The sequence below is a fragment of the Cyanistes caeruleus genome, chromosome Z (assembly GCF_971803275.1).
Source record: "Cyanistes caeruleus chromosome Z, bCyaCae1.hap1.1, whole genome shotgun sequence".
Lineage (NCBI taxonomy): Eukaryota > Metazoa > Chordata > Aves > Passeriformes > Paridae > Cyanistes > Cyanistes caeruleus.
Window position 1 is genome coordinate 50,304,489 of NC_141732.1, and position 66,289 is coordinate 50,370,777.

At 37.2% G+C, this 66,289-nt stretch overlaps 1 protein-coding gene and 1 long non-coding RNA gene across 3 annotated transcripts in view; both read right to left on the reverse strand.

The window, feature by feature from the left end:
• Nucleotides 1–8,846: 8,846 nt before the first annotated feature.
• On the reverse strand, nucleotides 8,847–35,750 carry LOC111940765 (uncharacterized). 2 transcript variants are annotated; one of them, XR_015281211.1, is made up of 10 exons: nucleotides 34,493–35,750; nucleotides 32,951–33,025; nucleotides 24,642–24,759; nucleotides 23,170–23,278; nucleotides 21,519–23,004; nucleotides 18,296–18,429; nucleotides 17,576–17,607; nucleotides 9,847–9,908; nucleotides 9,267–9,365; nucleotides 8,847–8,926 (listed from the first exon to the last, which is right to left on the reverse strand). It is a non-coding gene; the product is annotated as an uncharacterized LOC111940765 (long non-coding RNA). The 2 variants fall into 2 exon arrangements; XR_015281210.1 differs by lacking the exons at nucleotides 8,847–8,926; nucleotides 21,519–23,004; nucleotides 23,170–23,278; nucleotides 24,642–24,759 and having other exon boundaries at nucleotides 34,493–35,408.
• Nucleotides 35,751–51,651: 15,901 nt separating this feature from the next.
• The window catches only part of LURAP1L (leucine rich adaptor protein 1 like), a 19,787-nt gene continuing 5,149 nt past the window's right edge, over nucleotides 51,652–66,289 (reverse strand). The window contains exon 2 of the mRNA XM_086868862.1: nucleotides 51,652–52,388. Within this exon, the coding sequence (XP_086724988.1) occupies nucleotides 52,014–52,388 (375 nt within the window). The 3' untranslated portion in view covers nucleotides 51,652–52,013. The remainder of the gene's footprint in view (nucleotides 52,389–66,289) is intronic.

A 66,289-nucleotide genomic window follows, 5' to 3' on the forward strand; every position in this document is an offset into this window, starting at 1 on the left:
CTTCTTCTGTGACTAGAGCAGGACTATTACCAGCAATAATGCAGCAATAGGCTGTGGTAAAATATGCTCCAGTAACCTCTTCTCTTCCCAGCTTTCGTTTCACATCCAAGTCATTACAAAGGACAGCAAACACAGGAATCCTCTCTGCTTCATTTGCTGTAAGAGGAGTAATCTTATTTCTTTGTCAGAGTTTAGACCACCTATTTAATCTTCAAGGATGCTGTAAGATTTCTGAAGGTAGCTGTCTCCCTGTTGGTGTAGTAAGCTATCAGAAAAGGATGGTTTTCCGTAAAGATGAAAATATTTTTTTAAACTTTTGGCTATGATGTCTGTGTGACTGATGGACACACCAGCACCCATTACTGGCAGCACCAGCAGGAGCTAAGAAGGGTCTTGAATTCAGTGCAGGATCTAAAACAAGGGTGCTTCTGCCATCAGCCCATGTGGGAGGATTTTTCATTTTCTGGTCCTCCAGACATAAGGACATGACTGACATGAGTAAAGAAGGTGTTTTATTAGCAATAGAGATATTCTTTTGTCCCTTCATCAGCACCGTGTTACTATAAAATTGCTTTGGAGGAATATTTCCCTTTGAGGTAAGAAATGACCAGCCATCAGAATTACTACAAAAGGGAATGTAAAGTTACTATTGTCTGAGAAACTGCACCGAAAGTTATGCTTTGTCAAGAGCAGAGTTTTACATGGCAGAACTAGGTTTACCCAAAAAGAGCTTTACCCTGTCAGTAGTCACAAAACCATTAGTATTATTAAACAACTAAAATTTAGAGTTGGTTTGTGTATTTTTAAATTGCAAAGGAATTTTCAATGGCCATCAAAATGTGTATTTGGATCCTGCTAATAGCACATCAGTACATATTCTTCAAAGATGGTAAGTCAGTGTGCTCCTGTAGAAGGAAGGAGAAAGGGGGAAAAATTTGGATGCAGGGGAACATGTAGCTACATGGTGCTGAGGATTGGGAAAGGTCAGTGATAATTTTGTGCGTCATGTGGTGGGAAGAGTTTAGGAGCTCTCCTGGGACCGGAAAACAGATGTGGGGCAGGTTGACCCTGACTAGATGCCATGTGACCATCAAAGTCACTCTATCAGATAAGCAGGGGAGAGAAGGTATTACAAAACGTTTATGGAGGAGACATCATTCCCACTTACTGTCACAGGCAAAACAGACTCGATGGGGGAAAATTAGTTGAATTTATTACCAAACAAATCAGAGCAGGATAATGAGAAATAAAAACTAAATCTTAAAACTCCTATTCCCCCATGTCTTCTCTCTTGCCAGGATTTACTCCTGAATTTCTAACTCCTTCTCCTGAGAGGAGTGGACAGGGAATTGAGGCTGTGCTCAATGTTTGTTTGATCTCAGTGAGAGGCCACTCCTGCTGACTGGAGTTGTCTGAACAAGATAGGATTGGCAGAAATTTTCTGGCAGAAATTTTTCTGATGGGATTGTCAGAAAAAGAAACCAAGTTCAGGCAGGATCTTCAAGCTGTAGAAGACCTGCACCACCCTCTAGACTTGCTGCTCCTGCCAGTGGTGGAAAGATGGAGATTCCTGTCACAGGAAGAGCCCCTCTGTATTCCAGCCTTCTGCCAGCTTCCGTGGCAAATAGCCAGGCTGGGTTGGAGAGGGTAAGATCAACTTAGGGCAGCTGGGGTTTAACAAATGGTGGCTTTCTCTCTCTGTCTCAGTACCTGTTTCTGTTCCATGACAGTCGATAACAGGGCTAGTGCCAGCTCACTTCTCTCACCAACTTGCTGCCGAGATTAATCACCCAGCTTTTTAAAAGGTTGCAGCCATGACTGAGCAGCCTTTGTGCTTTTTCTTGGTCTAGATGACTACTGTGCATCATCCAGGATGTAGGGGGATATTTGACTTCAGTCCTGTGGCCAACCAAGAGAGGTCAGTATGCAGTGTGCTCAGGGTAACCTGCTCTGCTGACAGCAAATCCCAAAGACTCTACTAGGATTTGTGCTTGACCTGAAATTCTGAGTCTGCTTTAGGTGTATGTGGCTTTCCATAGCAAGGTGTAGAAATTCTGCAAGGAACCAAGACTGCTCACAAGGCTCAGGTATGAGCACTCATCTCTAGTATATGGGATGATATAATTCAATTAATTCAAATTCAAATTCAAATGCAGCCACAACACACTGCTCACATCTCTCCAGCAGCTTCTGGTACCGGTTCACTTGGAACAGTCTCACTGGAAGAGCAGTGCTATTGACTTCACAAGAATTTTAATGAAAATGAAGTCTAGTGTTTAAACTCAGCTCACTTTTCAATCTGGTAGCAAATTAGGTTTAATTCATGTCTTCTGATACACAATTTAAAAGTCTGAGTTGCCCTCAAGTGATTACTTTCAGCTAGCCCTGAGCACCAACCTGAGTTTGCAGTTGTTCTAAAGTGTGCCAGAGCAGTGGACTGAGATATGCTTTCCAGACAATCCCTTTGAAAGGACCTACGATTTTGGTCACACTTTTTAAAATCCTGTGCCTGTGTTTGGCAACGTAGATCTTTGGACAGCAAAGCTGGAACTGCATTAGTGTTTAGATTCCTCCCTACAATGCTGGTGAAGATCAAAAGAGCTAGAGCATGTTTTCAGAAGTAGGTGGTGCTTTTCTTCTACTACTCTTATTCTGTAACAGCTATGTCCTGTTATTCCTGATTCCAAATTAATTTTTGAGCACATCTCCTCCACATATAGTAAAACTAACAGAGTTTCACTCCACTATTATCTAAACAGCAAATAGTTAAAGGACCTTTTATGACCTAACCTTGGTTAACTAATTTTTGACTGTATGACTTCCCTTCATTAATAAATAGCTACCTGGTATTATTTTGGAGCTCAAATCCCAGAGAGCATATTTACTTAATAATAGATGATCTGTGCAGCAACATATGGGCAGGTCATTAACAGGGGTTCACATTATCTAATTCGAAATAGTTCACTGTTTGACTTTCCGCACAGTGAATTGAGGCTTGGCTCACAACTCCACTTCTCTGCTCCCCCAGGGAGATTCAGTTCAACACCAGGCTAAAGCTTTAACTGACCCGAGATGAACCATTTTCAGCAAATTCTGCCTCTCAGCCCACAGATGACTGTCCCTTCCCAAGTAACCTTGAACCTTGGGTGGCTGCCTGAGAGGCACATAGGTGTGTGTTTCCCTTCTGCAGATTCTACAGAGCATCCTGCTTGATGTCTATTTGACAATGGACTAGCCTGCTGACTACAGAAGCAGAGAGGGAGGAAGGAAAGGTAGAACATGGCTTTTGAGTGCCCTGAGGAGCATGAAAGGCTACCTAAACTGTGGTGTTGATATACACTATATCTACCTTTTCAAGCTTGAGAAAGAAAAGGCTGAGAAAAGAAAGTTTAAGGGAACCTTTATCACCATGTTCCCATATTTAAAGGATTGCCACAAAGAAGATGGAGATTCCCTTTTTACAAGGAGTCACATAGAAAAGATGAGGGTGCAAATTACTTTTGGGGTTATTCTGATTAGACACAACAGAATTTTTTTACACAGTCAGAACAATCAACCACTGGAATAATGTCCCTAGGGAAACTGTGGATTCCTCAACATTGAACAGTGATTCATCCAGACCATATGCCGGAACATCTTGTCTGGACCACGCTTTTGCTAAGAAAGGTTGGACCGATTCATCCTTGAGGTCTTTGATACTTACTGTAGGATGTTCTCAATCCTAGTTATAAGTCAATACTCAGTGACAAATTTTATCAACAAACAAAAGGAGTTAAGAAAAAGACTATTGCTTTCTGTAAATGTTATTGCTTTTCTGTTCTGCCTACTTAAAATGCCCGTAAATTTTTTTCTACCTACAAAAAGATTTACAAAAGAACAGCATGTGCAGTTTCTTCACATAATATTTTCTGAACATCATGTGATTCAGAAACTCCTTCTCACAGTGTTTGCTTAAGGAAGGTGGCAATGGACAATTCCTTTCCTCTACAGAGCACCATATTTCTGTGAGGGGATTCCTAGGCTATGATTGACATACAGTCATTGTTCTTCAGTATAAAGTCTAAATATAGCATGCAGGTACATGCATAAAACACGTATAGAAGAGTTGAGAATACAGCATACAGATGGCAAGCTGGTTAAGTTCTGCAATGTCCCGGACCAGGATCAGAGGTCTATATTCTCTACTGTCCTAATTCAGGCTAATAGACTCCAATGAACTGCTGCTATATGGCTGGTTTCTATTTTACTGTTTGAGTCATGCTGAAGCCATGCTGTAAAAACACTGCCTTCAGAATAATTCATCTAGGTTATAGTTGCAATTCTAACCCAAGCTGGTGTTTCTGAGATGTAACTTTTAGACAGTGATTTTTTTATTCTATCTTTGTGACATGTTCTGGGGTGGATAAGCAAGAGCCTTCCTCACAGAAAAAACTTGTTTCCAACACATTATATGATAGCATCACAGCATGCTGGTCTATGAAAATACATTTTAAAAACACATTAAGGATTCATGCTTGAACTGGTTCAGTAGATATGTGAATCCTGAAAAGCTGTTTTCCTACAGTCTGTGAACAAGTTGGTACAGCTTTACACAAAACACATTGCAACTTGTTCGTTACTGTAACTCAGTTCCTCAGAGCAGGAGCTTCTGGCAGCTTGAACAGCACTGGCAGTGGAGAACAGCTTACAGACTAATCATGGCTCACCTAAACAGTTCCAGGTTATCTGTGCATGCATGGACTCTCACAGATTTGGGCAGAATCACTTTTCCAACTGATTCAGCCAATTGTGAAACTTTCAGTTCCCTGCTTGAAGAACCTGTGAGATGTTGCCTGCATCATCTAGGAAGTAAAAAATTCCAGACTTACTATTAGGATTGGGCATAGCTCAGAGAAGCCCACAGTTCACAGCAAAACTCCAAAGGGCAGATGCGTGAGAGTTTTGCTTCAAAGAGTCAACTTTGGAAGCCCAGGAGCTTTGGGTTAGACAAGGGAAGTGCTGCACATATATGCTGGAGCAATTTAATTTGAATATGTGTGTGGTTCAAAACTGAAACAAAAATAACTCATTGGGAAACTATTTAGCTTGAACTGACTTCAAATAACTTGTATATGTTTTTAATGCACTTTTTCCATGTGTAGAATGCTAAAATGTCAAGAGACTTATTAAACAACAAAGCCAGATGTTTCTCCTGGGCTTGTGGTAGGCAGGATAATTAGACTCAGAGATCAAACAAAGAGACAGATTTTTAAATTTAGACTTTTTATATATTGCCTTATAATAATGAGTGTTCTCACTAATGGTCCTATATCTTATTCATTCTCCTCACAGCAGAATGCATTTTTTTTTTATGTTCATCAAACTACTATTAAAATCTAGGTAGAGTTAAGGTGGTAGGCATATTCCTTCAGTTATCACATGATAAAAGACAACTGCCATATACTGGAGGTAACCTGACAAGCAAGGCATTAAATATGCAAGTAGCTGTACTTGTTTCAGTGGGATTAGTTATGTGCCTAAGGAGAGAAGCTGATGTGAATATATTACTGGCCTATGGCTACAGTTAGCACAAACCTGAGTTTACAGCAAATGAAGAACCAGTATTTTCAGGCTGACAGTTTTCATTTTGCATGTTCAAGATGAAGTGGAACATTTTTAACATAACTGGGATGGGATAAGGGACATAAACAAAGAGAGAGCTAAGCTTACTAGTGATTTATATATTTTCTATTTGTATATCCATTTTCTCCATTCACTCCTAAGAGTGAACATCCTATGGGTCACTTATTCTGATGAGCCTGGAAACAGTTGCACTAAACTACAAACAGTAACTAGTGCAACAAATCAAAATGTATGGTTTGTTCAGATTTCTTCCAAATCTCTTAATCATACTACTTTATGCAATAGAGATTCTAATTCTTCATCTCCCTAAGCACATGAGATAAATGAGATTGTACTAGTCAGCATATGGGTTATATATTCTTCATAATGAAGAAAACAGTATTTTTCAAGGTTTTTTTACTGCGGATGTCTAGTCTTTGAAAAAAAGGAATAAAAATGGAATATTGTATGAACCACTCCAGGGTGAGGACCAAAATGGAGGAAAAAGGACAAGGAATATTTTGGCATTCCAATTTTTTCTGCTCTATTATTCAAGATTTCCTCTAGTGAATCAGACTAATGCTGAATTTGGACTTCTGCCACTAATCTTACATTCAACTTTATCATGACAATGTTGTGATATTGGAAATTTTCTGAAGAGAGGTATTCTGTTGCCTTAACTTTAACAGTCACAATCTTATTTCAGCTTACTTTTCTTCTATAGATATTAGAAAATGAGTTTTTAAATGAGTTTTTACGGAAAATGTTTCTGAGAAAATCACAAGAATACAAATGAAACTAACAGAGACTTCAGGCATCATGTTTTTAAGTTATGAAAGAAAAAGGTCCTCAGTTGTAAAAATGGACCGTATGGCCATAGATTTATTTCTGTTGCTTAGACCTAATAACTAGGACTTCTTTAAAATTTTTCTTCTTGGTGTGTTTGAGTGAAACACCAAAATTTTAAACTAATAACTTGCATGTCATAGTGACTCACTTAGCAGATAAAGGAAAGGCTGGGCATGCTGTCTATCTGGACTTTAGTAAAGCATGTCCCACAGCATCTTCCTGGAGAAAATGGCTTCTCCTGCTAAGAAGGGGTGCACGCCTTGCTGAGTGAAAAACTGTCTGTCTGTCTGGGTCCAAAGGGTGGTGGGGAATTGAAGGGTGACATGTAGCTGTCAGCCAGTCACTAGTGGCATTCCCTGGGGACTCACTACTGAGGACAGTTCAGTTTAATATCTTTATTGATGATCTGGATGAGGGGACTGAATGCACCCTCAGTAATTTCGCAGACACCAAGCTGGGTAGGAACGTTGATCTGCTGGAGGGCAGGAAGATTCTGCAGATGGATCTGGACAGGCTGGATTGATGGGGACAGGGAACAGTGCCAGGTCCTGCCCTTGGGTCACAACAGCCCCAGGCAGTGCCACAGGCTGGGGCAGAGTAATGGAAAAGTTGTTCACTGGAATAGGACCTGAGGATGCTGGTGACAGTGACTGAATATGAACAGCTGTGCTCAGGTGGACAAGAAGGCCAATGGCATCCTGGCCTGTACCAGCAATGGTGTGGCCAGCAGGAGCAGAGCAGGGGCTGTCCCCCTGTACCTGGCACTGGTGAGGCCACACCTTAAATCCTATGTTCAGTTTTAAACCTGTCACTACAAGAATGATGTTGCACTCTACAATTACCTGGAAGAAAGTTGTAAAAAGGTGGGGATCAGTCTCTTCTGCCACACTTCAAGTGAAAGGACAATAAAACACAGCCTCAAGTGGTGGCAGGTTATCTAACGTATAAACACATAGAAAGGTTTTTACTGAAAGAGTGGCTAGGCATTGGAATAAGTTGCTCAAGGAGTGGTGAGTCACCGTCTGTCAAAATGTTCAAGAGGGATAGATCTTGGGCATATGGCTTAAGAGTGATTATGCTGGTGCTAGGCTGACAGCTGGCTAGAAGATTTGAAGATCACTTTGAACCTTGATGATTCTGTGATTCTGCCTCTGGATTCTGCAAATTAATTGTGGAAAACAGGTTAAAGAACCATCTGTAAGGGAGGGTTCACAACCTATCTCAAGTAATGAGTGTTATGCATGGAGTAACTGCACTTCTATTCTCCAAAGTAACAAGAGTATTCTTTAATTCCTGTTTCCTACAGAAAAATCAGCTGAACTCTGGACATCCTAAGGTAAACTGTGATGAGAAAACACCACCCTGAATTTCAACTAGCTTAAGGCTGGAAAACATGCTGTCTTTAAACTCTCCAGGGTACTTCAGGTGGTAAAGTAGCAACTGACAATTAAATACTCACTAGTTTTTACAGAATTACTTCAGCTAATTCAGTATTTTCTTTACCATAATGCAGCACTAAGATTCTGATGACATACTTGATAGTTTTTATTTCTTACATCGCTGTGAAAACATTCCTTTTTCAAAAGTTCCTGCTGCCTTTGGACACTACCCTAAAGTAGAAACAAAAAGAAAACAAAAAGTCACAAGTGACGTGTTAGATATTTCAGCACAATGTTTATTGTACTCTGTCAGAACAGGCAGCAGATTAAACCAAGATACAGCTCAGTATGATGCTGTGTTTGGTGGGGGAAGAACAGCACAGCTGTAAAGGAAAACAGCAGAGTCACAAAGCAGGTTGGCAGCTTTTAAGGAGGCATTCTTTGTTCAAGAAAATTATTTGTACTATTAATGTCACTAAAGGTATTTGGTGATATGGATTTAAAGATACAGTGGAGAAAATCTTGGTTTAAAGCTCCAAAAAGAGAGCACTACACTAAGGTTTTTTTTAAGAATTCTAGGGGCAACTAAGACCACTAGCCATAGCTAAGACTGTGTTTGAGAAAATAATATGTTTATAATTTACACACAATTCCTTTATATATTCCCTTTTGGAAGCAATATGGCGGAGGGAGGGGAAAAAAGTACTGTAAGCCCTGAATTAATTGTCTTTTCTTGACATATTTTCTAGGCAGATGAAGTGCTTTCCCTAGCAATTTTTTTTCCCATGAGCTGAAATCAAATTTCTAGATTAGAAAGGCTATTGCTTCAGTATACTTGATTTTATGGTAACACAAAAAAAGTACAGTTTATAGTATTACACGGAAGTCAGAATGATGAATTGAACTATTTGCAGAAGAAAATATTTTGACATTGAAACCAAACTTCAAGATATTAGGCCTTATTCCAGATTGGATGAAAAGCCAAGGTATTGTCAGATATAACCATTTAAAAATTCATCTTTTCCATGTGCTTTATTTACATCCTTGACAGCATTTTCATAAAGATTTTTCCAGACAGGTCACACCTAGTGAAAGAGCTGTGGAGACAGACAGAATTCCAAAGAGGTTAAATACAGCAGTTTGTCCAGGTAAGTTTCACCTTCAGTTTCATTTTTTATGATTTTTTTATTAACTGTGCCCACATGGAGCTTACTTTAAATTTACTTTAGTATAACTCATTGCAGAACTTGAGTCCATGTGTCCAGTGTGAATAAACAAATTGATTGTCTTTTAATGGTGACGGCTTTGTGCCATGTTTTTTGTGAGCAACAGGTGAATATTATACTGCTATATATCAGTTGCTTCCTCCTTTTTCAGCTGTTTTTGCAAGCATAGGAGTTACTTCATAATAATTCATAATTATTTCATAATTCTCACCATATTCATAATACTTAATAATTATTTTGATATGTGCCTCTTCCACAGAAGTTCCGATGACTGTAAATTCTATTGCAGAGGAGACTTTTAAATCTGATCCTGCAGATAAGGACAGAGAAAACGTTAAATTTTGAGAAAATTCTGAACTTTTTTGAGACCTGTCTGAGGCCTAAAAGAAAAAGTGCAGAGTTCCATTCCAGTCTAGGGGTTTAATTAATGTCATGATGACATCAGGAATGTATCATAATAATAATTTTAATGAGTCTGTTTATGCCTATGGGGACATAGGCAAAAACACTCACACCCACCAACACTTTGGACACTACTGATCCTTAGGTTTGAGAGCATGTATCTCAGTGTGGTTTATTTCCCCAGAAAACAAGAATATGACTTTTTTTTTACAAGCAAAATAAAAATGTGTTTAAAAAAAAGCCAGAAATCTAGTTGTTGTTAGTGGCCTGAGAGAGTGGCAGTCCCCAACTACTTATTACTGTGTGATCCTTCTCTTAGCTTCAGTAAGCTGAACTGATTTTGAGAAGAACTTTATTTTCCTTTGAGCTCAGCCAATTACTTTTCTTACTTTTTTTTTAAGAACTTCCACTCCAGAAGTCTTCTGTCTCTAGCTGCTAAGTTGAACTCTACCTGCAAATAAAGAGAGTAACACAAATATATGGGGCCACAACGTAAATCATGTCACCTAGCTCATTTTTCCTCATAAGCTCTCGGAAGCAGAAGAAAACTTTTAAGTAATGTAGATTTTAAGATATTCATCCAAACTGCTAGGGAAGCATGGAACATTTTAATCTTCCTTTTTGCCAAAATGAGCCTGTGATATCAAGGGTGATGTGCCTTGGAAGTATAGCCTACGTTTTACCCTTGGGCTGCTTTACCAACTCACAGATTATATCTTGAGAATCAGGTACCACTCATATTAGCAGTCTAGCCATTGATGAGCCTTAAAGGGACACAATCAGCCAAGTGTGTAGCCAAATGGCCTGGAATATATGGACTGTGGCGTATTCTATTCTGAGTGAAAATGAAGAAGTGCAATGAAGGAGTGCTTTATGCAGTTTCAGATTAGAGCATCAATATGCACTGCAAAGCCCCCTGTGCTCTAAAAAGCTAACCATGTTTGAGTTATGCAGATGTGTGTTGCTGGATTTCAAGATCTCTTGACATACAACCCTGAAAAAAAAAGAGAGCTCTAATTGCATCTAGTATGTATCATAGTGCAGAAGTCACTTTGAAGGCTTAAAAAAATCTTTACATTTTGAAGGTCAGGAGAACTATCAAAAATGATCCTCCAGTGACTACTATAATTTTTATACTGTACATTTTAAGCAAAATGAAGCATTTGGTTCTCAGTTCTTGTTAGTCTTTCCATGTGATAACTTCTCTTCAGTGTATGTTCTTCATTCTCAGCAATATAAAGCTGGCACATTAATGTTCTGAAGGAAGGGAAGACATTCAGCAGGCAGTTCCAGAGGGAAGGGATTGATTACACCCTGATAATGTATGGTATGAATAATTCAGAAGTCTGAAGTAATGAGAATCTGAGTACTGACGTTAAGAAAGTATGGGGGATACCCTCAAGAAAAACTTGTTTCATGCTTTCCGCACTCACTGGCAAAGTAAGCTGAATACTCTCTTACCCATGTAAAATGACCATCCCACTTCATCAACCTAGAGTTTGCTTTAGGTAGAAAGAAGGACATAGGGCAGTTATATTTTAAGGCCAAAGAACCCTGCAGATGTAATTCTGGAGACTGTTGGTGAACTCTTTCAACAACATGACCTGGGAAGTGACCTAGCTCCCAAGTGGCATATCTCAAAAAAGTACAGGGAAGAAAAGAATACAGAGCTTCACCAGTACTTCTGTGTAGTTTGATAATTATGTTGCTGAAACTTCTTTTCCACGTAGCCAATGGATTATTGCAAGAGTTGTGAGACAGGTCACTGGTGAAGAGACCCATCATTCAATTTCTCACCTCCCTTGAAAGTTTACATATTTTGAATATTTAGATCTTGATTCTTAAAATGTTTTCTGATTTATGACAGTGGCAATTAAAGAGTGGAATGTTTCTCTGTCTGACTGGGGTTTCAGGATGGATTTTATTACCTCCCCACTGAGCCTTTCAGTTTGGAAATTTCATAAGTGTTCTAAGTACAAAATACACAAGAATAAAAAGAACACAGCCAGATTTTCCTTAAAAATAATTACTCAGATAGTATATTAGATAAAAATTTATGTGTCATTGAAATTATTCCAGACACCAGTAAATAAAAATTCAGTTTGTTGTAGAAATGTGGTTAATGGGAGGGAATACTATTGAATAAAAATTTATATTCCTTTCCAAAAATTATAGGTTTAACTTTTAGAAGTAAATCCTGGTAAAATGTAAAAAAACCCCACATACAAGTGACAGCAGATGATGGGTCAGTTGTAACAGAGAATGATTTACATGTGGGTTGGTAGGACAGATGAGAGGACTTTCCAGTTAGATAACAAATTGAGCTGATTATCAGAAAATTCGTTTTCTTCTGAAATGATGATCGTTACAGTTGGTTTATCCTATGGACTTCCTTTTCCAATGTCTATACTACATTGGTTGTCATAATCAAAGCAAAAATCAGCTAAGTGGCACATTTATTCTATAAGAAAGTTTGCAAGACACAATGATCTCCAGTTTGCTGATCTCATAGTCAGGATTTACTTTCTAAACCGTTCCAATAGCAAAAGACTTCAACAATAAATACTAAGATGCAGTTACCTCACCACAAGTGTGTGTTCCTAAGTAAATCTGAATGCTGGGAGAAATTGATAGGTGTTATTAGCATACTAAAGAAAAATGAGCATTTTTCTCTATGTCTGAGTCTGATGCAGTTGGAGTGGCATCTCTGCTTAAGAAAGTTCATCTGAAAACAACAGCATCATATCTTCCACCATGATTATGGCTTCCCATTGTTTCAAGTGTATGTTTTTATAAGACAGTGATGAAAACATGCTCCTGTGCTGTAAATTCAGCTATTCAAGCACTTAAATGTAAACAAACATGTCCAAGTCTTGACCCATGAGTAACTGTTTTTCTAGTTATTTCCCATAATTTTTTTTTCATGTGTTTTGGTACTAGAATACACTGAATTAAAAAAGTGAAATTTTCCATAGTTCAAGGAGTTCTGATACTGAAGTTCGTCTGGATTACATATGTCTATAGTCAATAGATTGAGAGCATAAGCCTAGTTAAGAAAATCATTGTTCTTTTTACTGAGTCATTCAAAAAGTCTCCTCTCTGCATATATTATGACTAGCATCTACTTAATCTACTTACAACTTTTGGCTATTGCTTTGCTTCTTGTATTCAAAAATCACGTGCAAGATTTTAATTGGTGGAATATTTTCCTTGTCTTCAGCTGAAAACTCCTCAGGGTAATTGTTTATTTTTTCTTTTTTTTTTTTTTTTTTTTTTGTAAAATACATATTTTAAAAATTAAAAAAAATATGAAAATTGAATATTTTAAAATTCCATTAAATCATGCTGAAGGTTTTTATATTTTTATGTTAACACAGATCTTCTGTATACTGAGTGAAAAACAGATCTCCCAGTCTGTAAATAAAATTTTTAAACCATCTGTTGCTATTCTGCCTCATATTGTTAGTAGGATATTAAGTCTTCACCTTTCAATCTTTACCAAGTAATTTTATTCCTTGGCACCAGACAAGCAGTCTTGTATAGAAATGAGATCACATCTGGACAAAACTTATTTCACACTCATCCCAAGCCCAGCAGAAAAGAATTTCAGCCCCTATGTTTGAGTGCTTTTAACTGCAGAAAAGCTGGAAGTTGAATGTTATTTTAGCTAACATACTTTAAGGATAGGCTGAACAGGAGAAGGAACTGTCAGGCCGTCTGAGGGACCAGTTTCTGTGCATCAGGATCTTTGTTCTCAAAGCTGATATACAAAAGTACTGTAGACCCATAGATTTTGTGCAGAAGCATTTCCAGGATGACAAGATACTCTCAGTGATACCAAACATTCAGATTTTGTTGCTTTTTTGGAGATAATTACTGAGATTTGCACCTCCTGTGGCTGATTCACCTCAGAGTGGAATGAATCAGATACTGAATATGATATTTGCTGATGACTAAACTGGGGGTCTATCCAGGTGGTTGATATCCTTTTATACAGCTGAAGCTGGGTGAGATCAACTCCACTCCTAATGAAATGTTCAGGCCCAGTAAAACTGACCCACAGGTAACAGGAATTCCATTGAAGAGGGCTCAGTACTAATCCCTGTGTTACAACTTGTAAGATATAATTTACCTTAAGCCCTATATTAAGATATGGTTATGTTGCCACATAGCCAGTGCTAAGGAAAAAACCAATATGTTAGTAATTCTGAGGAAAGCAGACTGGAAAACAAGAAGTAAATACTAAAATGGAAAACACCTAGCAGTCCCCGTAAGTACCTCAGTGCCTTCTCCATTCATTGTCACTGGATCTGGAAGAGAGACATCACCAAAGGCATAATAGGACAGCCTGCATTCAGCTTTATGAAAAAGAAACTCTCAGTTTTTACTTGACAGAAAACTGGGTTCAACAATTATGAAAGACTGATCGTGATCTTAAATGAGTCTGAGGTTTTATATGTTGCATATTTATCTTAAAAAATGATGAGATTTAGCACTAAACAAATGCAGGTCTTGGCATTTGGGTCAACACAGGGGTTGTTCCACTGTAGGTATGCAGATTTGAAATCTCCATTACTTTCAGTAACAAATTCAGTTTAATGATGAATTCATTGTGAGTATCCAAAGTAAAAACTATTCTTCATTCAGTCTTCTAGGCAAGCGTAGTGTTAAAAAAATGCTGAGATAACTTTGGACACTCGTGTCTTAGTTGGGACTGCTTGTCATAAAGCAGAGACTGTGGCCTTTACTGCCCAACACAAAATTCAAGAGCTTCTTCTTACTGCTGCTAGAAGAAAGTTTTGTTCATGAAGGGCGAAGGCAGGTTGTAGTGCTGACTTCAGGGAATCTGTTTGATCCCAGATTTTTCCTTTGCAAAGGTTGCCTCTCGTCACTGTCACAGCTGTTGACATCAGTCAGCCTTTGACTTACTCAGAAAGGTCAGCCTTAGCCGGACCTGACGAAGTGTCCCCTGTGCAGCTGGGGTGCTGCCCTACAGGCTCAGGTGTGGCATCACTCATGCTAGCAGTGACTGGTGCTGGCATGCCCCCACCCTCTGAAGAGAGCTGGGCATGGTTCCCACTCGCCTAAATGCTGCAAGCCAGGTGTTACAGGATAGTGGCAGGCAGAATGGGACCTTCAAACAAATTCTATTAGCAAAGACTTTCCACTGAGCCACATGGTTTAGAAAGAGACCCCTTGCTCTACGAACTCCTTAAAGAGGAGTCTAAATGAGGCTGGATCCAGTCCTAGCCCCAGACTTAGTCAGCAGTTTATGTCTAAAGATTATACAGGCCTAATTGGACTTTTATATGATCTTATCCACAGAAGTAAGGATGGAAAACCAAATGTATTTATACAAATATATTAAATGATTTATTTAAATCCTTTCACCTTCGGAAGGTGTGCTTGAAGTCCTTGCTGTGCAAAAATGGGACTGACCTTTTGTAGTGATCAAAGTGATGGTCATTTTTGTTTTTTTATACATTTTTAGACTCTGAGTTGTCATGTTTACTCAGCAAAATATTTTTTGCTGCTGGAAAAGATGTTATCAACTCTGATTTTTGCTGTTTGAAAATTTTGACTCTCACTTCCATATGAAGGCCTGCACATCCTTGCTGCTCCCAGGCTCAGTCAGGGAGCATCTTTCTTGCATATTCTCACAACTGGGTATGATGGTATGGTCAAGCAGGTCTCAGCATTCTTCAGCACTAAAATCAGCAAGAATGCTTGATCTTGTCATTGATAAGACCATCCTTGCTCAATCTATCACTGATACCTTGTAAGGCAGACAGAGTTTGAGCTGCTGTATCCCTGCTCAGACAGAGCAACCTGCTACAAGTAAAGCAGTGCTGCTTGCTTTCACTGACCAGACTTAATGAAGTTTGTCATCAAAACACATCAGCCCTTACTACTAGCTAGTCAGAGAACCCTCTGCCTAGCTAGTAAATATGTAAATATGAGAGAGATGTTCCAAAAAGGGAAACTAGCAGGTAGAGTAGTTGCCTGCAACTTGTGAGCTGTTAAGTGCAAATTTCCCAGGGAGTTTTAGGATATGTCCAAGAGAGGATGTCTCCGGGATGTTTCCATGCAACTGACAGCAGTGCCACACTGCCTTAACATTTGATATCTGTTAAGGTTATTACAGGAGTTTTGTTGGGGGTTAGGTGTCCTTTTTTTTAGTTCTGGCTCGCCCGTGGAATTTTTACCCATTAGCTGCGTGGACAACCTAACTGTGGTTACTTGGTGGGTGCTTGACAAAAGACGAAGAGTGGCCGGGCCCAGGGGGAGAAGGGGGCAGGAAAAAGGAGGGTGGGGACAGTCTGGCGGGCTTTTCTTCAGCTTCGGAGAAAGACACTTTGGGCACGGAGCTGTTGCGGTGGAGAGAAGGGGATTTCGCCATCACCCAGACAGAGCTGCTGCTTCTTCTCCTTCTCCCCTCTTTGTTGGTTGGCCTCACACCCCCTGCCCTGCCAGGACGTGTGGCAGTGCCAGCCACCGCCGGGGAGCTGCTGATCTACCTCAGCCACCGGCCCAGGATCTCAGCTCATCACTGCTGTTCCAGCTGAGTGTTCCTCGGAGCCCTGCAGGAGCACCAGGACTGCCCGCCTGAGGGGGTTTGTGAAAACAAAACCTCTCCCCCATCCCATCTCAGCCGAGAAAGCTGTCCCGGGGTCCCTGGTTCTGTGTTCTTGTTATTGCTGTAGTTATTGTTTGTTTGTTTGCCTGGTTATACCAGTAAAGAACTGTTATTCCTATCCCCAGATCTCTTCCTGAAAGCCCCTTGATTTCAGAATTATAATAATTTGGAGGGAGTGGGTCTACATTCTTTCATTCCAAGGGAGGCTCCTGCCCTCCCTAGCAGACACCTGTCTTCTAGAACCAAGACAAGTTTCTACACTGAAAGGCACATTTCCCAGCAGAAGTGCATCAGTGCATCATTATATCAGAGTCATTCAGAATTTTGCTCAGTTTCACATCGAACATTTCATACTTTAGCTAAAAAAGATGATGGGCTTGATAGCACACAAGGACCAACCCAATATATCAGTAACTGACAGCTGCAAGAGAAAGTAAGATAACAGCATGTGTTCAGGCTGTAATAGGAATTAAGATTTCTCCTTTACAGGAGAAAATCTCCTTAACTCGTTATATGTCATCAAAAAGAAAACCCCATAAATAAAATCAAATAATGAAGTGTATAATTTGCTATGTGTGTATATATATAAATATAATATATAAAAAATATATAAAAAAACTTCTTTGAGTCAATAAGAATTTCTAGATGCATAATCATGAATGAAAAATATACATGCATTTGAAAAAAATCTTGACATATGATATACACCTTGCTCATCTAAGGAAATCTGACTTCATTGCTTTTTAGGACACTTGCACTGAGCTTCTTAGCTACAGGGCTGGACATAAAAAACTTTTGGAAGTTATATTTTTTCCAAAACTGACTCAGCCCATTAAAAGGGGGGCAAAAGACTTGTCTTTTTTTATGGGATATTTAAATGTAACACTTCAGTCTTTGCTATAAAACATTATCAAGACATTGGTTAAATTATTACAGATAAGGATAAACTTCTAGGTCACACAGTCTGTACTTTTCTCCTGCAATATCTAAAAGATTTTCTTCCCTGTATTTATGGATATTTTTCCTTACCAGAATTAAAGTATTGTGTTCAGCAAGTTTTCCCTTCATACTTAAACCTGGTTTCTCTAAGTATAAGTTTATTGTAATATCACAAATTAAGATAAAATAAAGTTGCATTTCAACGGTTCCAAAAATTACATTTCTGGTTTCATAGACAAAGGATTTTGAGTTTTTGGCCCCAGGTTGAAGTGCCATAATTTTTGAGTAAAGAATTGCTGTTGATCTGTGTTATCATATTGCACAATTATAGGACAGTTTTTCTGAAAATATTATGTAAAAAGCACTATACATCTAATAGCTAGTGGAGATTGACACGTATTGTTTCATGTGGAAAGAATCCTATGGATATACTATGGAAATCCTATGGATAGGAAAAACCCCACTTTAATAGAATTTAAAAACTTATAGTCTATTTAGAAAAATCAAATAATTCATGAGGGATCCATTTGGGAAATACTCACCCTTGGCCATAACTTACAATGCAGCAGATTCCCTGGAGAGTAACAGAAAAAGAATGGAAGTTCAGAACAACATCAGCCTACGGTGTCTCATAGTCTGACTGTGGAGTCCTATCTCCCAGCTAGATCAAAAACACTGACCTGTGCTGAAGTCAAAAAAAGCTAGGCTTCTGGATGAGTATGGATAGAGAAGCAAAGACTACTTCCACTTCCATGACCAATGTAATTGTAATATGGGCTGCCATCTCAACCATAATGTTGAAATTCATACAGGTAATGCCATTCATAAGGAAATTCAAAAGACAAACACCAGGAAGGAAAAAAAAATTATATAATAATAAATACAACTGTTTGGGCCTAAAGATATGGACCACTGAACCTTGAATGTCTGGAAAGATACCTTAAAAACCTCCTATTGCTCTAATGGTCAGAGTTTAATTTCAAATGAACCAAAAACTCAAACCTTTAACAACTTGACAGCATCAGTATCTGCGTTAAAATCCTTTAAATGTATTTCAGCATTGGCTTTGGAGAAAATTCTGCATAAGTTGCTCCCTCAACAATGGCAGTTTTCCTGAGAAATGTAATTGGCAGCCAATGCATAAGGGGGCATAGGGATACAGTCCCATTGTATATATATATATAAGGATATATATATGTATGTGTGTAAGAAATATGTATTATATTATTTATTCTGATCTATCTAACTGTCTATTTATCTACCTCTGAAGAAGTTATATCTCGTTGTCTTCATTTTACAAGTAGTTCATTTCATGCTGAGCTCCAGATTTCCAAAGGAACAGAAATACTATTAATCAGGATATCCTACAACAGATCACCTTCAGGTGTTAAATGAACTGTTGGGAGGAAAAAAAGAAAAGAATATAAACTACCATTGCTTAAATGTTTATTGATCATGCAGAAACTTTCCACTTTGCCTAGAAAATATCTAATAAATACAGCTCCAAGACAGCTGAAAAACAGTGATTAATGTTAACATTAGCTCTCCTATTTCACCAAATTGAAATCTATATAAATGGGTCCAAAGCAGAAAGCAAGGTTGTGTGACTATTGCTAAGGGTTCTAGCATAAATATTGCAGAATACAGAAATATGAGGAATAGAATAACTGTTCATAGAAACAAAGAATCATTGAAGTTGGAAAACACCTCCAAGATCATTGAGTCCAACTATTACTCCTACATGCATTTCTACAAACTTTGTGTACTTTGGTAATGAATTGAAAACTCTAAGCGAGCTAACATCTGTGACCCTGAGAATTCCCTATAAAATCAGAATTCCTCATAAAGGGTTATGTGATGAAACTGCAAAACTGCAGAGCAAAATAGACATCTGCCACACTTTCTTACTGTACTTACCAGATCAGTGCAAGTAGTATACACTTGTGACACACATATATTAACTAGGTTAAATCTTAGGACTGGATTTCATTTTTTTCTCTTTCTCCAACACGGTTATCAGGGCTATTATGGACAGTTAGATGTGGTCATAAATGTCTTAGTGAACAGCAATGTTAATTTTGTTTCCAGATATTTTATAGTCAAAGAGACGTTAGTAGACTAAATGGCAATGGAATGACAAGGAGCCCTGGGAAAATTAATTTGAAAGCAAAGGTGGTCAATCTTGTTTCAAGAGAAGAATAAAAATAACATAAAAGCAGCTACAGATTGAAATCTACAGCTAAGACTTCTCTTTAATTGCCAGAAAATGTAGATAACTTTTTTTCCCTTGTGGGACCTTTGTTCCTTCCATCTGCACATCTTCCTGGCAAAATCTTTTCCCTAGAGACAATGGTATTCTATGCAGCCCTCAATAAAAAATGAAGGAAAATATGAAAAGTCTGAATTTATAGTATTTTCTTCCCCAAAAGGACATAAAAACAGATATTCAAAAGAATATTTTCTCTGGCTAAAATGCATCTTACATGTTTTTGGGACTCTTCTCTTAGATTTTGCTTGGTTTCAGCTGTCAAAAATACCTATCATGGGCAGCTTTTCATATGACCTGCTATTGCTGCACCCTGGCTCTCTATATAAGTATATGTGACACTTATAAATGAAAATCAGACAACAGCATTCCTCAAAATTATGTTCACTGGGATCTTGCATTTGTGTGGCCAGAACAAAACACTCATTTATTTTGTAATGTTAATTTTTTTCAGTCTTGTTGTAGACAGACAGAGCAGAGAGAAAATACAAAGTGGTATTTGTGTTACCCAAAGGGTAAAGCTGCTTAAATAATGATATAGCCAGATTCAAACTCTTTCTGGTTTGTTTCAAGCTATGGTCATAAGAAATGGTATTAGAAGGGGATTTTTCTTCAGTGTTTGAAAATGAAATGCCCACATACTAAAAATTATAAGATTTTACTATGTAAAATATATATACTTGGTTTTTTCCTTCTTGGATGTCAGATAATTTTTGAAGGTCTTCAATTAAATCATGGCCTAGGTAAAAATAAACAAACAAAAAACTGTAATTGTGATTACCAACGAACCAATAATTCATCACTAATGAACTGGCAACTCTGATGAATAGCTGATCAGAGAAAATGTGTTTCTGCTATAAGGAACAAAAAACTATTACATCAGCTATATTTGTTAAATGTAAATGACTGAGAAAGAAAAACAAAACTATTTTCAATAGGCTCCCTGGAAAACAACCCTCAAAACCAAAGAATTTTGGTACATATAATAATGACAGCTGCAAATATTAGTATGAAAAGTTAGAAAGAGCAATTATTGATGTCACCTTATATCCCCAGTATTTTCTAATTTGAGTAGAGGACAGCTTCTGTAATAAATATGTCTACTAAGATGCCTATCTAGTTTCACCTTTTGTTGTATTTTTCAAGGGACTGGTAATTGTATAGAATCACAGAATCACAGAATCTGCTGGGTTGGAAGGGACCCATCGGGTTCATCAAGTCCAACTCCTGACCCTTCACAGGACATCCCAAGAATCACACCATGGGCCTGAGAGCACTGTCCAAATGTCTTCTGAACTCTCGCAGGCTGATGCTGTGACTGCTGCCCTGGGGAGCTGTTCCAGTGCCCAGCCACCACACGGATGAAAAACCTTTCCCTGATATTCAGCCTAAACCTCCCCTGATGCAGTTTCATAAAATTCCCTCAAGATCTGTCCTTTGTCACAAGCAAAGAGATTGGTCCCCATTCCTCCACTTCCCCTAATGAAGATGTTGAAGATTACAGTGAGTCTCCCCTCAGTCTCCTTTTCTCTAGGCTGAACAGAGCAAGTGACCTCAGCCACTCCACATACAGCTTCCCCTCAAGGCACCTCACCATCCTCATTGCCCTCCTTTGGATATTCTCTAACAGTTTCTTGTTCTTCTCATATTACTGGTAGTACCCAAACCCATTCTACTCATATTTGGTAGTACCCAAACCAGCCCCCAGCACTGGAGGTGAGGCTGCCCCAGCCCAGAGCAGAGCAGGACAATCCCCTCCCTTGCCCCGCTGGTGATGCTGTGCCTGATGCCCCCCAGGACAGGGTTGTCCCTCCTGGCTGCCAGGGCACTGCTGGCTCATGTTCAGCTTTCCACTGACCAGGACCCTCAGGTCCCTTTCCACATCGCTAATCTCTAGCCTCTCGTTCCCCAGTGTGTTTGTACATCCAGGACTGACCCAGATGCAGCATCTTTCCCTTGTTAAATTTATCACCTTGTTGGTGATTACCTTTGTCAAGGTCTCTCTGTAGGGCCTCTCAACAGCTATTCCTAATTTAGTGCTGGAAACATTATTTAGTATCCCTTCAAGTCCTGCATTCAGGTTGTTAATGAAGATGTTGAAGAGTAGAGGGGCAAAGATGGAGCCCTGTGGAACCCCGCTAGTGACAGTGGGGTCCCCAGTCTGATGTCACCACATCCACTGTAACCCCTTGTGCCTGACCCACGAGCCACTTGCTCACCCATCACATGATGTGTGTATCCAGCTGTGGGCTGCACATTTTGTCCAGAAGGATCCTGTGAGATGAGAGATGGTATCAAAAGCTTTTCTGTAGCCTAAAAAGATTACACTAACTGCTTTTCCTAGATCAATCAGGTGGCTTCCTCTGTTGTAGAAAGAAATCAGATTTGACAAGCAGGATGTTCCCCTCATCAAACTGTGCTGGCTCAAACTACGACCAATGACATCATTGTTCTCCAGGTATTTTTCAATACTACCCAGAATAATCTTGTCCATGATTTTACCTGGCACTGATATAAGAATTACAGGCCTGTAGTTTCTGGAGTCCTTCTTACCCTTCTTAAAAATCAGGACAAAGTTTGGCAGTTTCCAGTCAGCTAGGATTGCTCCAGTTTCCCAAGACAGCTGAAAAATCATCAGTTGAAGTTTTGCAAAGATATCAGCCAGCTCCTTGAAGATTCTTGGATGAATCCCATCAAGCCCCATAGAGTTGTAGAGACCAACAAATACAAAGCACAGATTGACCTTACCTTATTATTATGGTCTCTTCAGTGTGCCAAGAAGTAAAATAATTTATGCATCTGAAGCTCATGGTGAAGTTAATAAAGCTCCCAGAAGTTACTGAAGTTTCTTTAAACAGAGCAAATATTTTTTTCCAGAATTGTTACTGCCTGCCATTTTCCCCAATGTCATGTCACCTTGGGGACTGTGGTTAATTGAGAAAAAGCCCAGGTGCTCCATAGCTCCATAGCTCCATAGCTCCATACCTTACCCTGCAGTGAGGTATGCTGGCTTCATACAATGTGCTCTAGTCATCTACAAAAGAAAATCTCTGAAGATGAAAAGAAATATATCCTCCTGTACACCACTACCTGTACACCATGTAATGGTTTCAGTGGCTGAAAAAATGCCAGCATAATGAAACATAGTTCTGGAAGCTTTGCAGTATGTTGGCTTAAGTTTGTCTTTCACCTATGTACTGTAGATATGCAAATGCATGCACAGTATAATTTCAGTTCTCCTATTTATGAATCTGAAGTACAATATTGAGTCTGTCCAATTCTGGTGCCCCTACAGTACTGGCATTGTTTAAACACAGCCCTTTGCAGCTGCTTGCTCACTCTCTCACCAGTGGGACTGGGGAGAGAATCAGAAGGGCAAAAGTTACAAAACTCATGGATTAAGACAGAGTTTAATAGGGGAAGCAAAAACTGTGCACAGAAGTAAAGCAAAGCAAGGAATTAATTCACTTTTTCCTGTGGGAAGGCAGGTGTTCAGTCACCTTCAGGAGCCTAGGCCCCCATCATGCATAGTGGTTAATTGGTATACAAACACTATGACTCCAAATCTTCCCCCTCCCCTTTGTGTTTCTTTCCCCATTTTATACAGTGAGCATGATGTCATATGGTATGCAATATCCCTTTGGTCAGCTGGGGTCACCTGTCCCTGCTGTCTCTCCTCCCAGTCTCCCAAGCATCCTCAGCTTCCTGGAGTACAAAAAGCAGAAAAGACCTCGGCTCAGTGTAAACCCTGCTCAACAATAACAAAAACATCTGTGTATTATCTACCTTGTATCCAGCATAAATCAAAAACTCCATATCAGCCACTATGAAGAAAAACAACCCAACCCCAGCCAAAACCAACACAAGTACCTAGCACAAGACATCATCAAAGAACATCTCTTGTTTTGATTGAATATTCCACTTAGGCCTGCTGTACATCCTTTCTGCTTTGTTTATATCTTCAGTGATGCATGCTGAACTGGAAAGCATCAACAGCAAAAATACAGAACATGTAAGAGGTCAAGCGTATTGTTGGAGATCATCAGTGTTTGCAGACTTATTATCATGGAAAACTATGTAATGAGACAAAATGCTAATCTGTGATGAACGTGCTGACAGATAAATCTCTAAATTTTCCCATGAAAAAAGAACAAGTAGTAAAAACTTTAGACAAATACAAAAAAACAAAAAAAGTGTGCAGAAATCACTGCAGTTGAAGAAATCGATACAATATCTTGTTGTATCCCAAACTATATTAAACCAGTATCTCTCAAGCACTTGCTAACCTGTGTCTGATTTCATAGATGGTGGTTTTACCATGTAAATATTTCTACATCATAAACTATCTTCATTCTCAATAATAAAATAAATTCAGTGCTAAAAATCCTTGTATTAGACCATAATAGCCTAGAATACTGGTATTGAGTTAGTGGGCTTAGATTGCAAAGTTCTGTGGATGAAAAAATATTTCAGATGAATAGAAAATTTTTCACAGATTTTTTTTTTTTTTTAACCCATAAATCTTTATACACATTAATGTTTCTACAAGGAAAATCCATAAGATAAAATGGAGAGAAACATCTATGTAAAGCTATATAAATTTCATTCCATTTGTCAGCAAAGAATCAAAATTTCTTCAACTTTGTTCATCATGGAGAAATTTTAGAGTTTATTCAGGTTTTGCTGCTACCCAGACATTTGTTTCTATGTCTGCACTTCCACCACTGGCTCACATAAAGGCAAAGCATTTCATCCACATCAGTGCTCTTGCAGCACAATAATTGCTGCGTCCTAGATTCTGGTTCTGCTACTTTCAATGGATTTTTTTTTTTTTTTTTTTTTTAAGATTCTTAGAAGTAAAGCTCTTTTGTAACAGATGTAAAACTTCATTTTTTGCCTTTAGTTTTCCGGCTGTGTCAGTTGAATATTTTAATCAGCCCAAACTAGAAAAAGGACTTGGACACATTGTAGTTTTTATCCTTTTAAAGTCACTTTTATCCTGATCTCTGTGACTAGTTTTGTGCCATATAGCAGTGAACATTATGAAGATTAATTTTATAAGTAACTATAATTTTAACTATAGTCATTAATATTTCACTTACTGGTGCATAGGAAAAGAGTTTTAGAAAACATTTCTGGACATTAATATTAAAAAAAGAGTATTTATTAATGGATATTCTTTTGGAAATTAGAAAGATTCACATTAGAATTTTGTACTTTCAAACTGCTGAATAAAGTATGAGGTCACCATGCGGAGACCTTTTTCAATAAATCTATTCATTAGAGGATTAGATGCTTCCCACATGTCTTTACCTGGGTTCACCCTAAAGTCTTTCACTCACCAGCTGTCAGGAGGAGGATGATTATTGTGCCCTTTGCTGCAGCACAGAGAGCCAAGCCACCCAGGGCAGCTGCCTGACTTCTACCACTGGTGCCTCTCCTGCTTCATACTCTTCAAGTCTGAAAAAACCATTCTATGGTTTTCCACAAGTTCATGGTTACTCAAAAGTTTTCTGAAGTCATGGCATTTCAGCTCCTCTACCTTGCTTTAAAATCAAAGGCTACTTTACTATTTTGTGAGCCCCAGTCAACTCTTTCAGTTCTGTTTTCAGCTTATTGCAATTACAAAATACCCTGCTGTGTGCAAGCACAGACTACACTGATTTTTTGAGACAGACAATCTCAAGTGACAAAAACAGAAGTTTCCTCAACTTACTCCTTTATTTCCTTCTGAGTCTTTCCCCTTTCTCAGACACTGGAGACATTCCCTTCACTGACTGATACTAGCTTCCGACACATCTTGAAAAGTTTGCCTCTCTATTCCAGATCTTCAATAATTAGGGAAACTGGAAACCTCTGGCAAATACTACCATATAAAAAATACTCATAAAATTCAGGCTTCTCTATAGTCACAGTGATGGGGAAACCAACTATGTCACATACACTTCATTTGCAGGCTGCAAAAACTCCTTTCTATGTGGAAAAGTTTAGATTTTCCTCTCCTGCAAACTGAGGAGCCTGTAACTTAATCTGCTCAGGAGACATAAATGTGCCAAAGAGCTGGAAAAGAAGGGGGGAAAAGTGGAAATGGAAAAGTTAGGATTGATTTATTTCACACACATCCCTACTGTTTGACTGCTCTTTTGAGAAATTTGGCATCAAAACTGTTCTGCTTTCCTCTTATCTGCAAATCTCTTTGACAAACCAGTCAGACAGACACTGTGAAACTCAGGATGGATAAGCTTCTTCATCAGTGGCATTTCTGGTATTTTAGTGTTTACATAGAGAGTGGAGTTTTAGTCCATGTGATTCAATGGAAAAGAGTAATGAGGCTGTATGCCTTTCAGACTTTCAGTTTCCCACAGTGAACTCTGTTAGTTATCCAAAAACAAAGTATAAAGAAAGAAACAGCACATTTATCCTGGTGACAGAAGGGGTTTTTTTTCCTGTTGCATTGTTAAGCTATGAGGCTGGTGCACCACAGAACATCTAAACACAGCAATGCTTTGAAGGAATCCTTAAAGAGACATTTGGTGAAGATTTACCTTCTTAGCACTTGCTTAGTCCTTTTGAATATCATTTCCATTGCCACATGTTTTGTGGAATACTGTGTGTCTGTGGGACTACCGACAAAGGAGAAACAGGGAGAGATAAATTTGCAAGTGCACATGAGAGCTCCTAAAAGTCACTGTTTTTGGAACACTTCATGTGGTAGATGGGCTTCATGGGGCTGCAAAGGGAATCTTCTCAGGCATGGTGCAAAGGTGTATCTGGAAGAACAGCTTTTTTATGTTTTTTAAAGCAGTTTCAAAATGAAAGGTAATTTTAGCTGCTCTACTTTTTCAGTCCAAATATTACTGAGTAAATAAAGTTTATGCCTGATGGATGCTTAAGTACTTAAAGATGTATCTCAGTGGATAGCAACTTTTTAAAAAATGTGCAGTCTAACTTCACAAAGGTGTTCAAGATGAACTGGTTCTTGATGCATTCTTTGATTCCACTGAAATATCTAAGAATTGCATATCAAGATGGTTCCCAAACTCTGACTATGGGCCAATAAAAATCTTCAAAAACTTAAATCCATTTTAAACATGTAAACAAATGCATTTGTCTAAAATTTCTTTTCCTTTCTTTCATATTAGTAAAGGTATCAACCATGTGTTGATGTACTAATAAGCCAGGAGAAATCCATTTGCATTCCCTGTTTAATAACATGAGCATCTTCTAAGAGAACCAAATATATATATACAAATGTCCCATAAGTCTTTGACATTGGCTCTTGACATCAGCATGACCAAATCTGAATGAATCCAGAGAAAAAGGTTGAAAAATTTTACTATTAATAGTAAATATTGTATGAAGGATGAAGTCTTAGTTTGAATTGTAAAAGGGAAACTAAAAACTTGTCATTTTTATGTTCAGATCCATATGTATGATAATGAATTCTGAAAAAATTAACTATTTTAATAGGACCCTATATGATTTTTTTCCTGATTATATATTTGATTCTGAAAGAAATATTACAGATATTCTTGTCTAGAAGTTTCCTGAGCTGGTATGGAATGGTAGCATTTTCAAGACCAAGAACACAGAAGTTCAAGATTACTGAGGAAACAAATGGAATTCCAGAAAATTTTAAAGATAGTTGTTTTTTCTGGGGTTAAAAGATAAAGGGTAGCTTGCATTCTGCAAGCAGTGTATGTATTAAAAGAGATAAAACACGCTATGCATATAAGGTAAGGATTCTTGTGAGGACCAGAAAGCAATAAAACTGTGTCTGAAACACAGTTATTTCTTTCTAGCATTAGTAGTAAGGGCAGTCATTATTTTCCAATTGATTTTTTTCTTCTACCAGTTCCCTCACTGTTGTATTCTTTATCCCCAACCCCTACATCAGAGTAAATTTTATAATATCTAAACCAGCATGTGCGGACTATGTTATCAAGTTCAAGGTGTTTTTTAATAAGCACTCTGTTGATCAATGATTTCAAAACCTTACTCTGTCTGATACTCCTTAATAATTTGTGCCTGTTCAGATGACAGAAAACTTGTAAAGTGCTGTACCAAGCTTTGTTACCTCAGAGCTGCAGTAACTTATATTACTTGATATCCTGCAGAAAATGTATGTAACTGCTAACAGGGTCTCCTATGCTAAAGGCAGAGACCCATTTTAGTTTGAGAAAAATGGAAGCAACATTTGACAAATACCAAAGGTCACTGGTTACAGAAGTGAAAATCAGAAAGGGATGCAACTTTCTGCTTACAAATCTGAATTCATAAAATCTGTATTGTTATAAGAGCAAACAGACATTTTTCAGGAAAAAACCAGCTCAGTAGTGTTTCCTGGAGACTGAAATTACATTTACAAGGAGGATCCTTGAGTTAAAATAGGATTGTTTGTCACAGATGAAACATATTTTGTGTTTTCTTTGAAACGTATTTTGTGTTTTCTTTTTAAAACACCTATCATTTGACCCAACTGCTTTGCTGAAGAACAGGGCAAGGTGTTCCTATTCATTCTGTAGGGGAGAATTGTGAGACCCCTCACATTCATACTGCCATTGACTCATTTAATTTCTGAGTTTAGTGATCCAGAACCCATGATTTAAGAAACTGCAGACAGCAGAAACTGATAAAAAATAGGTTGAATAAAAGCTTGGTGAATAGAAAACCAACCCTGGCTTGCCTTGAGATGGCTGAATAACTCTTACTTTGAAAGTCTTTCATCATGTTATTACATAATTGCTTCATGTACAGTGGTAGAGATACACATAGGGAGAAGAGACCTGTGGCTGTTGTCACCATCTAGGGAATCTTGTTAATCTTGCATTTTTTGTGTGTTTCTAGATTTTGACTCAAGGATATACTGTGACTAGAATTTCTAGCCTTGTAAAATTCTTTGAATAAGTAGCAATATATTATGCCTTAGTTGTTATGCTTGTACAATAGACTTAGCCTTGCGTAGCCTTAGAAACCCATATTTTATTTCTCTTTTCACAGGGCTGAACAAAGAAACATGATTTTACAGATGACAGAGGTGACATATGGGGCTTTGAATATTCAGCCTTCCAGAGGATGATCAAAACATTTTGAGTTTTGGAATGAATTATAAAAAATAAACCATAAAAAAGAAGCATTCCATGTGCTCTTAAAGTAAAGATCATTGATAAGAGCAAATGCATTCCTGTTTGAAACAGGAAAAAACTTACTCAGGTTTACTATTGCTCTTAGTTCACACAAATTTTCTGTTACAGTTTATTGGTCTAGTCAATCTTATTTTAATTAAATACTTGCTGCCCCAGGCTTAGGCTAATCCCTGAGAATTACAGACACAAACAGATATATAAACAAGGAGAGAGAAAGTAGTTACTCATAGCTACCCATGGAGAACAGATCTGGGCTCTTTCAGGTTATCACACATGTTTCAAAAGTGAGGATTAACACACAGGTGGGTACTCAAGATTTTGTTTCAAAGTAATCCCAAAGCATGCATGTCCACAGTTTCTCTCTGTTACGGATCTAATAGCTACAGTGAACCAATGCAAGGGAGTGAGGGTGTGTGAGAGGCCGTAGGAGAATGAAGGGAGGAAAGGAAGAAAGCGTAAAGAAGAGCAGCACAGTCATGTTCTGACTGCTGTATTCTTCCCATTAAATATTCCCTAGCATTCTTCCTCAGAGTATAAATCATTCTGTTTCTGTTCAGGGCTGCTGTGTTCTGCATTAAGGCAGGTCACAAACAAGGACCACTCCCATGGTACATTCAATGAATTTTTGAATGACAATGATTTCAGATTTGCTCTGCTTCTTGCAGATTCAGCAAATAAAACATCTTTATTTACTAGAGAGATGCAAAGTGAAATGTGCTCAGTTACCACTGGACTTAAAAAATCCTCATGCTTCCTAGGTGTGTACTGTGGGGAACATAAAGGAAATTGAACCACAGAAAAGACTGTAATTTTGACTTCATCAGGGATTCTCATGGTTACAGAGAGGGGTTAATCTGCACAAATCATTTCAACCCAGAAATGAAGGGAGGAGGACTTAACTCATACTATTTAATGATAACAAGATCACTACTTAGGATAAGATTTTGCTCTTAGTTTTGAACTACCATAAAGTGAAACCATCATGCATATTTGTAAAGATCATCTACAAACTACTCCTGCTGTTGCCAGCAGAATGTAGATGGAGGAAAAAACTGTTTATGACAGTGTGGCTGCTTTCATTCTTCTCTTCTCTTCTAAAATCTATTGTTTGAAAGAGTATTGTACACAGATAACTGATAAATGGTACAAGAGATGGAGTTGCATTTGCTCATTTATTAAATGGCTATCAAGGGAAAGCATTCAAAGCAGTAAACAACTTTTGATTCTCCAGAGTTAAGATGAACATCGTCTATAAGATGTCCTCTAAAAATTTCTTTATCTAATCCTAACTACATGGAATAAGCTTGGAACAAACTGGCAACAAAATTTTTATTGTCCCTTGCCAATGCATTGTCAGGAAACAAAAACAGTTGTCTCTATGAAAGCCAAAGGAAATGATAAAATGAATAATTATTTATATATTGTTTATCATCTTGCCTTGCACAAGATTTTTCTTTTAATGGACAGAAAGACAAAATTATAATTACACAAAACCAATTGAAAGACACAGAGGAAAAAATAAATTTTGAAATGGGAGACAGAACTGCATTAAGTACCTTCATGTGTACACTCCAATCTAAACTAAACCTGCTTAAAATCATGACTTTCATAAGATTGGAATCCCCTGGCTGGAATCAAGGAATGCAATGCATCTGGTTTGTTTAGCTCCTTTACCAGCCATGAGGATGCCAAGTTTTGATAATTATACTTTGTTAAGTGGAGGAAAGGCCTCTCTAATGCTCCCTGATAAACAGCTGTGATAGCAGCCTCAAGAGACCAGTTACCTGTCAGTCCTTCCTTTCTGCTATATTCTTGTTTGTACATAAAGATTTGGTCTACTGACTTGAATAATTGTGCCTTCAATTGCATGTATCAGAGCAATTTACAAACAAACATTCATTAATAAGAACAAATGAGTAGGGGATAGACTATTTTAGTTTATTTTTTTTAACATCTTTATTACTGATTTGGAATACTAAGCCAACACCAAGTCACTGACAAACAGAAATACAGTATGAATTCCTTATACATTATTTATTCCTTCACTTCCCACCATATAATAAAAATTATCCCTGGACTTATGACCAACACATTTTACCAGGCATTCAATAATTCTTACATGTTTTGAAAATTTTACTGTCTTTAAATCCAAACTGCTAAAAAAGAAAAGTCTTATAATACAAAAATAAAAGGAAGGATTTAGGAACACAAACTTAGTAAACTCTTTATAAAGGAAAAGAGAAAATTATTTTTTTAATATATGCTTTGACTATGGAATATTGTCTTTTAGAACATTTTTATCTCTTTTAATTGAGTAATTTAGAAAGACTTGAAAAGATTTTTTTTTAAAAAAAAAAGTTCTATGTAAAACTGGTTTATTGAGATTAGTTGTGCAAAAGTTTTGCACTTATGCAAAATCTCCATGGCAGCAGTAGTTAAAGAAAGCTATTAGAAAGTAGCATTTTTGTCTTCCTGATACTCAAGGGAAATACTTTGTGATCTCTAGGCTCTCTACTGATAAACAGGAAACTTCTAACAGGTAATGTTAGCAGCAGCTATTCTTGAAACAACAATGAAGGGTTGTTTAACATCAGAAATGTTTTAATTGTGAAGCAAAGACTGATCCTGGAAGCCTGGAAGCCTCCAGGAAGCCCAGAGGAAGCCACTCGGGAGCCTCAAGCTGTTTAAAAGGTTAAAGCATAATAATAAAATACCCATTGCTGAGGAAATGAATAACAGTTTGGGAATGGGAAAAACCCTGGGATACAATGCTGCTGCTCCTACAGAAATAACGTTTTCCAAAGTTTAGAACAGCTTTTCCATACTTCACCTACACTATCTCAGCTTTGTGGAACAGAGGAATAAAAGCTTGAACGACTGGAGAGCTAATTCTTAAATTCTCTCGAGGTCAGGAGAGTAAAGGTTAAGTAAAAATCTTAGAACCTATAGGAATTTCATACAGTTTGTACAATCTCTTCTTCTGGAATGAAAATAGGCCAAGAAGTGAAGCACCCAGTGTCTGTGTTGTACTCTCAGTCTCAGCTTGTAGACCTCAGAAACTGTGTTGTGTGTGCCAAAAATGTGCAGGACTCTTGGCCTGCAGTTTTTTTGCCTCCTGAATTAGCCCACACCAAAAATAAAGAAATCTCAGCCACAAGCACTACAATAGGCTGAGCTCTGAAGCATGACCTGAAACTTTCCCAGTCCACAAAGGAGAAATTAAGTTCTGAGCAACAGTGCGACACTGGCAGTTTTGCACTACACTCATCATTTCTGTCCGAATTACAGTGTATCTTCTGAAAAGACACCTTGTATGGATTTAGGAGTTACAGGTGGCACAGAAATCATTCCACTGTTAATACAGTGCTTTGTTTTTAGTTGGCATTCACCTCCATCACCTTCCTTCTCTTGATCTTTTTACGCTTTCTTTTCTACTAAAATCCATAAACCTTTCCTGTGTAGATACTTCAAAAATGAGATCAAGTCACAGGCTAACTGCCTGTTAGGTTATTTGATGGATTGATACCTTAAATCTTCCATATGAGAAGGAACTTAAATCTTACCCTTCATAGTCTATTATTCAGATTTCAGACCATTTCACTAGACCTTTTCCAATTTTATATATTGCTTTTAAATATGTATTTCAGACATAGTAATAGCCTCATGATGTTATAAAGTGTAAGATTTTCCTCCTTCTCCTAATATTCTTCATGTGCCCTGTTCTCAGGCTGTATTTGGGAGATTTTTCTCTAGCTTCTTCTTAAATCAAAGGTCACCTTTTTAAATAAAGGTTAAAATTTTAGGAAAGCATGCCATCCTTGGATTAAATTTTTCCATGTATCTTTTCAACAGCGTTTGTCCATTCAATAGAGGCTACACTAATTGTATGGTATGTTTTTAAAATCAGAATACGGGACCTGAGCCAAAAATGTTCTTGGCCTGATTCTCTGAACAGTGAAGATATCATCCTACTCTGCAGCACTGTTTAAAGTATTAAAAAATATGGTCCCTCAGTCGATGGAGAACCAGAGTTTTACTCTGCAGCACTTTGAAACAGGATATAAATATTTTTTCAAACATTGCTGTTCAAACAAATGTGGAAAACAAAATGCTGCATGTCAGTAAGCATACCTGGCGCAATCTTTCCCTTAAACATCTCTTTTCTCTGAAGGCCAAGAGAAACACAGGGCTTTAGAGAACAAAACTCTGAAACTTTACACACTGCACTTAGTTGAAACAGTGTGGAAAACAGATTGCGCTTCCCTCTCTGTTGAAAATGAAAGAAGAAAACTGATTGCATTTTGCCACATGGGTAGGAAGGGTAGAGGTAAAAGAATGTGACAGTGGTTGTGTCTGCCTGCTGGAGAGAAGCTTCTTGCTGTATATATTACATAGTGCAAGAGGTAGCGCCCCACTGTACACCCATAACTATACTGAACCAAACACAGGTGGTTTTTTGAGGCCATGAGGAAAAAAAAAAAAAAAAAAAGTGAGGTGAATTTTACCTTATAGTGGTTCACAGCTGTGGACTCCTCTATCACCAAATTTAAGCTCTGGAGATGGAACCACTTCTCCAAAGTCTGAAAAAAATTTTAAGACAGATCTGGTTTCACAAGCATTCAAGCTTCTGTACCGTCCTTTGAGAGCTGTGAGACTGTAAATTACCCAGATTAAAACCCTTGGGATAAGACCATTGCTCTGGCATATTTGAAAAAGCACCTAACACATTTTGGCAAACAATCATTATATTTGGGTTTTCTGGTGAACACCTAAAAATCTATGACAGTACAGCATGCATACCTTTTCTCAAGAACAGTGAATAATTCAACAAAATCACAGAAAAATAGGTCTGAATCTTTCCCTGCAGAATTCCTGAACCAGTCTCTACATCCCTTGAGATTTTATGTATGGTGATTTGATTTCCCCTACTCTGTCTCATTACAGAATCAAACCCACCAAACTATGATGTATACTTTTTGGTATACATAATATAATGGTTTTGTTCTGTGAATTCTTGCTGCAAAAACAGCAGGGCTTCATTTACCTGTTTTCTAAAGTAGGGTTCAAAGTCACCTTGTTCCCAGCTATGATCTAGATTGCAGCCCAAAGCAGCAGGGCCTGGCAAATGAGCCAGAAAAGACTCCAGGCACCTGTCATGATGTTGCTTCTTCTATACAAGGTTTTGCAGGACTGGTGAATTTTGCAACACTCTGCTTCCAGACTATCTTAGGAATGGAAATTTCCATATAGCTCTCAAAAAAAGAGGACATGTAATGATTGGATAATAAGTATACAGCAATTTGCTGCTGCACAAGGAAGAACCCAGCCTTTTCCACTAAACATGAAGGTGTGGAATGCCTTCAGTACCTGTAGGTACTGTGTATGTACCAAACATATATTGACATCTAACTGCCTAGGAATAATGTCTTTAGAGAAAAGAAGTCTCCACTTTCCTGAAGTCCTTTTCGATGAATGATAGGTCTTTGTCAATATCCATGACACCTTGGATCAAACTCTATGATAGGAGGCTATGAAAGGTTGCAGAGTAACTATTTTCAGATATATCATTTTAACCTTCCAAGGTTTTCTGTTTTGGGTTTTTTGTGACTTTTTTTAGCTGTGGGTTTTTGTTTTGTTTTGTTTTGTTTTTCTTAGAAGGAGGAAAAAAATCCCAAACTAAACCCCCTCATCCAATAAATCTAAACTTCGAAACTTAAAAGCATCATCCCATTTTTTCTTTTGTTATAGAAACCATTTGGTATGTTCTAAGCATTGAAAACCTTAGCGAGTATATTTCTGTCCTATTTGTATTACAGTGTCAAGTACAATATTATTTCCTTTTCAGCTCATAAAGGCCATGTCATCAGTGGTCCTTCATAACAAGAAAGTGAAATCCAGACCTATGCTTCATAAAACTTACGCCTTCGTTCTTTCCACACAAAGCTGTCTTAAACATTTTCTCATTCCTTAAGAAACAAGTCTTTTCAGTTACTATTCATGTATTAATTCTTTCCAAGAACTGTTATTAAACTCCTTTTGATACTTACTCAGAACAATTCAGAGCGATGATTTTGTTTTGTCACAGCCTTATTTGTCAACAGCATTGTGATTAAAGAGCAAATATTTTGAAGCAGCCTTGGAATTAGTCTTCCTATGGGCAAATTAAATCTAACAATACTTTTCTTTATGCAATTGAACACAGATTTTACATCATTGGAACAATTCTCTATAATCAGGTTGAATCTTCATTCTTGCATTTTAAAGGACATCTTTCTCAATTATCTCAATTATTTCATTATGTAGTTTTTATGAAATAATATTTTCCTTTATTTCCAATGCCTTCAATTTCTGCAAGCGTTACTGTGGAGGTTTCACATTGTTTTGACATTGGTTTCATTTGATTGACATCAAAGAAGTAAAAAAACACAGAAGTGATTTGTTCAAGAGAAGCTGCTGGGAACTACCTCTGTGCATGGGAAAGGCCAATAGATGGCCAATTCTGAGAACTGACAACACTTTACACCATTTAGAAATCAGATCTGCCTCTGTGAGATCCACATTTTTAAAACACCAAGCCCAGGAATCTCTTTTCTCTTTGTTTCCAGCCTCAGAAGGTATCAGAGCTCAGGTGAGGCCGGCCCCGCTCCCCCGCAGCCTGTGCGGCCTGGAGGAGGCCGGGCCGGGCCCCAGCGGCTCCTGGGCGGGGTATGGAGGCTGTGGGGAGCCTGGGGCCAGGCTCCTGGGCCAGGCCGCAGCTGCTGACATCTTGCCAGCACTAAACTTCCACCCCACCCTCGGCCCACACTGATGGCTCCGGCATCCAGCGGCTGGGCTGAGAGAGGCACCCAGTGCCGCCTGAAATCCAACACCGGGACTGCCATGGCCACTGGGAGAGATTTAATCCTTTCATTTCACAAATGAAACCTGCAAACCTCTATCCTCTCTCCAGGGAGAGGAAAAGACAGAGTGACAACATGTAGAAAGACAACATGAAAACATCAAGGTCAGTAAAGAAAGAGTTACGCTTCAGATGGAAGGAGAATGAGGAGATGCCAAATGCAGCTAAAATATTCTTTTGATAGGGCCATGGAGATGGACAATGAAATATCTCCTTTAATTAATGAGAAAGTGTGGCGGGATGAAGTACTCAAGCTGCAGATCTGAGCAGAGGCACCCACTGATCTAATGGCTCCCTAGGAGGAAATAAGAAATGGAGCAGCTGTGATCCCATGAGAAGTTTGAACAGGGAGAGAAATGAGAGTGATGAAGATCCTTTGTCCCCAGGGACAGAAGAAGAAAACCTCTGTTTCCAGAGATGATCAGAGATGAAGAGAACCTTTGCTTTTAAATAACTCATCCTTAAAATAATACCCCATGAGTTCATGGCCCATGAACACACCTCTAGGAGGGCTGGGAAAATGGGAGGAATTTCATGATACAGAACTTTTTTGCCTGGGCGGCTGCTATTTGTGGAACGAAAAAGCCACAAGAAAACTGTTTCTTGTGGAGAAGTCTCCATGGCATGGCAAGAGAAAACTCCTCTCCCTACAAGGACTGATGAAAAGACTATTGTATAGTTGGTACTGTTTTAACATCCCAGGTTTTGTCTTTATGTTGTCAGTTGGGAAAGGAAAAATTTGGGCAGGGGGAGGAAAGGTTTTATTCTGATGTTTCTTATTAGTCCTGTAAATAAAGTTTCTTTATACCTTTTAAGTTTTAAGCTTGTTTTGCCCTTCTCCTAATCCGTATCTCACAGCAAGAAATGAGTAAGTGCATTGGTGATTTTAGCCAGCACTAAACCCACCACATTGTTTGGTGCACTGGCTGGGAAACTCAAATTGATGAATATAAGCCACTACACTTACTTAGGACCAGGACTTAATATGATGTAGTGGTTAGGGTCCAGGCATAACAAACATACATTTCCTCTTAGTCGTAACTTCAGCCTTTTGTACTTTGGTCCTGCATTTATATTAGAACAGTAATAATGGCAAGTTAATTACATTTGAAATTCTGAAGGTTGCATATACAAAAAATAATAAGTACATATATGTTCCAAAGAAAAAGGCATTGAGAGAAATATACATCTAAGTTCCAAACTAATTTTACTAATCTGAACTCTTGTTTTACCAACTACCTCAGGAAGGAAATTGGGGAAAAAGAAGTTACCAAACAGCACATATACAGATTACACTAGGAGTAAAGTAAAAATATTAATAAAAAATAATGCTTTACATGGCAAAATAATTGGTAACAGACAGCAGTGGATGCCAAAGAGATCCACCTTAACTTTTGTTTCATTTATTTTGTTAACTGAACTTAAAGCATAAGTAATGGAATGTGAGTGATATTTATATATTATAAGGTTTACTCTGGTTAAAGAAGAACACCAAAACAAGACAAGAAATGAGAAAAGTTGGAAATTTGGTCAGAGAAAAATAAAATTATGAAATTATGTCAATTTGGAAAAGATGCAGGCTACTCTAGGTGAAGAATAAACTGAAACAAATATCAGAAGAAGGATTCAGCCAAAATCCCTTGGGATGACTCCAGATAGCAAATTATAAGGAATCTTGCAAAAGAACACAGCAACAAGCCAGTGTAAATTTAGGCTGTACATGTAGAAGCACAATGCTGTGGCCTAGGGAAAAGATCGCTCTGGTCTGCGTAGCATGAAAGAGACCACACCATACAGACAGCTTAGGGGAACAAGCACCTCTGTGCCAAGGACTTTCAGCACGCTGGAGGCAGTTCAGAGAAAGCAACAGAAGTAAACATGTGGTTGTAGGGATTATTTTATGAGGAAAGTTCAAATGAAATAAATACTTTGATTTGACTAAAGAGTTACTAGGAAGAAATATGATTACATGCTTCAAACACTTCAAGACTGTTATCATCAAGGAAGAATGTAAATAGGATGCATATAAGATCTGGCTCTACATCTACTTTCAAAATGTTCATATGCTTGAAAACAATGTCTATATTGTTTTCCAGGTGAACTCTTTCTTTTTGCATCAATATCTCTCAGAAATGGATGTATCAGTATAGAGGTCAAACTGGAAAAAAAAAAAAGTTGTTTTATGTAAAACTAAAAAAAAATATTGAACTTAAAATATTGTTTAAATTTTACATTCCTTTTAGTTTGGTTTATAGAATACATTAGGGGAAAGGTTAGCTGTTTCATAGAAAATGAGCCCTTCAAATTTTCCTGATGATATGGTCCCATTTTGTACAAATAAAACATAAAACCTTATTGACAGCAGGACTGAAACTCAGATGTGTCAGTTCCTAGGGGAGTGGTTTAAACTATAAACTGTATGACTGAAGGAGGAAATATCTAGAAGGAAAGAAATGGAAATTAGGGGTAGAATGGATCTGAATCAGGATTTTTCACATCTTAATGATAGGCTGCATAATAGGTTTCAAGAAGAAAAAATAATTTCCATCTTATTTATTTGGAAGACAGGGTTTGGTCCCCTTTCTGAGGCTGGAGAGGAAACTTTAAATAGTATGTTCACAAAAAGTCAAAATTAAATTTCTTGCTGTGTCAAAACTAGTTTTTCATTCAGCTCAATCTAAACCACTAACTGAATAAGGGCTGGATTTATGGTTTAAATGTGGCAAAGTTGGCATGTTCAGCCAAGACAGCTATTAAAAGAAATATGAAATAAAAATAGTTCTTTACCTTAGAACTCATTAGGCTGTAAATACTTCCTGTGCAGATCTGCTTTTTCAACTGATATCTACAGCTTAACTGATGCTGATAAAGTCCAAGTCAATTTTGAATTTGATAGAGTTAAATAATTAATGTAAGTGTTCACTCATGTGCACATTTAATTGATTAATATGAAGTTAATGGGCATTCTGAACTTAGCTTCACTACTGGGGACTTAGAGCTGGTAAAATTAGTCTTAGTGGAAAGATGTTCGATCTGGGTACGAGTCAAGCAACAAGCCAAAATTAAATCAATAGCCAGAGTCATCTTGGTAGGACACCTAATAAACACAGTTGAGCCAAAATGTTCAAGCTTATGGAAGAGAGCAAGAATTTTGGCCTGCTTTCTTGAATTAAAGGACTTTGTGATGTGCACCTTGTTTGTGCACGCATTTCCAGACACAATTTAAGACACAAACACAGAATTTAAGATGTTTATACCTTTCTGCTAAGATGTTGTCAATACCTACTGCCAAGTAGAAAGCATAAATGTGATGAACATAAATGTGAAGTTCTGTGGGGCTGTGGGATACTGGACCAATTCCATGTTTATGTAAATATGAATCCATTTGCTGAGTTTCAGGCAATACATTTTTAAGCTGTTGACTTTTATATCAGGACAACTTATTCAAGCCAAACTATCAAATTGTCACTGAATTCAAAAGTAGTTATTGTTACAAGTAGCTAAACTGTATTATAATAATGGTAAGAAAATCAATATTCATCTATTTCTGTTGACAGAGGAAGTCAATCCATCATATAAGAGATTCACATTGAAAAATAATTGACTGTAGCTGCATACAATTTTGAAAGCACCAGGCTATATACTTCTGTAGGGAAAACATAAATATGAGCCTCACACACGGAAATATCTCCAAAAAGCAATAAAAAAAAATTCAAGGACATTTCTGTGCCAGAGTTTTGGACAGGGTTTGATAGTTCTGTTTTCACCTTTTGGGGCAAGAAAACTGTGTTTTGTCTATGTACACTGATACTGTTCATGATTCAGTGTAACACTTCTGTGAGATGCTGGCCCAAAATATTTGTGTTCTTCCATGACAATCTGGAAGCTTTTCCCATGTAATCAGCATGGAATCCCCTGCAGCTATTTTGCTACATAGCTTTACAGAGTGAAGTGAATATAAATTGATGGTTTACTCCTAATGCAATTACAGACATTGCCGCTCTTGTCAGAGTAGATTGGGCCCTTTTAAACATTTAGATAATTCTGAAGGTATTTATTCCACCCGTATTTTCTGACACAAAGATATTATCATATTTTTACAAGAATAACTGTCTCGGTACTGCTTCTACCTCTCAGTGAAAGTAACAATTAGATCAGATAATAGTTCCAAGGGCTTTTTCCATTGCCTAAACAGAACAAAGCTTTGAAAATTGAAACACTTGCATGTATTTATATGCTTATACCCTGAGGATGCAATATACTGTAATCACTCTTTTTTCAACAGCCATTGATTCTTCTGCACTGGTCAATACTTACTTAATTCCACAGCCTATTATACAGATTTCTTGGTTTTTGCATTCTATTTGGTATGATCCATTAAATGTGATCCAGCCAACCATTTGTCTGAATGACCTTGAGCTTCACACTGAATCAAATTATCATTTCCTAAACAATCTTTCATTTCCAACCAAAAAAAAACAAAAAAAAGGGCTCAGATTCTGGTAAATGGGAATCACTTTTAGAAAACAAAAATTATGTTAAAGAAATAAGGAATAAACAGCTGGAAATTTTCTTGCATTTTCAGCATTGCATGTAAAACAACAAAAACCCTCATCAAAGCATAATAGAAATGGATTTGATGTGAAGAATGAGGGTTTGGGTCTCCTCCTTTGCAAGACTGCTTGTTCCAAGACTACCAACTTTCTTCTAAATCCTTATGCTGTTTATGGTCTCACACTAGACTTTGATTCTCCCTACCAGGTCTAGGTTGTTTAAAAATTACAATACACACATATGAGAAGGAGACAGTACAACAGATAGAAAAGAGTAAATTAATTACATAGGCCATGCTGTGTGGTACTAATATTTAGTACACTGTGTATCCTTTATTGTCACATAAGTCAGTCTGGCAAAATCCCTGGGATAATTTGGATAAATAAACCTCAGCCAATGTGCAGCTTTTGGCAGAAAGAAGGTTAGTCCTCAAGAATTTTTAATGGATTCTGTTCATGCTAACATTTTATTGTTATATTTTCATTTTAAATGTGAGCTACTTATTCATTTCTGCTTTCTCATCCCTAGAACTACAAAACAAAATTCTATGTATTTTCTGCTGATGTGGTCTGTCAGAAAGCATGGAGATAGTTAGGCTACATTTAACTTTTTCTACTCATTTTAAGAGAAAAAAGGAATCTCTTTCAGTTACCCAACTCCACAGACACTGAATATCGAATAATATGTCTGAACTTCTTGATCAGAAGACACAAATTGTGCTCCACAATGATACCATGTATACTCATATAGCCCCAATTTGAAGGATGCTTTCTGGTGCATTTACCTCCCTTCTTCTGTGATAGCCTAATGGCTCCCTAGGAGAAAATAAAAAAGAAGAGGCTTTTGTTGCTTGCTTATTGATAGGCAACAGTGTAACTCCAGCATAAGAGAAGAATTAGCAAAAAGAAAATCCAAACTTTGCCTGTAATCTGAGTTTAGTCATTACCAGTTGACAATTCACAGAATGAGGATATCAGTAAAAATACTACCAGGACCTAGGAAGAGTATTCATGTAGAACAGATAGAGAATTACTAATGGATTGACCCTTCGTTTTCCTGATCTCACTCTTCCATATTTTAATAACATATTTATTGTCTTCAGGGAGAACACTACAATATGTTAGCATACTACTCAGGGGAGCACATGCTTGCAATATTCAGGATTGATCTTCAGGGAAAGAACTGAGAAGTGCTATCTTTACTCAGTAAGATGAAACAGCTTCCCTAATCCATAAGAAAAAAAAAAAAAAAAAAAAGGAAAAAAGGAAAAAGAAGCCATTTCTAGGGGTTTTGTTTTTGTTTGTTTGTTTTGGTTTGGTTTTTTGTTCTCCACCACCCCAGCATAATTTGAAGGTATCTGGCAATCTGACAAAGAAATCAGGAATTTTAAACATCTTAAGCAGGTGCCATGATATACAGTAGTACTGAATGAACTATGACTGAATGAGTAATATTTCCCCTACTCCTGTCACAATGCATATTTTCCCCTCTTTTTGAAAGACTGACTGAAAAGTTGGCCTAGATTACAAAACACCTAATTACCGACATTTAAAAAAGGAAAACTAACTGATATTCTGACTAATAAAATCCCTACATTATGACTGAACCCTGGTATGGTCACAATTTCAATTACACCATTATCAGAGAATATTGCTACAAGACGATCTCTGTAAAGATTAAGACGAAAACAACTGAAAGGTGAATTGTCTGTCAGTAATGAGGTGATAACAGAGGCATTCAAGAGGCAGTGAAAACAGTGAACTCTGGGTACTAAGTGGAGACCATTTGGCAAACTTTCATTTGGAGAGACTCCGTGTCTGCACAGAGTTGTCTCTGTGCAGGCTCAAAGGATAACCAGAAGGAATTAGTTCCTGATTCAGCCGGGCATTTAAGGACATGAATAGTCCCATTGAAATCAATGAGATTACTCACTCACTTGAAGTTAACCACATACTTAAGTATCCTTCTGAAGTGAATGCCTAATGAATACCTACACTTGCTGAACGGTTGTAGGGAACTGGTTTGCCAAAGACTGGCTACAAATCAGCTTAGTAATGTTTGTTTGGAAAGTCTGTCAGAACTTTCCCATGATTTTTTTCTACCCTGCTGAACTGCCAGAATAGCTAGGGGCAAATAGGTAAAACAGATAAAACAGTCCTTTGCCCTGTTCTTTAAGAAGATTATGCTGCAGCATAATGTAAGCTCTTCACTTTGCCTAACGTGTCAAGAAAGATAGTTGTTTTCAAGACTAGATTTTCTTGTATTTGTAACTTAATGATTGAGATTATTACTGCAGCAAATGCTCCTCCTGGGAAGCACTTCTAAAATGAAATTAAAGTGCTGATTGATTTGCAAGATTTGCAAAATGCTATTCATGTGCTGGTTTTATTCAAAAATGAAAAAATACCCCAGTAGCATTGTTCCGAAAGTTCGAAAGGAAGTCTCCTATCACTGGGAAAAATGAGGATTCTCAGTTGAAAAGAAAACTAAGCTAAAGGGGAAGATGATACTATTAGTCTTATCTAAATTCAATTAGGTCAATGAAAGGGAAAAACCAGAGTGTAAGCTTTATGGTTAAGAAAGTTAGGAACTCAAAAATATAGAAGAATCATTCATTTAAAATACTTCTAAAATGTAAACAGCAACTGCTTAATATTACTAAACAATGAACCTATACACAGAACAAAAATCTTCCTAATTTCCAAGATGAAGCTACCTGTCCAAGAATATAAAACTATCCAACATATAAAGCATAAAATACATAAAAAAGCATATATATAGTATAATTTTTATAATCTTTAAGAAAAGATATATATATATATATATTGTAATTTTCCTTGTATATATACATATATATATATATATACACACACATATATATATATATATATATACTTTGTATATATAGTGTATTTTCCTTACAGGCTGAAAGCCATCAGCCATGTTTTAAGATGAGATACTTATAGCAGAGAACAGTATTTTGTCAAAATAAAAAGGTAGTCCTTGATAAAATTATGTGACTTAGGTTACTCTGGGCTTTATTCCAAACTGTACTTTGAACTTCCCTCGCTATCAAGGAAAAGTGACAAACCTTTGTACCTTATTGCTCCATATAAAAAACATAGGGCATTCTTTCTTGTCTGTTTGATTTTAAATTTATTTTTAATTTCTTTGTGGAAAAGGCTAGACTTTCTGACCTGCTATTTTGATGTTTTGACACAATCAAGCCCGATTTTGTATACAAGCTGCTGAAACAAAAACTTTGCATGAGCTATATAAAAAAAGTCGCTAAATTAAGGAATTACAAACCTTTAAACTTTGACCTTCACCACTTTTTGGCTAATAAAGTTCTGTTTACTGTTAACACAAATCAGCAGCTAGTAAAGCCTGGAGTGCAGTTCTGAGAGGGCAAGGTAGGTTGAGTGCTGGCCAGTTCTTTCTCTGCAAGGATTCCTGCCTAAGTATTAAAAGGTAGAGATGAAGCTTTCTTCCCAGGCTCTTTTCAAGGTGAAAAAGGAAAGTAGCCTTCGACAAGAGGTAGAAGAGACAAGCAAGATGTAACACTTTGGTTACATGAAATTATCTCTATATGTCTAGAAAAAGCCTGTGAAAAGGAATGATGTCTTGTGAGTGCACACATCCATGAGATCCACAGGGGAGACAAGAGTAGATAGAGGAGATGTGATTGTATTGCCAGCTCCTGTCTTTCATGACTGACACTGCTTTGTGATTTTGGTTCCTAAACAGCATCTGGAACCTACATTACACCACCATCTTTTGACATTGGCTGTAGTATAATCCTTTCTCTCCTCTCTCTCCAGCTTCTAATCTTTCTCACTGATCACTCCTCCTCAATATCATACAGATGCCAACTTAAAGTTTTGCATAAAATAACCCAGTGCTGATGGAAATGTATGTTCCTTTTCCAGGCCTGGTTGTGAGAAAATCCAGCAAAGCAAGCTGTGGGTTTTTATCTGGCTTTTGTTCAACAACATGTCAAGTTTGTCAAAATTGTCTGACTGAAGTCCTTTATTATCACACAGTGGTGAAATGATTTGCCTGAAGGGGAAACAGAGCATTAATAAATTTAATGAATTGTACATTGTTCATGACAGTCTCTAATGGTACAGTCTTCTGTGTACTGTACATTCCAGATACCACCTCAGGTCCTACTAATTAATATTCATCAGTATAGAAGCATAAAACTTAGTTTGGGATTTCGGCACAAATTAGCCATTCCCAGGATGCCTCACTGAAAGCATTTCCCAGGCTAGGTCATATGCCACCTAGTCTTAAAACATGTCAGTAGGCTGTGTTTACCTTGTCAGTGGTTTATCAGCCTGATGTCATGGCAAAACTGGCAATTCAGGCTTTAAATATCCATGTCATAATGTCAAGATTAGCATCCACTTAGAAATGTGGAGGAAACCAAACTTGTTTCTTTTACTGCCCTAATTGCCCTGGTAAAGGATCTGAAATCGTGGATGTTCCCTTGTTAAGTCCTTCTTTTTAGCTGTTTGAACAAAAATATAGTAAATCTGTCTTTCTAAGTAATTCCAACACCTTTAAGAAATAACAATGAAGTTTTAAAAGCCTTGCTTGAATTTTGTTGGCCAAAATGAAAAAGGTAAGGGACCCCCCTCCCACTCCCCCACTCCACCCTATAATTTACTGTATCCTGGATTTATTACATTATGGAAGAGACTACTACAAACCCCCCCCCCCCCCCCCAAAAAAAAAACAACACAAAAACAAACAAACAAAAAAAAACCCAATTAATTCATATTGTAGAGAAACGCAAGAAAACGTTGGTCAAAGATTCATTTCCTTAGTGAACTGCCTCAAGCTGATTTCCTACCATGGAAATTCAAATGCATACTAAAAGATTTCATGCACATTTATTGAAAGGTACAGAAATTCCAGCATTTTAACAGAAGGTCCAACTCCAAGCATGGTGTTAACATCATTCAGTGCTTGCCTTGGTGGTTCTGATCACCAGGACTTGAAAGGACAGACAGAGAAAGGGAAGTTATTTGATTTCCTAAACCATAGATTAGTACAAATATAGGTTTTTTACTTTACCATTCTACAGGGTGGAAAAGAAACATCCAAATAACCAAGCCCCACCCCCTAACCAAACCCTCAAAACCAAACCCCAGCCACCAAACTTTGCCCCTAAGGTAGTCTCCACAAATAGTGTTTCAAATTCCCTGTTTGCAAGATTCACCTCTGGAAACCAATCAGATTGTAACTGTCTTCCAGGACCTTTGGAAATGCATACTTAACTGGGATCAATGGCATAGTCTGTTTATTCAAATATCCATATTCTATCCATATTCAGTCACTCCCTCATCTCTGTGCTGCACTTCACTAAGAAACTGCACTCTCTGGATAGCTTATATTCTCTCTCTGAGATAAAAAGAATTAAAAAAAAAAATAAAAACCCGTCCTGAAGCAAATCCAGGGAACATTCTAAATTCTAATTTATTTCAGAGCAAAAAGTATCACAGTAATATTTTCATAACATTTTTCATTCTTTCTCTTTTATATGTGTTTTGGTGTAAAGGGTCATCAATAAATCCTCTTACAAAATAAAACTCATCCTTGAGCTTTCACCAGTGGCCAGAAAAGTGAAATGGTAAGAGTGAAAACTATAGGTTTACATTATTTTTTTTAATAAAACCCCATAATTACTATCTGAAAGTCTTTCTCAACTCTACCTTTCCTGACGATGGTGTGCTGAAGAGCAATCAGTTCTATGTGAAGATTAAACAAGTTGGTAGCCTCCCATATAGCCCTGTGACTCATTCTGAAAATCTCTGTGCTGATATCAGCATGTTAAATACCAGAAAGAAAGTGACCCAGCAGTGACTCTAGGTAGCTTCATGGACTGAAGCAAATATTTACATTAATTCAGACACTGGGGAGGTGGGGTGGCACAATGAAAGCCATATTTGTCCTAACAGTTATGTCACTGTTCCAAACACAGCTTCTCTGTGCAAAAAGCAAGGAGCATTTTAATTACTCCTCTCCTCCCCCACTCATCAAAATATTTTTAGGATTACTTGACTGTGCAAACTGTGATAGCCGCTAGTCAGGAACAAAGGGCACTGTATTTCTGAGAGAAAGAAATGGTCTGAGCAATCAAAATTCTCAGAGATGAACAAAAGGTGAAGAAGTTCTCCTTAATTTGATCACTTGTGATATCAACTGGGCAGCTAATAACTTTGCCTAAATAATTGGATTGTAAAATATACACATATTCTGAAAGTCCTCTCATATTCACTGAAAAAGTTTGCCTTTTAGAAAAAAGTGGCTCTCAGAAAACTAATAGGGGAAAAATAAATATGAACTACTGTTAAATAGCTTTTTATATTCATGCACTACTTTAATATAACTGTAGCAGTTTTTCTTCAAACATTTGAACAGTTCCCTGGAAATCAGTATGTCTTAAGGATAGAATAAGCAATCTGGAAACCCAGACTCCCAAATGCCAGGTTAATATTTTTTCTTTCCTTGGTATAAGAAACACTTTTAGGTAGAATTCAGTAAATTGAAACTGCAGAGGAAGTATTCAGATTTGTTTTCTACGTATAAAACATTTAGGCTGCCTCCTGCAAGCCCAGCCAGAGGGTCAGATCTGTCCGTATCATACTGAGATCCCCTATCATTTTGATGCTCACACAACTGGGTGTATAGATAACTACTCTGTCATTGTGTCATTGTGTCTCTTCCTTCCTTTCCTAGAGAAATGTTTTGTTTTTAGTTTGTTTTTGGGTTTTTTTGGGGGTTTTTTTTGGTTGTTTTTTTTTTTTTGGTGTTTTGCATTTTTTTTCCCTTAAAAATGCAGCCATATCACTTTATTACAAATACTTCTTTATGCTGTATTGGTTAATTCTGATTTGCCTGATAAGATTTATGCTATTGTTTAGACATTCATTTTTCATCTGGTAAAATGATGGGAACATTTCTGACAGTAAAGCTTGAACAAAGAATTAATCAAGTGATTTTCTACAACTTATCTCACAGATAGATTCCATAGTGTTGGTTCTTTGAAATTTACTTGGAATGTAAATAAAATAGTATTTTCAGAGCCCAAAAGAGATTTTCTTTCTTTAAAATGAAACTAGTAGCAACAGCCATTAACAATAAATAAAGTTGTAATTTTTAAATCTTAAAACCTATTTTTATTTCAGGATTTCATGCATTGTTTTAATGCTTTTACAATTTAAAATAGTTCTGAAAAAGACTCACATAATACCATCTGAAGAAAGGAAAATGTTTTTGTTCTTTAGGGATATAACATGTAATGAAGATAAACAGTCTCCAACAACACTGAAAAGAAACACAGGGTACTGTAATACAGATCTAACAAAAAATATTTTTAATTTTGTTGCCTACCTTAAACTCATAATTCTTAGCCCATAATTTACTGTACTCTAACAACAACACTTTCCTTTAAAATATCAAAGCAGTATCTTTTCTAAATCTGAAAAGTTTCCACAGCCTTACAGTTTTCCAGAAGATGAGCAATAGAGTCATCGTGTGAAAGGGTTTAAAAGTATTATAAGATTATATCTGTTAGCTATAAAATTTTGGACCCAGCATTGCTGACAAATTTGCTCTGAGGGTAAGTGTTCAGAGATAAAAGCATGATTTCAAACCTTTGGGCTCAAGCTTGCTTCTCTCTCTCCATATGAATGTCAAAAAATGGAGAAAAAAATTTCAAAACTGCTCAGAAATGCCAGCTTGCTTTTTGCAGCCAGCTTTTGGGAAAAAAAATAAATAAATAAACACAAGAAAAAACCCCACCAACAAACCAAGAACAACCCTTCCATCCCTGCCCTAAACAAAAATTTTGTTACTGATATTTATTATCAGGTATTTGTATCATGTGGTCCCCTAACAGTAACTAAAAGACATATCTTATCAAACATCCTTCTTTTGTGATCCAGCCAATATAACCAGGCAAGATTATAAGGAAATATCAGTTTGGAAGATCCAGACATGTTTGCTGGAAGAGCAGGCTTTTAAAAGGACTTCATAGGGATTGCTTACTCAATTGGTGGTATGCTGTAGCAAAGAAAATCCCACTATGGGGAGAAATTGTTTTGTTTTCAGTCCAGACAAACTTAGCAGAAAAATTTAATCTCTGGCCAATGGGAAGGTCAAGTGTAGGCAGCATTAATCTCTTTTTAATTTATGTAAGGGAAAAGCTTCTGTTTGTTCCAGGGTAGGATGCTCTTAAACTGTTTCTATAGTAAATTCATAGGTATTCTGAGAAAGACAAACTTGCTGTAAGTACAGCTAAGGCAAAACAAAGCCTCCTTTGCTGTAAGGTGATTGATGCTTCCTACTGATCTCATGTTTATTTGGTATATGCTAATTCTTTATATCAAAGTCACATCATTTAGACTTGGTTCAGAAGTGTTGGCAAGATGAAAAATACTAGCACAAGCTTTTTCGACAGCTTAGTAACTGCTTAAGATTATTAAACAAAACCTCCAGTTTCTCAGCCAACTACATAGGGTTATATGAAATGCAGCTACGAGACATTATTTCAGACTTCACCTCACCCACCTTGACTAACAAGTTCTCTTTTTCAAAGAGAAGTGGAGAGAAAGATTTTTTTAAACTTCAAATGATTCAACAGCTGTTCCACCATTTTACCACTGCCTTCTAAAGTCGGGGTTTGCTTTAAGAAGGTACACCAGATTTTTCTATTTTCTAAGCATCTTGTTTCTATTGTAGGATAATGGTAGCTCACCTTCTCACCTTCCAAAGGCAGAGATGCTTTTCTCTCTTTGGTCTCCCAGTTCAATGTCTCCAGCCTCCTGATGGATGATTCAAGAGCTCCTGCTTGGTTTTTCATGAGCCGATGCAACCTTGAGATCAACAGTAGACTTGACAGCTGGCAGGGAGTTTTCAAAGAATTTTAATTGATCTTTTGAAAGTACCTCAAAACATCAGACTGTCTTGGCAGACTCTTTTAAAAGTCCCAGTTTTCAGATGTGAAAATGTTAGCTTTTTTTTTCCCTCCTTCAACAGTATTTTTGTGGAACACCTGCTGGCTCCCATTAGCAGGAAACAATCATCCCAAAAACAGAAAGTGTACTAAATTTACCTTATTTTTGAGTGTCCCTTATTGTCACTGAATTATACAGTGGAATGTTTTCCAAAGACAAAACTTCAGTGGTATAGACATAGGAATGGACTGGGTGAAAATCACTTGTGATTTTACAAAGTGTCTTGAAATTGTTTGTCATTCCTGAAAGCTAAGTCTCAAAAGAGCTAAGGTGTTAGAAAATGACAAAGAATAAATAATATTTACTATTTATCCATGCTTTTTTTTTTAATCTGTTGTTTTTATCCATTTGAAACAGACATAAAGCACTTCGTAAAGTGCTTTCAGATTTTTTGCCCTACTTTACTCAATCATCTTTTTTGGTTTTTTTAGTTCTGTAAATCAGATAAAAATTTAAAAGGAAGTCTATGCTGAAAGAAGGCATCCAGATTCCTTTATGCCACACAAGGATTTTGCAAGACCAAGGTCAACCAGGTGAAGAGGAAGCTGGAAAAAAACTGCAACTATTTAAAAGCAAAGTTAACAACTAAACAGTCAAGTTTCAGTTCGGTTTCAAGTTGATTAATTTCAGGAGATGATCAATTTTTATAGTCTGTCTTTAAGTGTCAAGCCGAGATCATATAATTATATATATCTTTTGATTATGAAATCTTGTTAATTTCAATTATGAAATACAGGTCACCTTAATCTCTGAAGTTCTTATGTTTCAAAAATAAAAACCAAGGTGTTCACGTTCTTGGATATCAGAAATACAACTCCTGGAAACACTTGTTTCCTTCTAGCAGTCTTCTTACATCTTTGTTTTGGCACTTGCACTCTTTCCCCAGTTCCAGTCAAGAGATATAGAAGAATAAAAGCTTCTAATCACATACAGCTCTTACTTTACCACTTCTAGGAGTAGGCTTTTTGTTTCTCCAGCTTTGATTCCCATTTAAATGGACTTCTAGATCATAATGTGATAAATCTATCACTGATTAAATTACTTTTTATCCAGTGCTACAGCTGTGAGTAGGTGACAGTTATAGCCTGTACTTGCCTTCAAGTAATTTCAGCATAGCTTGATATTTGAGAAGGTATGTTAAGAATATTCTTTTATTTTCTTCACAGTGAAAAGATTTTATGTACTTACTGGCCTACTGCCCAAAATTTCAGTTGGAGAAGGAGACTACATATGGCACATTCACATTTGATTTAGAGAGAGTATACATCCTGATGTTCAACTTCCATGCCAAGCAATAAAGGTAAAAAAACTATCAAGAGAGTCACAGTTTTATGTCAGGGAGCTAGTTCTGTTCCCTAGATTAAAATAACTGAAAATAATAAAATCTATTTTGAATTCCCAGTCAATATTCTACTTAATATCACCCTGAGAAGAATTTTTTGCCAGGTTTTTTTCTTCAAACTTTTTTTTTTTTTTTGAGCAGCAATCATAAGCTGCAATAGGAATTAAAATAAACCCTAGAAAAAGTTAAATCAGCACAGTATTGCTATTTGAGGGCTTGCCTCATTTTTCTTCAAGCTACCTGCTGAAGTAGAACTCAGAAGGCTCATTTTTAGTAACCAAACATTTCTTCACTATCTATTTGATAAATCATGATGACCAAAGCAAAGTATACATCTTGTTTTCTAATTCTGAGAGACACAGACATCTTCTTCATTGAGAAGTGATGGAATTAGTCACAAAGCACGAATTACCACTTTCAATTTCTCGATTTTTTACCTTTCCTTCACACTTGATGTTGCTCAAGACTGGACAAGATGGATCCCTGGAAATGTGGTTTGGATGAGCAGAACCTTATTGGGCTATCTCAGAATGAACCAAACCCAAATACATCAACTGCTGTATGTACTTGTACTCCTTCAGAACATGCACAATAGTTTTTAAATGGAAGCCTACCTTATATTTAGTAAACATTACTTTAGTGAGGGAATTTCATGCAAAGGCAATCCTAGCAATAGGAATACTGTCAGACTTGGAGAAACAGAACACTTTTAAATGATGTGTAAGTATCAACACCTCTTTCACTGTCTGTACACTGGAAATATACACTCATCGTCTGCTAGAGTGCTTAGTTCAATTTTAGTTCTTCTATTCTAATTTTTTTTTACTGTAGAAGGATAAAGTTTTTGGGGGGTTCTTATGATTCTGAAACACTGAAAAGAAAAATCTACCTCCTAATCTTCACAAATGCAGGGACCAGGGCAGCCTCAAAGCCAGAGACTACATACAACAGTTCCTGTTTTCCAACATAACTGATTAGCTGCAGCTCTCAACTGCATCAGTAGGCACAAAAAAAGTTAAGGCAAACTCTTACTTGTAAAACAGAAAAGAAGAAGACAGCAGAGCAGCACTGTTATTTAAAATTAAAAAAAAAAAGTTTAGAATCAGAATTTAACATCAAGATTACACAAGAGACAAGAAGAAATATTAAATATTCTAAACTTTTCTGTGTGGGGTTTCTTTCATTTTGCAAATGAAAGAAAGCCCATGCAGAAAAATTTAGAATACTTAATATTTCAAATGAAGACAGCTCAATAGAATCAAATTTCATTGCTCAGAAAAGGAAAATTATTTTGTAGAGGTATTTCCGAGATTCAGATTTAAGGCTCAATAAGAACAGTATTTTTGGAAAGGCCAGACCCCATAGTCAAGAAAATTTATCACAACATATATTTATCAGAAGGTATTTTATTGGCAACAAATAGAAAATTGTTACTCTCATCCCCAGATGTTTCATTTTAAAGATAAAGCTTTTCCTTCACCGCTTTTACAGACTTGTAAATTCAGCATTGTAAAAAATTAAAACAAAAAACAATTGTGACAATAAATTAAGAAAATGTGAGGAGGAGGAGAAAAGCCCAACCCATCAAGGAGAAACAGAAGCAATAGAAAAGTTATGCAGTAGAATTGAAGTATCATATTATATTCTCCTTCCAAAAGAACTTTGGGCGTTTTGCACATGAAATAAAATAGCAGCAAAGAAAAAGGATAAATACAAGTGCATTGGTGTCCCACTGGAACTTGTTCTTATCAACCAAAACAGTAGTACTCATCAGAATCAATTTTGGGATGTTTATGCAGAGACTGTGAGTCCTCCATGGCAGAAGAATCACTGAACTTGTCCATATCTGATGGGGTTTGGTGACCAGGGACATCATCCACTAAGGTGTCCAAATAACTCCCCACTGATATTCCATCCAGTCCATCACTACAGTCTTGTAAACTGTTACAGCTGCCATGGAGGGATGTCTCCTGACTTTCTAGCAAGCTGCACAGACTTCCACTCAAACTGCTGCCTCTGCTGGCAATGGCTTTCTCTTCAATCATCCACTTGATTGATTCAATACTTTCATTGATGAGGAGGAGCTGGCGCATAAGCTTCACATCAGTGGCTCGGAGATTAACCTACAAGGCAAAAGTGATAAATTACTTTTTTCATAATCAAGCCAAAGAGCAGGCTTTAATGGATTAAAAGAAAACACACAAAAAAAATCCAGATTTAATATATAGGACAAATCTATTTCAGTAACTACTAAAAAAGCCCACAAGCAAACAAATAAAAAATGCCAAAACATAGTTACACTAATAATTTCAGTGAAGGTCAGGCTAGAACCTGTTCAGCCTCTCTAAGCACTTCATTAACAGGACTGCTAGTCAGTGACAAGACTTGTGTGCACACTGGTACAATGCTGTTTAAATGAGAAACATAGCTGCTATGACAACTTCTGGGGACAGCCTTTTTGCTAATCAGAGAAGCAAGACACAAAGACATTTCTATTTACCATTACTCTAAGCTACTTACATCTACAGACATCTAGGCATTCACCCAAAGTTACCCTCACAGCAGCTACTTGGGCAACCTAAAATTCTCAGATGTGCATAATTTGGAAAAAAAACTTGTGGATATTTAACTTTTACTCACACTACTACATGAAAATCTTCTGTATAAATGTCTGAGAGTTTAAATATTTAACTTATTGACACTGTAACTTTCAGTTATTTAAACCCATATTAGATGAAGTTCAGAGTTAACCATATTACAGACCTGGAGCAAGCATTTGCCACAGCTAATTAAATAAAAAGTGGACATTAAGAACAAACTCCTACTTTCTTACTTAGTTGTGGTGGTTGATGCAAACACACAGAAGCATTATTAATGCACAGTGGAATATTGCAGTGTTACATTTCACAGGTATATCTGAGTTAACCATCCTAATGTTTTCCTTATCGGGCAAACTATATAAGCCACTTTTTACATCACTTCAGCTGACAAATAAAGGTGAGACCTAAGGTTTATATTCATTGTTTCCTTCTCTTTGTCTGAAACATCATAGGATAGGTACTGGAAAAAAAATAAAAATCTGTGACCCTGTCTTACGTACCATATTGAAAATTTGAAAGACTTCACTCAACTGAAAAATAAAAAAAAAAACCAAACAAGTAAGATCTATTACAGACAATAGATATTTTATACAATTATCCAAGTCCACAACTGTTGTACAAAAAACCAGCACCTGTATTGTTCATACACAATGGACTGGAACAGAATCAGTATTCTTGGGAAGCAAAGACTGTATCTTGTTTTGCTAAGAGTATAATCTGGACATGATCCTTCCCATACTCAGATGCCATCTTCTCAGTACCCCAAATTTCACTGACATGCAACAGTTGCTCAAAAATTAGTTTAATGTATTTTTATTCTTTTAGATACCGCAGAAGATTGTAGTGGATCCAGCTGGGACTCTTCCTAGCAGCCAGTATGGTTTTGTTCTCTGTATCTGTGACTAAACCATGTTGGTAGAATTCCAGTGCTTCAGCTCTTGCTGAGTAGTGAGTGCAATCAAGGCCTTTTCTGTTTTTAACTCCACACCCTCAGCAAATAGATTAGGACTGAGAAAGTTGTTTGGAGTGGGCAGAGATGGGAAAGTTGATCAGAATTCATCAAATGGGTATTTCTTGCCATACAATGGTGTGCCCAGCAATAAAACCTGTGCATTTGATCTTTCCTATACAGCTGCTGCTTGGGGGCTGACTTGGTCTACTGGTGGGAAATGGTGCGTTACTAACTTTCATCACTTGTTCATTTAATCTATTTCCTTCATTTTTTAAACTGTGTTTATTACAATTTAAGTTTTTCTCACTTTTGTTCTTCTAATTTTCTCCCCTGATCCCACTGGAAGGGCAGTTGGTGGGTGCTTAGTTACTGGCCAGGGACAAGCTAACACAAAGACATTACTTTGCCAGTAACAGACTGCCTTGTGTAATTGCCACATGTATTCCCAGCTTCCTTTCCCAGTCCCCAGAATGACTTCTGAATTATTCTCAATCCAGTATCACAAGATATAACACAGCTAATCTGGTATTGTGCAAAACAGCTCTACCTACCACTCAAAGTTTTAACAATACTGCCCATCTATCATTGTTTCAGAGGTGAGGTTATGAAAACAGATTGACCATTTTGCAGTTCTCCTGCTCAAGCCAATTCCTCTACTCTAACCAATAAATCACTATAAACCATTTGCTCGAAAACTATGCTGTCATGAAAGCAGTAAATTACCCAACTTCTCAAATGCAACTCAGTAACTTGAGTATAAACATGCTCGGAGACAAGTTTCCCAAAAGGCTGATTAAGAAAATGTTTAACAGAACTAGCACCTACATGACTCAAATGAAACAGCCCCTTTTAGATAAAGCAGACATCTCATACATTTCAGATTCAGTTTAGGAAATATTTTTTTTCTCTACATACAGCAACAGCTTCAGCATTTTTGTGGAACAGCCTTACTGGAAGCAATTCTTTGCATTCCTGAGTACTAGAGTAGTCCTCCTCCAAGCTACATGTCATTATTCCAAGGCTCCCATATCAAGAGTGTGCTTTTCCTAAAGCAAATATGAAGAAGTAGTTTAACAAGTGTCATCTTTCTTTAATACGGTTTACTTCATCATCTGTTTGGTAACACAAAAATGTCAAAATGACATTTTTTTCCCCTTATGTGCTTTAGCACAGACACAATCACATTAGCTTTTACTCACTTATGTAGCTGCAGCCCATTTATCTTGGAAGTTTTTGGAGCATACAAGCTGGAGTGTTTTTGGAGTAAACAAGTCAGTCCAAGACGATTCAGCTAGCAGGACTAAACACAATAAAATCTCACCATGCTTGACAGCTCCATTTGTTATGCACAGTAACAGGTGCATTTCAGGAATAATCTAAATAGTGTATCATAGCTAATAAAGGCTTTTCAGGACAATTTCTATAGGTGTTCTTCTAGTTAAAGCTAGAGCACAGGACTACCATAGGGAAGGTGTGTGTTATTATGGATCAGTCCTCAGCAAAAAACTTATGGTGTATAAAGAAAACTACAAGAAAGTGAAAACTAATTTCCTGTTACAGGTTAACTTTTATATATTTTTGCTTAGTTTTGCTCTGTGTATTTGCAATAGTGCTGATCACAGGAAGGATACTAAATGCTTAACACTAAGAGCTAGTCACAGCAAGAGAAAATAACGAAATTAAAGTGACAGGATCTTCTCAAGTAACACATTCTGGTAGCATAAATGCACAGATTAGTGTTCAGACAGAACCAGAACTTTAATCTGGAAGGAACAGCTGGACTAAACACCTGTCTGTGCCTCCCTCTCATTAACTGCTGTTCTAGCAAAATATTTCTTCCTTTCTTTTGGTCTTCTGTAATAATACATACAACACTGTCATAATTTATTCAAGAGTATTGATACATACATACATATATATATATATGCATATATGTATATATATATAAAAATATAAGGGCTTTTGTGTATGTGTATATGCAGAGAGATACACAAATATTCATGTTAATTTTATATACAATGCATTGTTTTTGATAAAGAACTTGACTAGGTCATTGCTTTTAGAAAAAAACTCTTAATGACCAGGACTGCTAACAAAGACAATTACCGCTTCCTGGCAGTCACCCAAAGTAGTGCATTAGCCGTCCCTAGCCTGATCACTTAGCGTGTGGATCAAAGTCACAAATGTAGTCACAGTTTCAGCAAAACAGCCTTGCATTTTGCTGCTGCATATTCTGCAGACATAGCTTCCAGTCAGTTCCAAACAGAGTGGGTCACTTTCCCCTCCAGAAATGGCAAAGCTAAAATGTCTGTTAAATGTCTGCACTTCCAATCTGCACAAGCTATTTGAAACTCTAATTTCTTCCTTTTAAATTCCTGGATTCACATAGTGCTTCTTTTAACTACAGGAACTATGCAGGAATATTAATGGCAACCATAAAACATAGTCTGAGGAAAAGTTATCCATAAGTTTGTTTAAATTATTTCAGTTCCATTTTTTTTTTTCTCAACACTTATATTTTGTGCTACAAAGAGTCTACTAGCAAAAGGAAAAGAAGTGAGTGAACCTAAATAATAAGGTTCACTCATGTCTTTTAGCCAGACCACAGTGAAGTAAGTTCTTACAACAGACAAAATCTTATACTTACAACTTAATGGATTCAGGGAGCTATTTAAGTCACTCAGATCAGAAGCTCTGCCCTGCACAGAATATCAAGACGAATCTAGGGTTGGCTGCTCTGAAATCTGCGCTCTAAAACATCTTGAGTTTGGACACAAATTCCTTAATATGTGGAAGAGGATGGAAGGAATAACGAAGTACAGTATTCCTGGGAAAGCCCCTCAGAGGTTCAGGCTTGGGAAGAGTTGCAGAAGATAACAAACATGTGGAGAGGTTAGATGAAACTAACGGCAGCCAATTCCATCTGTTGCTAAACACTACCATACCCCCATCTCTATCACACTTTTTACAAAAAGAATTTCAAACCAGTAGAACTTTTCCATACTAAACAGGTATTCATGACCACTATGCCTCAGGAGTATTAATGCTACTATTGTTTCCATTTCCTAGGAAGTGTCAGAGATAGCCTCCTGCTTTTCTATTCAATGTCTTCCATTTCCCATATCATTTAGGATGAAGAGCTTGCTAGCTATGCCTACCCTCACTTTCATTAACAGGGAGATTACCTCATCTTTTCATAAAATAGTAAATTCCATCAATTAATTTGAGATGCAATTAAAAAAAAAATCTAACAATCAATTTCCAAATAATAATTTGTTTTGCATTCTGAGATGTCTCGTTTTCAAAAAAGTCAACCTTATTCCACTTTCTACTGGTGCTACTTTTACTATTACAAACACTGCATAACAACTTTTAAAGTAACTAAGGAAATTAATTTACAAGGCAAAGATGAGGGTGAGGAAAATAAAACAGTGACTGGCAATTACTCAAGTCATGTCAAGATACAAATATAATAAGAAGATATATAAGGATAAAAAAAATGGTCAATAAAACCTTATCAACTAATTCTGCGAGACCATAACAAGCTAAAATACCATAAGCAACTTACTCAAAATCCAAAATTCAGGATATGTTAATTCAAGTGTTAATTAACTGGAGTCACCAAGCTGACAAGTTTACAACAGGGGTAAATCTGGTGACAGACAGGATTTTTTTATTAAACATGAAGCACGCCATTTGAAGGTGAGCAAGCTCGAAGTGATACTAGAACAGCTTCTCAACACCACTAAGTAAAAGACATGCTCTTTTTTTTTCCCATTTAACATGTCTAAAATAAAATAAAACCACAAATAACAGATAATGTCTGCTCCTTTAACACACAGGATGATTAATAGGCTGTGCAGGACCTACATCCTACTTAAATGAAAACATATGCATGTGCATGTCTTTAAACTTCTTGCCTGCTTCTAAATTGTCCCACTGATTCAAGGTGTTTACATTGGTTTCTTCATATAATTGTGCTGCTTTAGGCAATGGTATTTCAGGATCAAGATGAAAAGAATTAGAATGCCTAGGCTGACTTCTGAATTTGAACTTCTCCTGAATCTGAATCTTCAGAATCTCCTGTTAAAAATGCAGGGAGTTTTACAAGACAGAGAGTAAGAAGGCAAGTTTACTGTCATCAGCTGGAAGACATCTTCTACACACCAGTGGAACAGTAAACTTCTTGGAGGAATATGCCACATACACTCCACAGCAAAGCCAACCAACTGGTAAATTCAGACACCACAATAATTCAAGCTAACCCAGCTAACCTGACTGAAACTCTGTATGAGCTCTCTTAAAACAGTGGACCAAAGCCTGGCAAAGAATGAGGCTGTCAGAGTCAAGGTAGGTGCTGCAATGTTCATCATTATGCCCTGTGTCTCTGACTGTGATTTACCTCACACTGATTTAGCTGAACTAAATTTCAGTCAACAGTGATACATGTAGATAAACAGCTTTTTCTGCATCTGGTTTCTTTCAGCATGGACTTGTGTTATTATGTATTGCTGTATTATTTTCCCATTTATTTTCTCCTGATTTTTAGGCTTGTGGTAAGCTTCAGACAATGAGGGAGCACATACATAAAGCTACTTATATACAGAAAAGCTAAATTTATGTGATCCATTGTTGATTTGTAGTTATAATTTGTTCATCTACTTTCTTTCAGCAAAGTGGGCAAGTTACACTGACCTTTCTCAGCTATACTTTCATAATGAGTCACAATAAAAATATTGTGGCAGACCATAAGTTTTGATTACTTAGTTTTTGACTTCTTTTGCAAGAGATTGCAAAAGGAGTCAAAATTTATACTCTTGCATCCCTTGAAGACTCTGTAATTGTTAAAACCCTCATATATCAGATATTATAGGTAGCATTCATTACAATCGCTGAACTCCCAGCTGCTCATAAAAGTGAGTAGTCTGCACCCTTTGCTACTTTAAACACAGGCTGTAGCCTAGTTATTGTCCTGCTGCAGTTCCTGCATTTCCACTGCAATCCTTCACCATGTCCTTGCAGTAAGTATTTCCAGAGGTCCATCTCTAAAAGTTGGCAGCCACGTAACACAGCTTTGGTAACAGTGACTTTTAACTAGGAAGAAGACAGACCTTGTGATTCCACAAAAGGATTTTACTGTAAGGAGAACTGACCAACCCATTAGCTAAATCAAGGAAGTGGGCAGATCAGGTCTGAGCCACCACTGGAATAATGCAGGAAAACACATCAAAATAATTAGGAAGCAGAGCAACTTCATGAGACAGCAAGTTAGTTCAGCAGGCAAGGAGATTAAATAACTCAATGAGCAGGCTCCAAGGACATGTCTTGCAAATATATGAACAAAATATTATGCTAATATGGTTATCATCTGATACAGGAAATTACCATACTGGCAATTTAAATTTCTAACACCCTATTTTAATATTTTAGTTTTATGTATACTAATTGTTTCCCTTATGCTTAACAGGAAAATACATACCACCAAGTTGAGCAATTGTTTATTCATATTATCTGTGGGGGGTGGGGGGTGGAAAAAGTGAATCTCATGGCCTTTTTTCACTGCCTTGAAATATGCATGGTCCTTGTCTGGGGAGTATGTGTAGGCCTGCCAAGTGCATTAACACCTTTGATAATAAAATATCAATGATTAGGACGAATCATTTGATCAGTAGGGTACATTTTTTCTTTTAACATTATACTATTTGAGGTATCTTGTATGCCTAAATGGCTTGAATGTAATAAAAAATTCCCAGGGGAAAAAGTATATTTTTGTTTATTTTAGTGTTTTGGCCATCTCTTTATTTGATTGTGAAAAGGAAGAAACTATTTAAGTATCTCCTATGCAGATATGACAATGATTGTCAAAAAAAAATATAATGTACAAATGGGAGCAAGTAGAGGGAAAAAGAGAAGTTATTTAGTTAGGTTCTTATTTTCTCACCACTTGTCCAAGTAAAACAAATGTTAAATAAGCTCTTTAAATAAATGTAAGTACCACAGAATTCAAAGAGAGAAACATCCAGTCTCAGAAGGATGAAAAATATAAAAGGAAAATCCTGACTCTTTTGAAGTTTAGTTGAATTAACATGAAAGGGAGCAGTGACAAAATGGAGATTTGCAAGGAGGAAAAACTTCTAATGCTGCTGGTAAGTTTTACTGAATGCTTCCAAATATCTCATACTACTGTCATAAAAGCATCATCTGACCTTAGAAATGTATCTACTATGACCAAGGTGAACATGTCCAGAACAATCCATAATATGGACCCACATATGCTGACAGACAAGATAACTCCACTGCAAACATTCAGGTCAATATGAAGCTGCAACATTTGGCTGTGAGTGTCAGAAAGTGTTACAGCAGATGGACGATCACAGCATCATTATAAACTGTTCTGGACAACAGCCACAATGCAGGACTGCATGTGTCTTCTGATCAACACAAAACAGAACTGGGGCAAAAGAACGTATCTAATTTCTTTTTTTTTTTTGCCAATGGATATCACTCTCTGCCTCATTTATGTTTGTCTTGACCAACACTACATAAAAAAAAAGAAAAAATATAATTACCACTTCATACCTGTTCATCCCTTCAAAATGAGTAACAATACTGGCACTATGGAAGTATACTCAAAAGCATAAAACTAAAAAAATAAAAGAAGATAATGGTGTTTGCTTACAGGTATATTCAAAGTTTGAAAATATTACCTTTATAGAGATAACAGCAAAGTTTGGAAACATTTTAAAATGTAAAAAAAACCCAACAACAACCCTCAAAAAAACCCTCATCAAAACACCCAACACATTTTCTTAAATCACAACTGAGACACAACAACAGTAATACTGGGGAGAAACCTGGAATCTCTTGAAATTCAAGTCTGCTTTCACAATATCACTGGAGAGACTTAAAAAAAAAAAAAAAATCTTTGTCTAAATCTCTCCGGAATTCAAAATGGATTTAGTTTGAAACAATTCTGTGTTCCTGGAGATGGGCTATATCCTACTGAAAGCATATTTTTAATCTAACAATCAAATCTCTAGTAAAGGCAACCTTCAGTCCTATTTACTGAAGGTTTATCTGGATAAGAATAAAAAATAACTTCAAGACAGCTTTGGTATTATAAATGATCACATGTGCTGCTAAAAATTATTTAGTAGTCCTAGAAACTGATTTGCTGATCACTGGGATTTTTCCCCTATTGAAACACAATGAGCATTATGTTTGAAAAAAAATTAGTCTCTTAAAAATAAGGAGTTTTGTTTAAGTTTTGTTATGGTCCCTACACAGTCTGAAAGCACTAGCAAGTCTGAGGTCTTTCAGATAATATCAAGGTGGTTATTTTGAGTCTTTCAAACAAAAACACTTCTAGCAAGCTGAAATACAGCAATTGGCCAGCGAGCAGGCTGTTGAGAACTACACCAGCTGCAACTTTTGAGCCCTGTTTGGCTCAAAACCCCACAGACTCCTTTGTTTCCCACAGAACATGCCTCAGCTATTCATTCTGCAAGTCACAAGGTGTGATTATCAATGTATATTAACAATTAAACAAAGACACATCCTATGCTTCCAGGCAAGGGTATGAGAAGGTAGTAAAAGTAATAAGTCATGAACTGTAAACTTCAAGGCAAAACCAAGGTACTCTAGGCAACATTTTATTTCCATGTTATTTGTTCCCTTCTCTGATCAATAACTATTATCCACACCATACAGTGCAGTCCTCAGCTTCTCCTACACCACTCTAGCTCGTCATATTCCTCTTTTTATACTCAAACCTGTTCTCAGCAAGTATTTCTACACAGAAGAGTACTGGGGCAGTTTGGTGTGATTCTAGCTCAGCCAAGAATATTAGTCATAGCTATCAATGCAGTTATCAGATGGATGAGTAACTTTAGAAGGAATCAAGGTCATTGCTTACATTTCCCATTTCTTTTCCTAGCTACTAAGCTAGATGGGGAGCAAAAATAAGGTGCAGGATTTGCAAAACATGGCAAGGAAAGGACAAATACGAATTTTGGCCTTTGTGAATAATCAAGGTAACCTGATTATTCAGGTTAAATGAAAGAACTAGTCAAGGAAAACAGCAGATTCTGACTAGAGACGTCTTCTTAGAAGTATTTGAAAAGGGCTGGCAACAGCTCTTCTGAAGTAATTTTGTCATTAAACTTCATCCGAGTACAAATTAATAAAAATGAAGGAGAGAAATTACAAAATATTAAGGATCATAGTGTTTCTTTGGTTGCATTTTCTTTCTTGTCTGAAATGGGTGGACTGATGTTCTGAACTGGTGAATGCCTAAATAGCTTTATGAAGTTACCATCACAGAAGGGTACCTCATCTGGCTATGGGGAAAACAGCAACTGTGCCTTCACTCCCCTGCCTCTGTCACAGCAACCAGTGGCAATTGTTAACAAAGAAGGATGTAAATTCCACAGGACCTTGAAGAACACCACTATTGCTTTGGCATGCTAGTAAGTATTGCTCTTCTCTTGCAAAGAGGCTTTCTCCTCTCTCTGCTGTAGCAGGAGTTACAGTTTTCTCCCACAAACCTGTAACATTAGAACCCTGCCATACAACACCACTTGAAATAAAAATACTTCATTGCACTGCACAATTGTGCCAAGACATGTGGACAAGCCATTAACATTCACAGTGGTTGAAATAGCCCTGTGAAGGCAAAATGCAGCTGAAGTCACAGAATAGGAAAAGTCCTGTAAAATATATCATTCTGGCTTTATAGTTACTCCTCTCACAGCTGTATAGTTTTGAGAAGACCAGAAAAACAGTCTAAAGTTTACAATGCCTCCTTGAATGACTTCCTTCTCCAAGTTGTCATGTTTTTGTGCAGACCCATCTAAATCCCATTAGTCAGAAAACCTTCCTGCCCATGGAAAGGATTCTTCAACACTAAAACCAACATTAACCCCCTACCTTGCCACTGTTTTATTATTAAGCACTTTGCTCTAAACATGCACCATTTGCCTTTGTCTAACACAGAAAATGGTCTGTACTAGTAGTGGCCAAACTCCACCCTTTCAAACAGGCCTTTCCTAGGCACTCCTATAAAGGTACATATTAATCTTGCTCCAGGAAGAACAAGAATCAGAGAAGCACAGAAGAGTTGGGGTTGGAAAGGACCTCTGAAGATCATCTAATCCCACATCACTGCTATGGCAAATTGAACAGGACTGAGTCCAGGCAGGTTTTAAAAATTTCCAGAGAGGTAGACTATACAGTCAGAAAGCTTGCAGCCTGTTCTGGCTTCCAGTCACCCTCAAATAAATAAGCTTTTCCTATTTGGATGGAACCTCATGTATTTCAGTTGGTTCTCATTGTCCCTTGTCCTGTCACTGTGCCCACTAAAGAGAGTCTGGTCCCATCTTCTTGACAGCCACCCTTAAGATATTTGTACACAGTGAAAAGATCCCTGTACAGCAGTCTCCAGGCTAACTTGGGCCAGTTCCTTCAGCCCTTCCTCCTAAGAGAGATGATACTCCATATCCCTAGTCATCTTTATAGCCATCAGCTGGACCAGCTCTCCAGTAATTCCTTGTCTTAAACTGGAAAGCCCAAGATGGATCCCCAAACAGCACTCCAGAGATAGCCTTACCAGGGCTGAGTAGAGGTCAGGTATGTACATAACTTTCACTGGTTTTCTAAAGAGGTGGCTAAACAATACAGATACTATTCCTCTTTCCACAGAAATGCTTCATATTTTCCTCCTTGGCATCAGGACTGTTTTTTTCTGGTCATTTGTAATTACTGGATGGATCAAGGTTTGAGTCTGAAGTTTTTAAATTAAAAAGTCTTTTAAACTGAGTATTAAGAAAGTCATGTACAATGTTTGCTGTATCTCATAAACAAGTGTCTGAGCTAACAAAAGCAGTGCAACTATCTCAAATACACCTCTTTAAACAAATGGAAATTCTGTAGGCAGAGAGGGGAAAAAAAACATACAAAGCAACCAAGCTGTTCTATTTTTGTTTCTACCTTGGGGTAAATATGTGTGAGCTTGGAAACACTCACTGCACTATAGTTCTTGGATGTGTTTCCTTCTGTACCTATGGAGGGGTAGGTTTCATAGCCAAACCAGAATGCAGTAAAACAGATCTTCCTCTGGAAGCATTTGAGTCATGAATGCAGCTGATATCTAACAACAGCGAACAAAATCACAAATTATGCCAGTAAAGTGTTTATAGAATCTGAAACTCCCAGCAGTTAAATAGCAATTTACCATTGTTTTAAAGTCACTAAATGTTTTCACTTCATCTGACGCTGCACCCAGCAGGGCCATACAGCATTGAGAGTTTATTGTACAGCACATGAATGAACGAATGAATACACGAATGAAACATTCAGTAACTCCTCTGGAAGCTTAGCTAGTTTGTGTTTACAGTTAATTATAAAATGTGCCATTCCATTCTCTTGACAAACTGAAAGTGTTAAGAAAGGCTAGATTGGTGGAGAAAGATGAGGATTGGATTGAGATGAGCCCCAGCTGAGGCCAGGGCTGCACTGGTGCACAAGTATGCTATTCTCCATGTTTATGGAAGCTCTAGGTGAGTTTGCATACCCTGAAAAAATGGAGTAGCTGACTTTATGTACTTATATACCTGACATATATATACTCTCTAGTGTCCTTCCTCATCCTCTTTTATGGAAGAAGAGAAACCTCTTTGAGAACTACTTAAAGAGGGGAATCCTCAGACACATTTTATTCTACACGCTCATCTTCAGGCAGGCACCAGAGGGACTGAACCACAGAACAAGCGACCCGTGAAATACATGACCATCCCAATATCTTTCTGGATTTGAAAAAGCTTGAAAACTTGAACTGTGTTGTTTGCATCTTTCAAAGATGTAATATAAGATGGCTTATGGACCCTCTGGATGGGTTTTGGTCACTCATTTTGGTCACCCTCCAGATTAGGGCTGCTTACCACAATTTCTTCTACCATAGGAAAAGGCTTATAATTAGAAGCCAGATTTAAAGGAGTAAGGCTGGATAACAACGGCTCTGAGTCTGTCTTAACAACAAAAATGTTTCCCTTTTATTATGAGATTGTCTGTAATTGTCTGAAGAGCTCTTCATCTTTACAAACATTAAACTGAGAACCATCTTGTAGAACTGCTTACATACAGTAAGTTTAACTTCCATGTTTATAAATGCAAGTTAAATCCATCAGAGAAATTACACTCAATTTAAATGAATTGCAATTGCTTTTCAACAGCTCAGATCCTGTCTTTTTTACTCCTGTAACTTCATGTTCATTTGCTTCAGATTCCAGTAACCAGCCCCCCTTCCAGGACATGGACAGAAATTAAACACATGGAAAATAAACATGTCCACTGTGGAAAGTTTAGTAAGTTTTGACCTTGAGGGTAGAGAACAGACAAATAATCTAGTAACATTTAAAACATTAATTGAGAATGCACTCTATTTCTTTTACTATTTACTGTTAGGAAAAAGAAAGTATTGAAGAGTAGAAATGCACTTGTTGGCCATCACCTCTACTTAATATATGTATTTGGCATTGTGCATTTCAAGCTTTTCCTACTCATATACAAAAGGAAGTTTCAAATTGTTGTTGTCGTAAGTAATCACATAAAAGAAAGCATCCATACAAAATTACAATGATCAAAGGGCTGGAAAACCTGCTGTAAGAGGAAAGACTTAAGGCAATAGGCCTTTTGTCCCTAGGGAAGTTTTGGGGATAGGAGTATCCCCTCACAGCATTCCAGTAATTTGGGCTGATACAAAGAGGACCAGGAGAGCTAAATACAAGCTCAAATTTTTTGCAGTGAAGACAATCAGTCATGGCAACAACCTCCCCAGTTACATGGCTGAGGTTTTCAGGATGGACAGGGTGCTTGACAATGTCACCCAGACTCCCTTTCCTTTGAAATGTGAAATCAGATGGTTTTCTGAAGTCACTTTATGGAATAGCCCTTCCACCCCAGTTATAATATGAAAGCCATGCTGTTATGCTGATTTCATCAGAAAGGTAATAATCTATTTGCTAAAAGTTATCATAAACTGTACAACTCTGTGCAGAAGTAGTTTAGTATTCATATCATTTCATTACAAATTGTCAGGAATCAGACTTCAAAAAATCAACTTCAATGATTCTTCCATTCTTGAAAAAATAACCAGGAAGGAATAATGAAATTATAATACATATTCTCTGAAATAAAAGCTGGCAAAAGGCTCACAGTACATGGGCAGTCTAACTGGAAGTCTTGACTGTAGTATCCCTGAAGCTGCTGTGATGATTCACACCAGACAGATACACGTGTACTGAAGTATCTCACACTGATGCTGCTCCCTAAGGTACCAGCAACATTTCATGGACTATAGGCCATGCAGCAGCTAATAATGTAACCACATATTCATCTGTACTTCCTGAGGACTAAAACCCTTCAGCAGCTTCTATAGCTGAGCAAGGACAGACAGACATAAGCTCTGACTACAACA